Below are 53,000 nucleotides of genomic sequence, written 5' to 3' on the forward strand. Positions count from 1 at the left end.
TTAGAGGAACTCTTCCTAGGTTATCGGAACAAAGCATATCCTGTTGCCAGGAGTCTTGTTTGCTTTCATATTGAGGGAGCAGAGAGGTGTCCTAGCATTCTTTCAGAAAGCTAACCCAGTGGTAGGGATCCAGAACTTCCCATAGTGTTGCTCCAGGTGTTACATCATGTCTTGTCTTGTCGTATGTTAAGACTCATTGCTGGGTTCAGGTGTTGTCAGCTTCATCAATGTGTTATCAAATTTCTTATGGGCCTTACACCTCATGCTTTTTGCATTCTAGCAGATCATAGCCAGAACTGCATTTCATTAAGGTTTTCAAAAGAGTGATGCTGTAATTCCACAGTTTCTTTATTCATTAAGTGGAATTCTTCTATGACAAAAACTTTTTTCATTAATCATTAGGTTATGTGGTGAACAGTAGGAAGCGTGAGAAAGGTACAGTGAATGTTTACTTCTTTTGCAGTAGCTTATCACAACGAGTTATTTTCCAAGAAGCCTACAAAAATGAGCAGTGAGCTCATTTTTTTTTCCTTTAGAATGTCATCAGAAGTTCATAGATGTATATTCAGTGTGTTTTAATCCATTGCAGTCAATATTTATTTGACATTTATTGTCCTATGTTTGCCAAGTTCAGCCCCTTCCCCTTCTGAGTCCTTCTGACATGCTTTTTAGTATGATAGCTTTGGTCCAGACTCATCTATAACAAACCCTACCCTAAACCTGGAATCATCCGTTTTTCCAAGGAAATGTTTATTTCCTTTTAGTGGGAAATGATTTTACAGAAATCATTCTGGGTACCAGAGTTTCTCACTGCTGCTCGGTTGATTATTGTTTCTTACAATTTCAGGGCATGGAGCTCATAAATAGGTATTAAATTTTTGTCTTGAAGATTTATTTTATTTATTTGGAAGGCAGAGTGACACAGAGGGAGAGGGTCAGGTGAATGCTGAATTCATGCTCCATACTTAGCTTTTGCAGGCATGCTGGGAGTGCAGCTCTGTTTCATTCCATGGTACTTGGCTGGAGTAGGGGAGTTATGCTGTACAATCTAGATGTGCTTCTCTGTCGCTCCCCCTCTCGCGGAGGAACGACACTGGACCCTGCGCTGTTCTTTTTGCCCAGCCCTTCCCGGGTTTGCTGCCAGTCCCCCACTCACAGAGGAACGACGCCGTCCCGGGTTAGCTGCCCCCCCACCCCCCGCCTCTGCGGAGGGGCGGCACCCCCGCCGCTTTCCCCACAGTGAACAGACTGCTTTGCCTCCTGGAGAGAAGTGTATGAAAACATGAATTTTTTTCACTTATATATCGACAAATATATTCAGTATTTGACAATTTAATATTGAGGAATGCTATCTTATTATAGTTTTTTTAAAGATTTATTTATTCATTTGAAAGTCAGAGTTACACAGAGAGAGGAGAGGCAGAGAGAGAGAGAGAAAGGTCTTCTATCCGCTGGTTCACTCCCCAGATGGCTGCAACAGCCGGAGCTGTGCTAATCCAAAGCCAGGATCCAGGAGCACAGGTTCATGGGCCCAAGGACTTGGGCCATCTTCTACTGCTTTCCCAGGCCATAGCAGAGAGTTGGATTGGAAGTGGAGCAGCCAGGTCTCAAACCAGCGCCCACATGGGATGCTGGCGCTTCAGGCCAGAGCGTTAACCCGCTGCACCACAGTGCCGGCCCCCTTATTATAGTTTTTTAAAGATTTATTTTTATTTATTTGAAAGACAGAGCTACAGAGAGAGAGGTAGAGACAGATAGAGAGGTCTTCCATCCTCTGGTTCACTCCCCAGGTGGCCACAACGTCCGGAGCTGTGCCAATCCGAAGCCAGGAGCCAGGAGCTTCTTCTAGGTCTCCCACGTGGGTGCAGGGGCCCAAGCACTTAGGCCATCTTCCACTGCTTTCCCAGGCCATAGCAGAGAGCTGGATCGGAAGTAGAGCAGCTGGGACTAGAACCGGCGCCCATGTGGGATGCTGGTGCTTCAGGCCAGGGCTTTAACCTGCTGCACCACAGCACTGGCATCCCTTATTATAGTTTTATCTCTCTCACTTAAGCCAAGTTTGAGCCTATTTACATTTTTTCTATTAATTGATTATATATTTCTTACATGTCTGTGAAAAGATTGTTGTTTTAAATAACTTCAAATTTAAAAGGTTTTATATATATATAAAGATATCAACACTTTGTTAGAGATAGTAACTGTACATATTTTTCACAGGATCTTTTTAATTGGATAGCATATTTTTATACTATTCAAAATTGTTCCCTGTAATTTTTATGTTGTTAAATTTATCTTTTTTTAATAGCTTCGACTTTCAAGTCATAGACAAGTTTCTTCCATTCTCAGATTTTATAGGAATTCACCTATGCTTTCCTCTAATACTTATATAGGTATAATTTTCATATATAAATCTGAAACTCTCAGAATTTATAGTGATGTAAGAGGAAGAAATAGATGTCTATATTTATTTTTGCCATTTGGCTATATATTTGTCACAATAGCACTTTATAAATCACCCATGATATCTATGTTGATTTGAAGTACCACTTTAATTATATTCTAAGTTTCCAAATATAATTGGGTTTATGCAATATTTTCTATACCTTTTCATGATTCTTTGTGTCTATTGATGGGCCGGTACTACATTCTTCGATTATGTATATATTGTCACACTTTAGTAACTGGCGGAAACATCTGCCACTCACAATTCTCTTTCAAGGTTTATTGGATAAGGTTTTCTGTTTATTCTGCCAAATAAATTTGATAAGAAACTCTTCTAAATCCATTGAAAATAATGATATTTTCAGGGCTGGTGTTGTGTTCCAGCAGGATAAGCCACTGCCTGCAATGACGGCATCCCATATGATCTCAGTACAAGATCCAGCTGCTCCACTTCCGATCTAGCTCCCTTGTTAATATTCCTGGGAAGGCAGCAGGTGATGGACTTGGGCCCCTGCTACCCATGTGGGAGACCTGGATGAAGCTCCAGGCTCCTGGCTTCAGCCTGGCCCAGCCTGGGCCATTGTGGGCATCTGGGGAATGAACCAGTGGATGGAAAATCTCTCTCTCTCTCTCTCTCTCTCTGTACATTTCCTTAAAGTGAAATGTGGTACTTTTGTATAGCTACATGCTGGAAACCAAGAAGTAATAAACACAGGGAGAACAAATACAATTGACATCTCGACATTATGAGCCACATCTTTGCTATATAAATTCTTTTTTGAAGCTTCTGAATTGGACCCACTCATTTCTCAATTTCTATGCTGTAGGAAATACTCACAGAATCAACAGATTATCTTTTCATTCTAAAAAAATCTTTTGTGCTATAATCTTATCATTTCCCTGGTGCTTGCTAGCTCAAAATAATATCTCAGTGTGACCTTAATGTGAAATATTTTCTCATATGTCAGGGAGCGACTTGCTTTCATTCACACTGTAACTCTTTTAGGACTGTACTGTGACTCTAGAACCTAATCTAGGACATGTTGTTGAAAGAAGGCAGTGTTCTGGGAATTAGCTTTTTATGTATCCAAACTACTGTCCAAATCTCTTGGTTGGCGTAGGGGTACACCCTGTTTGGAAATTGATCTGATTTTGTATTACAAGTTCTGAGCCGTGTATATTTTCATTCCCTTTTGATATTTTCTAGTTACACAAAGAAGGTCTTTCCAGGGTGTTTTAAAAAATTGATTGATGAGAGAGAGAGAGAGAGAGAGAGAGAGAGAGAGAGATTGTATTTCCCAGCCACTGGTTTACTCACCCCCAAATGCCCTGAACAACCAGGACTGGGCCAACCTGAAGTCAGAAGCCAAGAACTCAATTTGTGTCTTCCATGTGGGTGGTAGGAACTCACCTAACTAATTGAACCATTGCCTACTGCTTCCCAGGGTGTAAAGCTAGCAGAACGCTGGAATCAGGAGCAGAGTCACAACTCAAATTCAGGCACTCTGATACGAAATGTGGATGTTCCAAGTTGTGTCTTAACCACTATGCCAAAAGCCTGAATTTCCAAAGTGTTTTAATTCACATATGTTAATTCTTTCTAGGGCCCTCAGTTTAATGAGACTCAGACTCAAAAACCCTGAATGCTGCCATGTCAGGATTCGTCTCCTCTGGAAGCCGAGGTACGGAGCACTGGGCCTTTGCATGCAGTCCCTTAGCTTTTCCCTACCCTATGGCTTCACTGCTTGGATAAACAGGTAGGTAAACAGCCCACGTTACCTTAGGGGGCTTTATGTTGGAGAAAACACTCACTTTGTGGCTTCCTGAAATCTGGGAGATGGAGACATGGCCGCACTACAGAACATCAGGTTTACTTGAAAGACGTGTTTGCTCCTTCCCTAGGCATCTATAATTTCCCTGAAGCTTCCCAACTAGAGATCTCATGTGGATAGAATCATATGCTAGTTGTGGGGGCCACGCTAGCATCTAATTTTTTGGCTTAGGGATGTTCCCATTTGTACACTGATCCACTTCCTGAGGCTAGGGCTGGGAGTATTTCTTTATTCATATTAATTTTTCTACTTCCAAAACCAAGACATTTTAATTGTAGATAAAAATGGAAAATGGAGGATAGGAAAAACGCTAACCGATGGAGTAAATAAAGGGGAGAGTGATCCAACATGGGAAGTGAGATACTCAGCAGACTCATAGAATGGCAGATGTCCTAAATAGCACTCTGGCCTCAGAATCAGCCCTAAAGGCATTCGGAGCTGGCTGAAAAGCTCATGAGAGTATTTCAGGCATGGAAAGCCAAGACACTCTGGCAAAAGATCTCTGCGAGTGAGATCCCAGTGGAAAGAACAGGTCATCAAAGAAGGAGGTACCTTTCTCTGAAGGGAGGAGAGAACCTCCACTTTGACTATGACCTTGTCTAAACAAGATAAGAGTCGGAGAACTCAGAGGGCTTCCATAGCCTTGGAAACTCATGACTGGAGCATAGGGAGATTACTGATGCCATAGACAGGAGTGTCAATTGGTAAAGTCAACAACAGGAGTCACTGTGCACTTACTCCTCATGTAGGATCTCTATCCTTAATGTGCTGTACATTGAGATTTAATGCTATAACGAGTACTCAAACAATATATTTCACTTTGTGTTTCTATGGGGGTGCAAACTGTTGAAATCTTTACTTAATGCATACTAAACTGATCCTCTGTAAAAAAAAAAAAAAAAGAAAAAAAAGAAATTATCAATTCCCAACTTGACTCTCACTGGGATTAAACATGACAATAGGTCTGCTCTGATTTCATCATCATTTAAAAAAAAATCATCTATTATTTTTCACTTTATGTTTCCGTGTGGGAGCAAACTGTTGAAATCCATACTTGATGTATACTAAGCTGATCTTCTGTATATTAAGATAATCAAAAATGAATCTTGATGTGAATGGAAGGGGAGAGGGAGTGGGAAAGGGGAGGGTTGTGGGTGGGAGGGACGGTATGGGGGGGAAGCCATTGTAATCCATAAGTCGTACTTTGGAAATTTATATGCATTAAATAAAAGTTTAAAAAAAAAAAGAAAATTAAAAGTCTAATAATACTCACGAATAGTGTTTTTTTCGGGGCCAGCCCTGTGGCGCATCGGGTTAAAGCCCTGGCCTGAGGTGCTGGCATCCCATATGGGCACCGGTTCTAGTCGCAGCTGCCGCACTTCTGATCCAGCTCTCTGCTATGGCCTGGGAAAGCAGTGGAAGATGCCCCAAGTGTTCGGGCCCCTGCACCTGCGTGGGAGACCAGGAAGGAGCTCCTGGCTCCTGGCTTTGGATCGGCTCAGCTTTGGCCATTGCCGCCATTTGGGGAGTAAACCGGCAGATTTAAGACCTCTCTCTCTCTCTCTGCCGCTCCATTTCTGTAACTCTGCCTTTCAAATAAATAAATAAATAAATATTAAAAAAAAAAAAGGAAAATCTCCAGAAAGTATATATGTGAATTCCCTCTAAACATGAACTCAACATGGACTTTAGAAAATGGGCTGGACACTCACAGAGACATCCTTAATCTCCTAGGTATATACATTGTTATTAGGAGCTCATAGAGGTCCCCCCGCCCGGAATCTACATGCCTACAGTAGCATTTGGAGAACCTGTGGGTTCACGTGCTCACCACTCCTTGTTTGCCAATGTATATGCAACAAAAATGCGATGATGATTAATAAACCAGATTGTATACTAGGAAAGGTTTTGGAAAACAGGGCCTTAAATACAGTTAAATATACTGTCAATGAGAGAATTTCCACCAAAGGAACTATTGAGGATGCTCAGTGTGGATATGCCCATGAGGAAACCTGTACTGGCTGATATCATTGGTGAGGATGTTATAGTACTACATTTGTACCGCATGATTTTTTGATATCTATTAGTCTGTGTTCTTCTGATCTTTATGTATTTGGGACCTGTTCCTCACTTGTCAATATGTCAGCATCAAAGTTGCCATGAAATTACACATATCTCAAGAACCTTGGAGAAAGAAAGCACTTCCATCATTTAGGTGGCTGGATTATTCTATTTTGAAATGTGCTTGGTATTTCTTTGGGTTTGAATTTTCCCATGAGCATCTTAAATGCAGTGATAATGAAATATACCCAATACACCCTCAGGCAGATCAAAACCAGAACTAACAGATACTGGTTATAACGTAATATAATGTATAATATAATATCAGTCATAAAACCAGAGATTTGTTGTTCTAACAGAAGAGTTCTTTAAAGCAGAGCAGCACTGTGCTTTCCATTTTACACTATACCTATTTTGAAATGTTGTATTGCTAATGAAAAACAATTTCTGGTTCCACTCACAGGAAGTCACAGTTTTCACAATTATAATTATATATTGTGGATAAGGCAATAGAGAAATAATGCTTTAATTTCTTCAAAATTAATGCAGATTTATGTGCAAAAGCTGGCTATGTACACAGCATAGTTTTTCTTGTGTAGTCTTGATTCTCAGTGCAATATTTACTTCACATTTTGACCTTCGACTAACACCTTACTATAAATAGGAGAGGTCATGGGTCTTACTTAATGGGATTCAGAACAAGGACCTGGAAATGTGTAAATCTTTCCAATATATCCTCCATTTCCACACAAACCGTTGTCAGTTGCTATCTATTAAATCAAGACACATAAGCTAGTTTAATGAGGTTCCAGATTAGCTCTGTTCAATAAGAACAAATGGGAGGAAACACATCCCCACACTATATTACTGCACTCAGTGGGTTAAGAATTCTGCTAGAATGGCATACCATAAGAAACAGTGGGTTTCTTCATGCACTCGAAAGGGACTTACTCTATTTGGGGAATTGCTGGTGAAATTATCCCTAAAGTTGATGGATAGGGAGGTGTAATGCATCTATTAGCTGGAGCTTGTGGTCATGGTGGAGGCAAACATATTCCTAACCAAGTTACATGAGCATGTAGAAGACCAAAAAGTTTGATGTACCCCCCTATACACAAAGATAATATAACAGAGGATGGAAGCCTTACTGACTGGAGTTGTCAGAGCTCAAAATGTACCCAATCATTTACTGATCTTCAAACTAAATAGAACCAAAGGATACCCTTAATAACACAGCTCTATAAACAGAATCAAGAACAAAACTGAGAAAACACATACACAAGTACACACAGGTGAACAAAACATCATCTGCTGTAGATGAGAAAAGAAAGTTCCGTTTTAGCCAAGCATATTACTAAACAAATGAAAAATCTGACATCAATTACAACCTTTGTAGAAAAAATTTATAAGCCAGAGTGCAAAGACAGATTATCCAAAATGTCTAGTTCTCAATGAAATATAACAAGATCTATAAAATAGGAATAGTAACTATAAGACTATTAGTCATCTAGGGCAGTCAGAACAAAATACCGTCTCACTGTGTGCTCATGTGATTTCGTTTTCTGCAGTCACGTCGAATTCTCTAGTGTCTTTTCTTAGAAGAGTACTAATTTTGAGACCCCCATCTTCATGACCACATCTAGCCTTAATTACCTCCCAAAGGCCCCATTTCTAAATATAATAAACTTAAGGGTTACAGCTTCAACATATGAATTTTGAGGGAACACAATCACTCATTTTTTTCTTTTTTTAATGCTCACTTTAAAAAGTAAGTTTAAAAATTGTCTTTGACCATCATAAATATTGGACAGAAAGTTCTCTGTCTTTAGAATTTTTCAGTAGCTCATAAGAGCTAAGCAGACCCAAATCCAATTTCCCACATTGGGGACTAGCATTGTGGTGCAGCAGGTTAAGTTGCCATCTGCACCATCAGCATCCCATATGAGCATTTGGTTAGAGCCCTGGCTGCTCCACTTCCAATCCAGGTCCTTGCTAATGCTCCTGGGAAATCAGTGGGAGATGGCCCAAGTATTTGGGCCCCTGCCACCTATGCAGGAGACTCAGATGGAGTTCCAGGCCCTGAGCTTCAGCTGAGTTCATCCCCAGCCACTGTGGCCATTTGTAGAGTGAACTAGCAGATGGAAGATTCTCACTCTCTTTCAAATAAATTTTTCCAAAGATTTATTTACTTATTTGAAAGTCAGAGTTCTACAGATAGAAGGAGAGGCAAAGAGAGAGAGAGGTCTTCCATTCACTGGTTCACTCCCCAAATGGCCGCAAAGGCCGGAGCTGTGCTGATCCGAAGCCAGCAGCCAGGAGCTTTTTCTGGGTCTCCCGCTTGGGTGCAGGGGCCCAAGGAGTTGGGCCATCTTCCACTGCTTTCCCGGGCCATAGCAGAGAGCTGGATCGGAAGTGGGACAGCTGGGACTAGAACCGGAGCACATTTGGGATGCTGGCACCAAAGGCAGAGGCTTTACCCACTAAGCTACAACACTAGCCCCTTAAAATAATTTTTAAAAGTTCCCTATACTGGAAAAGCAGATGTGCTGGTCAACTCCCTTGGTGTGCTCTTTGATAGTTGGCACCAGTGGAGCAATTCATTGTGTTTGTCTAACCCTTCTTCTTTAACTACTCAGTATGTTAATTTATCTATGAGAAAACTCTGAACCAGTGCTGGCATACTCACATCATTCACTATCTAGCCACATCATATCAGAATTTTCAGCCATCTGCTGGCTCCCTGTGAAGGAAATAGCCAAGAAATACTATCATTTCATTGACACTATCATCCATTCTTTGATTAACTAGTAATTAAATATATATTGAGCTCAAAACCTCTACTATCACACCATAGGTGTATCATTATCTCTAAAGTAGTAATAACAGAGTGAGAAGGGAAAAGAATATATGAGCAAATTCAAGGGAGATGAGATAACTTCATGATAATTCTTCAACCTACTTAACTTTCAAGAAATTGAGGAATTAAAAGAAATTCCTCCTTTAAGTCTGTCTTTTTACTGTGGTTTTCTCTTTTATTTCTCTCTCCATCCTTCTCCCCTCAAAAACACAATTTCAAAAAATGATTTCTATGTTTCTGTTAACACTGACTCTTTATTCCATGCCTCCTGTCCCCATGACTGCAATGAAATTGCTCTCACCAAGGCAATAAACTAACTTTTGTTGTTAGATGCAGCTATTTTGTATAATTATATTAACATACTGAGAATTAGTTTTGTGATCCTCCAAAACATGGATGTTTGTGCAGATCGTTCCCTTGACAGGTTTGCAAGTTCTGCAGCATGATGTCCAGAGGACAAATCCAAGGTGTCCCATGCCCTAACTGTGCCATCTTGAGAAAAGGTCCTTTTTATCTCTGTCCTTGGATTTTTTCACCTATAAAATGGGAATAATACCATATTTACCTCAGAATGGCACTGTATTAAATCAATCAGTATATAAAAATGATTAGCAACTAAGAAATTTTTAGTTGTATTTCTTTTCATTCATCTTTATTCCTTTTTTTTTTTTTTTTTTTTTTGGACAGGCAGAGTGGACAGTGAGAGAGAGACAGACAGAAAGGTCTTCCTTTTCCGTTGGTTCACCCTCCAATGGCTGCTAAGGCTGTTGCGCTGTGGCCGGCGCACCGCGCTGATCTGAAACCAGGAGCCAGGTACTTCTCCTGGTCTCCCATGGGGTGCAGGGCCCAAGCACTTGGGCCATCCTCCACTGCACTCCCAGGCCATAACCGAGAGTTGTACTGGAAGAAGGGCAACCGGGGCAGAATCCGGTGCCCCGACTGGGACTAGAACCCGGTGTGCTCGCACTGCAGGTGGAGGATTAGCCTAGTGAGCCACGGCTCTGGCCTTTCCATTCATCTTTATTAGCTTTACTATTCCCCTGCAGATTTGAAAGATTAGATACAGACTGATGTTTATTCATAATCAGTGACATTTTGAGCATGTTGTTGAGTGTGTTAGTTTCCTAGGGATGTTCCAAGAAATCACCCCAAACTTCAGGTTTAAAATATCAGAAATTTATTTTCTCAGGGTTCTAGAGAACAGCAGTCTGAAATCAAGATGTTAACAGTGCCTCACTTCCTCTGAAGGTCATAGAGGGAGAACACGTTCTTCCTCCTTCCAGCATCTGGAGGCTCCTGTTTTACTTGGTTTCTGGCAGTGTCACTCAAATCTCTGCCTCAGGGTCACATAGCCTTCTTCCAGTGTGTGTCAAATCTCCCTCTCCCTGATCTTAAAGGACAGAAGTCACTGGATTTGGGCATCAACCTGAATCCAGAAGGGTCTCATCTTGGTATCTTTAATTTCATCTGCAGGCAACTTATTTCCAAATAAATTCACATCCATAATTAAGGAATGTTGGGATTCAGAAATACCTTTTGGGTAGCAAAATTCAACCTACAACAGTACATGCAGGTTGCAAAACTACCTGTGATACGAGATACCGTCTTTTCTGTATAAATATATAAACATGTGTTATATAGAAGACTATATAACAGATGAAAACATTCGAATTTTTGAGTGCTTTGTTTGTGGTAGGTAGGCTATCTTATATAAAATAAAAAAGTAATGAAGAAATGATGTACTTTGATTCTTCATTTCCACCATCCTTAGATAGCTCATCCTTCAAAAAACATGGCCCCAAATCTTATCAAATGTGTGTGTGTGTGTGTGTATATATATATATATATATATATATATGCCTCCTTTCCTGATGCTTCAAATTCAATTGATTTTTATAAGATGTTCATGTTCAAGTCATCTCTTTAGTGGGAAGTAGAACACACAGGAAGCTAAGCCTATTTATTTAAACATGAGGTTCACATATTTTCTATAGGTTTTCTTTTTTTTACACACAAGAACAGTGTGAAGTACTAATATGCTTCTTTAGCAGATGACTAATATTAAGCTCAAGAAGGACTCAGTACTCCCGGATTTCCTACATCTACTTAAAGGCATATGTGTGTGAATGTTCATGAAAGTGCATGAAATACACAAAACATGTTCTCGTTCACATATTCTTTTGCAAAATTGAGATATTAATCTATATATGTTTTCCAGCAAATCACCCTTTTCATTCAGCACGATAGCCTAGAGTATTAATTTGAATTTCTTCAGTTATTTTAGTTTGGTATGCCTTGAAACCTTAATAGGTATGTATATTATTTTACAAGAATTATTTCTTGATAGCATTTGCCTATTTATTGTTTAAGGATTTATTTACTTTAAATGCAGAGTTACAGAGAAAAGGGACAAAGAGAGAAATGGTGAGAAAGAGGGAGATCTTCCATCCTCTGGTTCATACTCCAAATGGTCTCATGGCCAGGGCTGGACCAGGCCTATTAAAGGACCCCATAACTCTCCCATATGGGTAGCACCACTGCTTTCCCAAATGCATTAACAAAGAGCTGGATCAGAAGTAGGATAAATAGGACTCAAACTGGTGTTCAAATGCAATGCTGGCATTGCAGGTTATGGCTTAACCTGCTGCACCACAACTTGGGCCTCACCTATTTCTTAACTCATGAGTAAGTGTTCATGTCACATCAAGAATATTAGGTAGAATATTGAGGAGTTAATATAAAAATAATTATTAGAAAAAAGTGATAACTTCTAAATAACAATAAAAAGAGGATAACTGAAAGAGACAAGCCTAGTGAAAGTCCTAGTGAAATTTTATATATATATGTGTGTATATTTAATATATATATATAACTTATATATGTGTAAAAGCTTTATAATAGTAGTTGATAATGCTTTATGATATTAATCACAATGATTATATGTTATTGATATTTATGTAAAAAATCATAGAAAAATGTTCATAAAACAAAAAATAATGGAGGTTCAAAGAGAAATAAGGAGAAATACACCATTAATCAATTATTTAAACACAAACTTCTGCAATCCAGAAATGATAAAATTGCTAAAAAAACTATTTATTATACAGAAGACCTCAACAACATAATGCAAAATGACTGAGTACTCAGAAGATTAGCAAACTAGGCAACTAGTCTCAGACAGAAATGAGAATTTATTGGAAATTAAAGGAAAGGACATTCTTGTTATGAAGTAACAAAGAATTTGGCAGAACTCGGTCCTGTCCAGAGTGCTTGCCCCACAGGCCTGGGGCTGTAGGCTGGCTCAAGGGGGAGGGACCTTGGTGGGAAGAGGAGGTGGGCTGCTTTTGAGGATGGTTTGGAGGTATGATTTCTATCCACTTTCCTAATAGCACCAGCATTACCTGGCACCCAGTGTTCCTTCCAGGGGCTATATTTGGCTCTGTGCCTCAGTTGCCAAGCAACAGCTTCTTCTGAGCTCAGAGCATGATTCAGGGGAACTGGTCTGGACAGTTGTGTCCATAGCAACCTGGAGAGGGATGGCAGGGGGTGGGGAGACAGTCTAGGAAGGGCTGCAGGAGTGGGGGCCTGGGGTTTTGGATGGCCTGCTCTGCACTGTGGACGTGTCAGCCGACACTGACAAGAGAACAGGAAGTGCAGAAAGTCAATGAAGACAATATAGGTGTACACTCAGCAGCAGGTGAAGCTCATGTTTAGTCTTTTAAGGTAAACAGGACTTTTCCAGAGTAGAGAAATACCTCCCTGAATTGTTTCAGGAGTCACACTGTAGAAAAGCATCTGTTTTCTCATTTGAAAATTGTGTGACTGGTATTAATAAAGGAGAACCAAAGGCAAAATAGAGAGAGATGTTGTAAGTCTGGTTGTATCCAGCATTATGGCTGTAGAAATCTCACATGGGGACCCAGCAAGAGTGGTCAGAAAGACAGGGATCTGAGCTTGATAGTATTTGACAAGGTCTTCTGGAATTTTCCACACATTGGATCCCTCTATTTCTGTCACTTTGGGCATCTCTAAGCCCCAAGATAGGAAGCCCATGTCCTCTCTGAAATGGAGAGAAAGCTGCTCTTGAGAATGTGAGTGTGTGAGAATTGTGTGTGTGAGTGTGTGTGTGATAGTGTGAGTGTGTGTGTGTGTGTGTGTGTTGGGGAGATGATAGAGTTTGAGATCCAGCAACACAGACACACACAAGGTTGTGTTTCAGCCACAGAAACACAGACATGCAATACAAGTGCACACACACACACATCTATGTCCAAACAACTATTTTATTTTTAAAAAAGATTTATTTTATTTTTTGAAAGGCAGAGTTACAGAGTGGCTGAAGCAGAGACAGAGACAGAGAGAGGTCTTCCATCCGCTGGTTCACTCTCCAAATGACTGTATCAGCCAGAACTACACCGATCCAAAGCCAGGAACCAGGACCTTACTCCGGGTCTCCCATGTGGGTGCAGGGGCCTAAAGACTTGGGCCATCCTCCATTGCTTTCCCAGGCCACAGCAGAGAACTGGATCAGAAGTGGAGCAGCCGGAACTTGAACTGGCACCAATATGGGATGTTGGCACTGCAGGCGGTGGCTTTACCCACTATGCCATGGTGCTGGCCCCAAGCAACTATTTTAATCTGCTCCCATCAACCCCAATCTCTGTATTTTGTACATATTTCAAATACTGTAAATATAAGTGTAGTTATATTATAGTATAACTATAGTATATAGTTTCCTTTTTGGGCCCTATCCTTGGTCTCCTGAAGCCATTCTTAAGGCAGATTCTTGCCGGCGCCGCAGCTCACTAGGCTAATCCTCCACCTTGCGGCACCGGCACACGGGGTTCTAGTCCTGGTCGGGACGCCGGATTCTGTCCCAGTTGCCCCTCTTCCAGGCCAGCTCTCTGCTGTGGCCAGGGAGTGCAGTGGAGGATGGCCCAAGTGCTTGGGCCCTGCACCCCATGGGAGACCAGGATAAGCACCTGGCTCCTGCCATCGGATCAGCGCGGTGCGCCAGCTGCAGTGCGCCGGCTGTGGCGGCCATTGGAGGGTGAACCAATGGCAAAGGAAGACCTTTCTGTCTGTCTCTCTCTCTCTCACTGTCCACTCTGCCTGTCAAAAAATAAAAAAAAAATTAAAAAAAGTAAAGACAGATTCTTGCTGAATCAACCACTCTCCCATTAATCATCCTTGACAACCGACCCAGTTCCTCAGCCCCCATCCATCATATCTGATCACCACTGCCCACCTTGAGCAAGACTGCTGTTAAGTCAGTTTAACAAGAATCCCTCCACCCTTGACATCTCCTCTTAGTAATTTTCCATCCACTGACACCCTCCGTCTGCTCCTTGGCTGAATTTCCACAGTTATCCTTGTTGTATTCAGAATTGAACTCTTTACCCTAGTAGCATAGCACTGAATGGAACCTGTCTTTCCTGCCTTTAACGCGTATCTGACTCTGTTTCTCTCTGACATGTGCCAATTTCTCAATCAATCCATTAACGATTTTTTTCTTCACATTATTATCTTGAAAATTTTTCTGATTTATATGACATTTCAAAGAATAAGGGATCATGTATTTATGAACTGAAATTATCTTGTAACTCCTCACTATCCTGATTCTCAATCTGAAGTAGAGGGGGCCTATGACTGTAGATTGGTAAATATTTTCCAAATCTGTTTATACATGGAGTATTAAGTTGGACTTATTCATTCACAAATGCATGTTTACATTCATACATTCCTCAAAATTGTAATTACATAATAATGCTAATATTTAGCCTGTTTTCTTGTTTAATATTATTCATATCAATTATTAATCATGTTTCATTTGAGTGAATTTCATAGTTTTAAAAGATTTATATGTTTGAAATGTAGAGTGACAGAAAAAAAGAGGAAATGCGGGAGGGGAGAAGGAAGAGGGAGAGAATCAATGCCCACAAAAACCAGTGCTAGAGCCGGTGCCGTGGCTCACTAGGCTAATCCTTCACCTTGCGGTGCTGGCACACCGGGTTCTAGTCCCGGTCGGGGCACCGGATTCTGTCCCGGTTGCCCCTCTTCTAGGCCAGCTCTCTGCTGTGGCCCGGGAGTGCAGTGGAGGATGGCCCAAGTACTTGGGCCCTGCACCCCATGGGAGACCAGGAGAAGCACCTGGCTCCTGCCATCGGATCAGCACGGTGCGGGGATCAGCACGGTGCACTGGTCACGGCGGCCATTGGAGGGTGAACCAACAGCAAAGGAAGACCTTTCTGTCTGTCTCTCTCTCTCACTGTCCACTCTGCCTGTCAAAAAATTAAAAAATAAAAAAAATAAAAAAAACAGTGCTAGGCCAATCTGAAACTACGAACTTGTTTCCTAGGTCTCTGACATACAGCTCAATCTAGGTGTCCGACATGGGTGATAGGAACTCAAGTATTTGTGGCATTCCCCCTGCTGCCTCCTAGGGGTGCATCAGCAAAAGTTCAAATCAGAAGAAGTGCTAAGACTTGAAGCCAGGCATTCAGAATTTTGTTTGCTATTTCCTTTACATTTTCCAGGTCTCCATTTTCTATTCTGTTTCTGGAATGGGTTAGAATTAATTTCATTTTTGGAACATTCTTCTACCTTGCCCTAAATTAAAAAAATTCCACTTATTGCAAGACTTTAGTAAAGTGTGCATGAGGAAATTGCCCACAGTCCATCATTCTCAGTTCTATTCTGTTTCTTCAGGTGGCATCTGATTGACTCCAGACAAGCTCTTGCACCCCTTTAGGCCTCAGAAACTTCAGAAGTTTGTTGATCCTGAGATTTGAGTCTCCCTGAGGAATATATGGAGAAAAAAATGTAACAAGTATTGTACCTGGACTACAGTAGAAACTCTGTGTTCTCTGGGCTGGCAGCATAAAGAAATACAATGTAATGTAACCAACACAGAGCCTGGGACACAGAGGTCCCTATATTGGTTGCAACAAGTATGTGGGTCCCAAGCTTTCTGACTCTAATTGGCTTCTTTTGCAGGTGTGGCTCAGTTGCAAAGGGATCTGTGATAGGATGGTAGCAAACTCGGACCAGTAAGAACAGAACGTTATGTTTTCTCTGCCCTGCCTGGGACTCTCCTCTCTATGCCCTTGGAGATGGAATTTCCTGTAAGGACTCCATCTTGTTTGTGTGGAACTGACAAAGTGGTTTGGCGCCTACACTCAGCAGTTCCTCAGCAGTGCTTCTCACTCTTCTCCAAACCTTTAGCTCCAGAGCACCCAGTCTCCTCAACAGAGCCTGTGGGGACATCAGTGACAGGTAACTGCCTTCAGGACATGCAATGGGTGAGTTGGTCAACAAGAGCCCTTAGTCTCAGGTCTCTATAGGACAGGTGGGATTTTGGGGTCTCCTATCCACAGGAAACACAGCTTACTTCTCTTTAGTGGGGGATGGCAAAGTCCCATTCTGATTGTTTTCCACTCTTTAGATGACAAAGGGAAAATGGACCTTGAGACTACTTGTCATGATTCCTTATGGAAAACCTCCCCTCTTATGGTATGGCTGAAGTGGAATTGTCCACCAGTTGAGGGGAAAGTTCTGGATCATGTGCTCTCCTCAGGCCCAGGGTTTGAGGTATGGGGAGGTTACCTGGGGCAAGGGTTGGTAGAAATTAACATTCTTATTCATAATTGAGATGAGAGAAGGACAGCAAAGCCACTAATATTCTTGAATCTTCATACCAGTCATTCAGGGTAGATTGTATTACCCTCACAGAAGTTCCTTGAGACATGCTTTATGACCCAGCAAATGACCTATTCTGGAATGTTCCGTGTGAAGTTTTCTGTGTCACTTAAGTAAATTTGTTACTCATGTGTTTGTCTCCTCCATGTAGCTGAATTTTTATTGTCAGTTTTACCTGTTACTCTGAATTGTGTTAATGTTTTCCACAGTGACTGTGAATTCATATATTTCTCCATTTATTTCAGTTTCTGTTTTGTATATTCTGACTTTATATTAAAGCATATATACTTTTCTTAATATCTTTATGAGTAAAACTTTTATCTTTATGAAATCTCCCTCTTTCCGCAAATATTTTTTTTTGACAGCCAGAGTGGACAGTGAGAGAGAGAGACAGAGAGAAAGGTCTTCCTTTGCCGTTGGTTCACCCTCCAATGGCCGCCAGGGCTGGCGTGCTGCGGCCAGCGCACCATGCTGATCCGATGGCAGGAGCCAGGTACTTCTCCTGGTCTCCCATGGTGTGCAGGGCCCTAGCACTTGGGCCATCCTCCACTGCCTTCCCAGGCCACAGCAGAGAGCTGGCCTGGAAGAGGGGCAACCGGGACAGAATCTGGCGCCCCGACCGGGAATAGAACCCGGTGTGCTGGCGCCGCAAGGTGGAGGATTAGCCTAGTGAGCCGCGGTGCCGGCCTCCGCAAATATTTTTAAAGTGTATTTTTTTTTCTCTTAATAATATGATTATACAAGCCATCAGTTAGTTATTATGTAAATAGTATATGTTTTGGTATTTCGTTTTAAAACATTTTAAAAAGATTTATTTATTTGAAAGGAAAAATTGTAGAGATGGGGGGTCAGAGAGATGGACATTCCATCTACTAGTTCACTCCCCCAGGTGGCTGCAACTGCCAGGGCTGGACCAGACCAAAACTAGGAGCAAGGAGCTTCTTCCAGGTCTCCCATCTGAATGGCAGGGGCTCAAGCACTTGAGTCATTTTCTGCTGCTTCTCTCAGGTCATTAGCAGGGAGCTGGATCAGATATGGAGCCTCTAGGATATGAACCAGCACCCATATGGGATACCAACTCCACAGGCTATGGCTTAACCCGCTACACCACAGCACCAGCCCCACATTTTAAAATATTTTTAACTGAAACATGATAATTGTAAATATTTGTGGGATTCCTGCTTTTTGATATTTTAGTACATGTATACAATGGGTAATGATCAGATTTGAGTTATTGTTATATTCATCACCTCTTTGTGCTGGAAATATTTAAAGTCCTCTCTCTTCTAGCTGTTTTGAAATATATAATTAGTTGTTGTCAATCATAGTTAACGCTACTGTGCCATAGAACAGTGGAAGTTACCTCTGCTATCCAACTGCACTCCTGCATCAATTGGTACTTGGTATATGTTGTTCTCAATTTAAGGACACAATCGCCAAATTAATTCCCAACGAAGAAGACCAGGATGCTTGCATTTTTACCACAGAAGATTGCTTAATTGCCCTGAGATGGTTCGTTCTGGCATGTATCTTTCATCCCAGCAGCAGCAAGAAGGAAATCCAGCAACAAGTGATGCCCAGGTGGATTCACAAATAAGATAGTAAGTGACCAGTCAACATGGTTGGAATGTACCAGTCAGTGAAATGGATAAACCTGTAGTTAAATATGTCATTCGTCTCTCCAACTTGGCAGAGTGTGGGCTGATGAGACCATATTAATGATTGAACACATTTTATTGTATCCCTGGTATCAGCGTGACACATGTGTATAAAAGACTTTCTGAGCATATATGACTACTTGCTTTTCTCCACTTTCCCACAGCGCTCCCTATGCCATTTCATCCTATCGTCGGAGAGGTAGTTTTCGTAAACAATACCAAACTCGTGGTAAGATGGAGAAAGAACAAAATCTTCCAGAGAGAAGAATGGAGGGGACACAGGGTGGGATTTCGAGCAACTGGTTCAAGATCACAGTGAGTGCACTGGCAAAATGGATCTAATATTCAGAAAAGGGAAAGCAGGAGGAGTTGTGTGAAACTTGGGTAGAAATACTAGGGGCATGCCTGGGTCCAGAGAAGTTGGTAATCTGTCATTTCATGATTATGAATTAACATCATACACATTTTGAGAGATGATTTAAAGGTAACAGGTGGACTACAGGGATAATGGAAGGAGATAATGCAGAGATAATGTAAAAGCAAAAGAGGATGCCTCATTTTTATTTAAACTGCGTGTATCTGTGTGTGGGGCGGAGATTGATTCTCTGGGGTCCTTATGAAAAGAACATGCCAGATCTCGCTTAGGTAAGATCTCTTGAGACTTTACAAAATAAATTCATGTTAAATATCTGAAGTTGATTATTTGAAGGAAGTTAATAGAGTGGAAAGAAAGGGTATTTAAGAACTATCCATGTGTGATATCATGAAAGTTAGAAATAATGAATGTTATCGGGGTTTTTTTTTATGTTGTCTTATCTTAGCATTTATCAAAAAGCCTGCAAACAGACTTTTGGGTCTCATTTTAAACTTTAATTCCATTATGTCAGTCTCCTATCCCATTCTTTTGCTCCTAGATTCCATTTGGCATAAAATATAATGAGCAGTGGCTATTGGACTTGATTCAGAGACAGTGCAGTATCCCATTCAGGCCGGTTGAGGTAAGAGAAGACAGTGAGGTAGATGAGAAGCAACAGGACAGAAGAAGGGCCAGATGAGCAAGGACTCTGGCCTCATGTTATATTTCTCTCATCCCTTTCTCTGTAGTTTCACTATGATAAAATGCAAGCCCACTTCTTTGTTGAGAATTCCTGTATTGCCTCTGCTTTGAAGAATATCAGTGGCAAGATTTGGGACGAGAATCACGAAGGGGTAATGTGGCAAGGGCATGAGCTGGGCTGGCTAAGGGCAAGAAGTCAGGGCTGGGGTCAGGCCTTGCTTGATCTTGAGGCTCAGAGTTCCTGGTGCACATTCAGCCCCTCATATTTTCTCTGCAGATATCAATCTTCGTCACTCCCTCTGAGGTACCCCGCTCTGTGCAGGAGGAGTTGAAATTGGAAAAAGTGGAACAGATTAAGGTAATGAGGATTCAAGACAAGTTATACACACACAACCAGACCCGTCTGTCCCTTCTCCTCCTAGTATCCCTGTCACCACTTCACTCTCAGAGCTTCTGAATATCATTTCTACCTCTGCAGCTGACTACAAACATACAAGGTGATGCCTCCCAGCAACCTGCTGACATCAAGAACCTCAGCTCTGACCCAGGTATGGCTAACAGCAGTAGTTCCAGGTTAGATGAGCACAGAGTGGTCTGCTTAGGAGGGAGACATAGGGATTATAACTTAGACAGGGTTTGATGTCACCAGTGTACCATCTGGGCCCCTCTCAGTCTTTTGACTTTCTCTTCTTATCCTTCCTGGAGACTTGATGGCCCATAATATTGAAATGGCATCAAATCCTAGAATGTGCGAGGCTTCCTCCCTGCAAATCCATGAAGAGAACATGCCCAAGGTGAGGCCTTGGTTTGAGGGTGAGGTGGGAGAAATTAGCTGGAAGGCAGATTTGTCTTAGAAAACCTGTCTTGACGTCCTCTTTAAAACTCTTTATTCATCATAGGTTTTGACTTTGGACCCGAGTCACAATCCAACCTATCTGCTGGTTGGCCGGCCTGGCACTGCACAAAAGGCTACAAACATCAATAATGTGAATATCTCCAAAACTGAGGTGAGGTGTGATACTCATGTTGCTCTGTGAGCAGAAAGAAGGGCTCATCAGAGTGGTGGCAGGAGACAACAGGGAAATGGATTTGTAGGCAAGGGAGGGACCATGGATGTAGGTCCACTGCTTGTCTTTCCCACCCATGTTGTTCCTTCCCATAATTACAGGTGAAGTCTTTGGGGAAGACGGACAAGGAGAAAGGGCTGGATCCAGAAAAAATGCGTATGGACAGAAACCCCCAGGGTGCCACCTGCCCGGATAAGTCCAGCAACATAAAGTCAGTTGAACCCTCTGTCACCCCCTGGTTGTTTGAGCAGCCCCTGACAGTGCCACTTGCAGGAGGCAGGCCAGGTCCTCTGGGAAGACCATGAGTTAGTCTCTCTCTCTCTCTCTCTCTCTCTCTCTCTCTCTCTCCCCCCCTCCCTCCCTCCCTCCTCTTCTTCTGACCTGCTCTCCTTTCCATCTGGTCGGGTGTGTTTCTCCTGTCTGTACATCTGGCTGCCTCCAGCACACCCTCCCGTAGTTGTGTTCCGGGAAGCAGGGCTCCCTGTCCTCACCAGGGACAGAGATGCTGGAGACATGGACTCTGGTGGGTCCTCCAACCCAGGGCCTCGTGCTGACTCAGGCTTCCTGTCCTTGGACTGAGACGGGGCTGGCTTCCCTCCCCTGTCCTGAGAGGGGCCCTCCTTCCCCTGCTCCAGAGAGGTCCTCCCTGCCTGTTCCAGGCTGACACAGGAGCTTTCATGCCTGACACTAAAGGCTGAGGCTCCAGGTGGCTGGCAGCAGGACGTCTGTTCCTCTGGTGCAGTGCCGGAAACCGGGCTGTCCTTCAGGATGAACTCAGGTTCCTTGAGTCAAAGGGTCAGATGCTGGCCAGCTGCAGTAAGAAAGGACTTCTCAGGGCACAGGTTGGAGGTCAAGGGCAGTGGAGGGTGAAGTTGAGAAGGACAGGCCTGTCCAGAGCACCACTCCTCCCTTCTTCCTCACCACGTCCTCCAGGGGATCCCTAGGAGCCCATGATGGGTCCCCTTCCTAGGGTAAGGCACCAACGACTCAAGTACAGCTGCATGGGGATCTGGAGGAGAGAACACGGTGATCCTGAGAAGGTTCCAGGACCCTCTACCCTGTGCTGACCTGGGCCCTGACCCCTCACTGCTTGTGAGGAAGGTCTTCTGTGGCTACTCTATTAGCCACGCTCAGCTCAGACTGGCCTCATACAGGTGACAAAGGCTCAACCTGCCTCCAGGGCCTCCAGCCCAAAAGGTGCCTGTTTTCTTGCCTATCTTGGGCCTTCAGGTCCACCCAGCATTAGCTGAAGAGAAGGGCTACAGCAGGGAAGCCACTCTCTGCTCTCTTCCTCCCTGACCCCCACTACCATGGTCAAGTCTCTTCCTCTTCTCTTTGCTTCCTCTCCCTCCCTTGTCTCTACTCTCCTACATCTCCCCCACCTCTCCCTGGCCTACCTTCCTTCCCTCCCTTTCTCTGATCGTCCCTATGCCTTCCTCTTCCTGCCACCAGAGCCCTGCCTCACTCCCTTCCCTGACCCAGCCGCCTCCTGGGCCATCCCTGGGGGATGAGCTGGTCTTGTCCAGTCCATGCTTGACAGAATGGTGGACACTCTGAGAAGTAGCAGAGACCTGGGCTCTCATTCCATTTTCTGCTCCCTGTGGAGCTTCCCAAAGTGACTTGGCAGAAAGTAAGAGAGGCTGGAGAAGGAGGAAGTCTGAGCTCCTAATGGGGCTTCTTGTGGACTGGAAGAAGGGGGTCAAGGCAGCATATGTGGGAGCTACCCAGGGGATAGGAAAGGGAGGAGAAGGAAAGGGAGAGGCAGAGGGGAGAGAGGGAGAGACAAAATGAATGAATGAATGAATGAATGAGGGGGGAACATCTCTTTCAGTCCACAGGGGAGTGGCCCAGGGCCTTGAAGGGGTGGAGTCAGTGGAGTATAGGTGAGACACTGGATTGTGTCTCTGGTATAGGTGTGCTTGCTACTACGAGGCAGGGCAGCTCTACAGTTTTTCTTTTGTCTGTTTTATTTTGGTTTCTGGCAGCTCTATCCTAGAATTGTTCCCCAAGTTATTAAGCCTGGTAAGTGTGTTCCTTGATTATTGACACCCCTAATTGGCACTGACACTGCCTCCAATTGCCCACAAAACCTTTAGCTCCAGCCACAATTAAGTTTCTGGATCTGATCTTTAAACCTGAAGGGAGTGGTGGGCGGGAGCAGGAATAAAGACTCATATGCAAACTTGACAAAGGCTGTAGTGTTTCTTCACACACGGAATCTGCATGACAACCCTGACTGAAGTCTTGCCCATGTAATTTCCAGCTCCTGTTCACCTCTGCCCTCTGATATCACCCTCTACTGGGTTCCTCATCCTTTTATCTAACCACCCAGAACCATCTCCCTGCTCTGCTTTGTTGACTTCCTCTTGCTTTCCCCAGGATGGCCCAAAGTCACCTGGAACCCTCTGTGGCACGGAAGCAAACAAGATGTTACCAACTAGCAAGGTGAGGGGGAAGGATAAGTGGGGTTTTAGGTAGTGAAAGAGGAAGGGTGAGACCTCTTGGTCCTGAGCACTCTTTTGATTCCAGGGAAGCTTCTTCGGATCTGAGATACTGAAGAACGTGATCCTGCAGTTTCTGCAGCAGTAAGTACTCCTGGTATCATGAGGAGGGGGAGGCCTGGGACAGGCTGGGCCACTCAAGGCCAGGTCTGTTTTATGCCATTTTTTTTCATATTTCATTTGAGGTCTGACCACAGAGGTAGCTTGTGCTCATTGCCCCCCCCACAGGTATTACTTGTTCTATGACTATGGAGATCGCTGTAGTCTTCTTGGTGCTTACCATGATGAGGCCTGCTTCTCCCTGACCGTTCCCTTCAACTCCATGGATCTGATCCCGTGAGTGCTGCAGTTTAGACTTCATCTGGGGCCATGTAGCTGCCAGGAAGGCACAGGTCAGCTCCTGCAAACAGCAACACTGCCTAGATCACTGCTTAGTGTTCCTTGTCACCCCCTAGGAGCAGTCTGTGTGAGTATTTGAAGAACAGCAGGAATATCAAGAATGTCACGGACCGCCGTAAGTGTGTGATAGGGGACATTGGGTAAGAGGGTATAGAGGGGACAGTTGCAGGTTCCCAGAGACAGAGTGTGGCAGTTAACGACCTTCTCTTCTCCTTGTACACAGACCTGCGAAGGCAACTGCTGCAACACACAAACCATGCCATTGTGGATGTCCTCCGTGTGTTACCCAAAACTCAGCATGACTTCAGCTCCTTCTTGGTGGACATGTGGTTCCAGACGGTGAGCATCTGCTTCCTCCATCAAGAGGGCCCCAGGAAGCTGGAGCTGGATGAGAGGTAAAGGGGGATCCTGAGTGTCCGAATTCTTCTCTTTCAGGAAACTATGCTCTGCTTTTCTGTCAACGGGGTGTTCAAGGAAGGTGAGTGTAGAGTCACCTCAGAGGCCCCACCACTCCCTTCTTCCAACTGGCCTGCCCCTCAGAACTCACCCAGCCTCCCACAATCTGTTCCCTTTCTTCCTGTTCTGTGTGTGTGTGTGTGTGTGTGTTTGTGTGTGTATTCTCCTGCCTGCATTCTGCTCAAAAGCCATCCTAGTCCACACTATGTCCATGCCTTACTTCCCTGCACAGCTCGAGCATCAGGGACACAGGCTGTGGAGCTTGATGACACCATGTCAGGTGCTTACACTGTGACCTTGGGCCAGTTCTCTCACCCCTCGTTTCTTCATATGCAAAATGGGGCTGTACTAGCCATTTCTTGGAATCAAGTGACATTGTCAGGTGGTTTGTCACACGGGCGCCCTATCCCCAGGAGTGCATTTTTCCTGTTGCCCTCCCTGTTCCTGCCATGCTGTCCTGACCCCAAGTGAGCAACTGTCTCAGGCTGAACCCTTTCAGCATAAGACCCTGACTGGGAATGCTATGTGAGCAGACAGAGCAGGTGCAACCCTACAGCGGTATTTTTGTTTGTTGTCTTTGAAGTGGAAGGAGATTCTCAGGGATGTGTTTGGGCTTTCACTCGGACCTTCATCACTATCCCTACCAGCAATTCCAGGTAAGTGCTGTGTTGTGGATGCTACATAGGAACGTCCTTTCTTGCCGGGACCTATCAATGTGGGAATGTGGCAGTGAAGTCCTAAGAGTATCCCCAATATAGTCAGAAACCAACAGTGTAGGCTAGTGGTTATTGACAGAAATAATCAGGCTCTATAAAAAGGTTAACATAAGGTTTATTCAGTGCAGAATATGAATGACCTAGGCCTAGGAGACACAAACTTATTCACTTTCAAGGAATCTTGGAAAGTGTTCCAAAGTTGTCAAACCTAAGTGAAATTTTATGTATTCCATGACAGTAAATTTTCCTTAATCATTATAGAGGGAACATACAGTGGGATGTAGGTAGGTGGGGAAAAATTTCTTATAGTTTGGTGATAACTATTTTTAGCATATAATTGGTTGCAAACAGCTTTAGAGACAGGGTATGTTGTAAGAAAGCTACTCCTTGATTTTAAAAAGGACATTTCTGGGAATAGATACAAAAGAAATGTATAGATAAAGAACAAAAGATTGTGCAATGTTGTTCCAGATAGTTAGCTTGAAAACAGACCCCATGATGTACATTACTTAAATCAAATTGACCTGGTCAACAAGATTAACAACTGAAAAGACACTCCTCAGATAAGTGTCAGCAGATGTTTCTCTTTAATAGCTTGTAAAATTCTTTTCTTCAAGGGGCAATCTGTTCTCATTTTCTCATAATGCTTACATATCTGTAGTTTGTGCATATCTTTACCAACAACAATGTGTTTGAATTCTTTATCTATCGTCATTTGGAACTTGTGATAGACCTTATTAAAGATTTCTAGTACTGTTATTAAGTCTTGATTCTGTAATTTTCATTTTTCTTATGCCCAAGCCATTTTCATTGGAATAACATCATGGGGAGAATGCAACTTTAGTCCAACGAGGGTCTGGTCTATTATATCTAAGTTGTTATAGTACTTATTGGAATAGGGTGTTTCTAATTTTCCAAATATCATATTATTACACCAACTACTGGTTTTATTGTGAATACATGAAGTTTTTGTTGTGAACAAAATCAGAAAGGTTGGCAGTATCATTTTGAAGTCTTTCCCATCACAAATGGTCCTTTCCCATGTGTCAAATACTATTATTGATTTGTTGATAATAAAGATCACGTCTGTGAAAAGTCTAGATTCCAATTAGTCTGGGGGAATTACCAATTGTTTTCTCTTTTTCACACACACACACACACACACACACAGAGAGAGAGAGAGAGAGAGAGAGTCAAAGAATCTTGTTTTGTAATATAGCCCTTTGGTTACCCATAAAAAGTATCCTGGTATTATTTATTATAGCTCCTATACCAGGTAACTGGACAATGGAGTATTATGTGGCATTACTTAGTATGAAAATATGAATCTTTACAATGTCTTGTATTACATTTTCTGTCTAAAATTTTCCATAAATTAGGGCTCCATATTTTTCTTAAGTTGCTGAAATGTGCTTCAGCACTAGACCATTGCCTCATTATTGCTGATTGCATTTGTAATAACATGGGTAAAAGTCTGTTGGAACAGCATGCAGGCTCATTCTCAAAACTGAATTTGTGACACGGTTTCTATACTTTGTTGATTCTTCCCTATACATTTAATTAGAGCAGTAGTATCCTTAAGTAACTTTCCATTCTTATTCACCTCCCTAAAAGAGCATTCCTTCTATTTGCCTTATTACTGACAGGGAGAGTTTTTCTAATGAGTATCTGTCTTCATTGACTGAAAGTTCAACTTCTTTAAGTATCTCTAGTTCTGTGCCTATCTACACCAAAATGGTCCCTCTTCACCTTTTAAAGGGGAAGTTCTGGTTTATCCATCAGGAGTGTTGTTTTCATGGTGTAATACCAGCATTTGTGTGATTTTAGTAAGTTATCTCCATCCAGAATCTTCGAGATCACAAATCAGGGTCAAATGAGTAGCTTTAACTCCAAGATATGCAATAGTTTGCATGGCCCATAAGGCTTCCCAAACTCTCCCTGATCTGAAATCTTAATTAATTAATCTTAATTAATTCTCATAAATTGATCTGCGAGAGAGGTTTCAATATTTTTGCAGTTAAAGAAGAGTACCCTTTCACATTTGCAAGAGAGGTCATTGTTGCTATGATAATCTACACATGAGGCAGCTTTCTCCCATCATATACCAGTAACTTTTGGAGTTTTTCATCATCAACATAATTGCTAACACAATGTTCTAGTTGATTTTATCTTTCTAAAATTTCTCCTGTTGGTTGTTGAGCAATCAATCTTATAAAATGTTAAATCATAGAATGGATTTATGATAAAGACATCCTGGGAAAGAGTTTCCTCAGAATAAATTTGTAGTCTCTTGATTCCATCTGAAGGCTTTTATTGTATCTGCTTCTAAGTCAACCCAAATGACACAAGTCTCACCCACTGGAAAGTGGTTGAAGTCTGCAAATTCCTATTGATAATTGATAATGTGGAGTAAGATTGATGTATCTGGCAAGCAGAGTATTAGCCAAAGGGAATATTCTAAGCAGGAGTATATGCTAAAGTTTAAATACAATTCTAACCCTTATCATAAGCAAGTAAGGACATGTACCGAAGATAATGTTAAATATCCCAAGGGAGTTCTTCCACAGGTAAATTAAGATTTTCAAGGTCAGTGGAGATGTAATGTAACAATACATATGTCAAAAGCAAAGTGAATTCTGGAGTCATCAGTCTCCTTTGGTCATTTTAATATAATTGAGGATGAATATTGGTGACAACTTCAGAAGTCCACATTACATTGATTTAGGGATCAACAGGTGCATGCTTGAGGTGTGAAATGTGTATCCAACAGTTGACTTCTTTCAGTTTGGCAGCACAATAGTTATTAAGAAGTACTTGGTAGTATCCCTTCTCATGAGGCTATAGAGAGTACTTTAATTTTTGTGAGACTTATACCAGTTAATTATAATTATGTTCTTCCAACTACATATTTGGTTCAAATTAATGGTGAAATATAAAGATAAAACTTCATTTATTACAAAGTTATTTTTCTTTATAAAACATTAAATAAATATATGGACACAGCACAAGCTAACATTAAATTTTTTTCAGTTTGATCTGTAAACACTTACATTTATTACCTTAAGGGTGATGTCAAGACTTCCACTTCAAAGAACTATGGATTAATTGTGGTTATATTTATTCTTGTTCTTAAAGCAATTTATATCAGACAAAATATATTGAAAAATAATTTTCACATATGCATAATTATCTCTGAGAGATGAGAAACAAATGAAATAACTAATTACTCTAGTTTACAGCCTGAACAGAATTCCCAAGCCACAGTTCATGAAAGTAAGTTTCAGGCAGAGCTCAGTAGTCTCCCTAAGCTTAGAATATTCCAGATAAATATAAAATTAATACTTGTAGTTCTACAGAAGCAATAAATTTGTAAATTGAAAATTGGAAAACATAATTTGCAATCACATTAAGCATATGATATACTAAAGAATATGCATAATAGTATGTGGAAGGCCTGTAAACTTAAAAGTTACAAAATATGACTTGCAGAAATTAAAAATACCTAAACAAATGAAGAAATATCGTGTTCAAAGACTAGAATATGTAGTATTTTTAAGATACTAGTTCTATCCATTTTGAGCTACATTGTAAACACAATCCCATGGTTTTTATTTAATAATTCCAGTGTAATTCTAGCATCTAAATGGAAATGCAAAAAAATGCCTGTAGAATGTCTAAACCAAATTTGAAAAGGAAATACAAATGTGGAGGATTTAGACAACCAAATTTCAAGGTCAATTAGCATTTATAATTAAAACAAGATGGTACTGGCATAAAAGTGGAAAAAGAGATCTATGTAAATTATTTTAATGGTACCACTGGTTCATTCCACAAAGTGCAGAGGACTGGGGATGGTTTGCAAAATACAAATGTTGGATTATAGGAAAGATTATACATATATATTAAACAATTTCTCTGGTAAAGTGAATCCAACAATCATCATGGAGCTTGGAAGGGATTCCTCATATTGAAATTATTTTTCCCCTGTAAAAGTGAATTGGACACTATGAGAAACAATGACTTTATCAGCCCTTGTCCTGACTGTCGAGGAACAACTTACTATTTTATTCCTTTTAGTATTTTTTTTGTTCTACTTAATAGCATTGGTTGAACTCTTTAATTAACACACAATTATTATTAGGTGTTTAAATTTAACTTAAAAGTGATCCCTGTTAAATATAAGAGTGGGAATAAGAGAAGGAGGAGATGTACTGTTTGGCACATGCTCACTCAGACTTACCCCTAATGGTAGAGCTAGAAATGTGCCAGGAGATTCCAATTCAATCCCATCAAAGTGGCATGTACTAATGCCATCTCACTAGTCAAAGTGATCAATTTCAGTTCATAATTGATCATAATGATAGGATTAAGTGTCAAAGGGATCACATAAACAAGACTAGTGTCTGCTAATGCTAACTGATACAATTAAAAAGGAGAGAACGATCCAACATGGGAAGCAGGATACACAGCAGACTCATAGAATGGCAGATGTCCTAAACAGCACTCTGGCCTCAGAATCAGCCCTTAAGGCATTCAGATCCAGCTAAAAAGCCCATTAGAGTTTCTCAGGCATGGAAAGCCAAGACACGCTGGCAAAAAAAAAAAAAAAAAAAAAAAAAAAAAAAAAAAAAACACCTAAATGAAAGGTCTCTGTGAGTGAGATCCCAGCGGAAAGAACAGACCATCAAAGAAGGAGGTACCTTGCTCTGAAGGGAGGAGAGAACTTCCACTTTGACTATGGCCTTGCCTAAATAAGATCGGAGTTTGTGAACTCAAGAGGCTTCCATAGCCTTGGCAGCTCATGACAAGAGCCTCGGGTGATTACTGACGTCATAAATAAGATTGTCAATTGTTAAATCAACAATGGGAGTCACTGTGCATCTACTCCTCACGCAGGATCTTTGTCCTTAATGTGTTGTACTATGAGAATTAGCGGTAAAACTACTACTCAAACATTACTTTATACTTTGTGTATCTGTGTGGGTGCAAACTGTGGAAATCTTTACTTAGTATATACTGAGTTGATCTTCTGTATATAAAGATAATTGAAAATGATTCTTGATGAAGAATGGGATGGGAGAGGGAGTGGGAGATAGCATGGTTGCAGGTGGGAGGGAGGTTACTGGGGGGAAAAGCCACTATAATCCAAAATTTGTACTTTGGAAATTTATATTTATTAAATAAAAGTTGAAAAAAAAGGAATTATTTTTCCAACAAAATTTTGCTGTTAAAGCTATAGTCTTATGATAATGGAATGCAACCCTGCGTAGGTATTTGTGTAAAGTCCAATTGCAAAATCTGAAAACATACCATAGGTGAAGGGAAATTAACTTGAGATCCATGTAAGGGATTGCTAGGGTTATTTTTGTAGCACATTAAACATTTAAAATAAATTTTTTGAGCTGTGGGAAGAAGCAGTTTCCAAAGTATTTAATTGCCCAGGATATCATCTTATTGGGGGCCCATTGTGTCATATCATGAGTAAATTGTACTAGAAACATTTGTACTCCAAGAAGAAATATAGGTTTTCCATTTAGTCTCAGCTACAGGTTTTTATTATAATCTGTTGCCAGAACTGCTGTTCATAGGTGTGTGTGTGTGTGTGTGTGTGTGTGTGCAGGTGCACGCTAGTCTGTTGGTATTGTAAAAGAAAGAAGGAGTTTTATTAGTATGAAAAGAACATTCTCTTGAAACACAAGCCCCAAAGCAGCATTCTTGGCCACATAATCTGCAAAATTATTTCCTCAATGTTGGCTTTGGAATTTTCAGGAATTTTTATAACAGTGGACTGTTTTGGCATTTGTACTGCTTCTAACAATTCTGATACCTGTTGCACATTACATGTAGGTTGTCTTGAGGAAATAAGGAAACCTCAATGTTTTCATAACATGACATAGTCACGGGCTACCCCAAAGGCATATATGCTATCAGTATATGTATGGCAGTTTTGTCTTCAGCTAATTGGTGTGCTTTAGTTAACACCATTAGTTCAGCATATTTAGTTCTATCGATTTGGGCATTTTCTATAATATGTATTAGAGAGGTAGTGAAGTATTCAGACTGACAAGTCTCCCTTTCACACCCTAAATATGATCCACCGATAAATCATATCAGATTAGCATTTTTAATTTAAACATTTATTTATTTATTTGAGAGTTAGAGTTACAGAGAGAGAGGAGAGAGAGAGAGAGAGAGAGAGAGAGAGAGAGAGAGAGAGATCTTCCATATGCTGGTTAACTCTCCAAATGGCTGCAATAGCCAGAACTGGGCCAATCCGAAGCCAGGAGTCAGAAGCTTCTTCCTTGTCTCCCATGTGGGTGCAGGGGCCCAAGGACTTGCACCATCTTCCACTTCTTTCTCAGGCTCATTAGCAGGGAGCTGGATCAGAAGTGGAGAGGCTGGGACTCAAACAGTCACCCATATGGGATGTCAGCACTGCAGGTGGTGGCTTTACCCTCTATGCCACAACATTGGTCCCATCAAAACTGTAATTTATCCTTCTACATTTTATGTCCCTTTAAGGGCAATTGTAGCAAACATAAAGTGTCCTTTTGACAGGCTAAAATGGGTCTGAACAGAGTAGTAGATCATCCACATATAAAGCTGGATTTGTAAGGAAATTTTCTATCACATAAGTGTACCTTTAATATTTGAGAAAAGTAAGTAGAGCTTCAGTGTATCCTTGTGCCATGGCTGCCCAAATGTACTGGTGGTCTTTCCAAGTGAAATAAAATAAATAGTGACTATCTTGAGCAACAGGTATATTGAAGAATGTGCTGCAAGACTCAGTGATGGAGAACAGCATTCAGAGGGACATTGGAGTACTGTATGTGGTTTTGGGACCACTGGGTGTCTAAGGAGTCTGATTTCATTGATGACTCAGATTTTGTACAAATCTCCAGCTCTCCCCATGAGGTTTATTTTTCTTTATTATGAGATGAGAGAGAGAGAGAGAGAGAGAGAGAGAGAGAGAGACTCGTATCTACTTGTTTCCTTCACAAATGCCTGTAATGGCTGAAGCTGGAGCTGAAATTCAGGAAATGCAATCCAGGTATTCCATGGAGATGTCAGGAACCTAATTACCTGAGCCATCATTGCTGCCTCCCAGGGTCTGCATTGGTGGGAAACTGGCATTAGGAGCCAGAGCTGGAAATAAAAATTTGGCACCCTGATGTGTGATGCAGGTATCTTAACTGCTGGGCTAAATATCTTCTCCTTAACAAGAAGAATAAATGTGCTACATGGACTGGTGTTTGGTATAATGTTAACTTATTTATGTATTCTTGAATTATAGGTTTTATTCTTAATATAGCCTCAAGTCTAAGAGGATATTATCTGATGTTAAGAAAAACTTTGAGTTACCTATAGTCATCTCTATGAGTGTGGCAGATTTAATTTTGTCTATGTCTGTAATAGAAAGGGCCATACGGTGTGTAGTATGAGGGATCCTAGTATCATTTAAACTTAAGAACATTTCTCTTTTTATAAAATGAAATATAGGTTTCATGAATTTCTAAAACATCTCTATTTATTGGGTGAAGAGAGGACCTATCTAAGTTTATTGCAATCACTTTTTATGTTCTCAGGTTTTTAAAAATAGTGTTTCCAGTTTTAGATGTTTGAGTTGAAAGGTTTTATGATTTTCTCTCACCAGGGAACTTAGCTACTTTCATTACAAGCACATGATTTTGGAGAATTCCTTCCTTCCTTCCTTTCTTCCTTCCTTCCTCTCCCTGACTCTCTCTCTCTCTCTCTCTCTCTCTCTCTCTCTCTCTCTCCTTCTCTCTCGGATAATTTCTGAGCTAGAATTTATCAGTGGGAAGATATGCCCAGGGTACATTCTTTTTGTTAGGGTAGTTCATTCGACAACAAACTTTTCTGTGAAGCCAAAATTGAGAAGGGTGTCATTTCAGTGATTTTCAGGGGGAAGTTTCAGGTGTCATTTAAAGGTCATTTCAAAGCAAATTATAAGAATCAGGAATAGTTTCATTGGGATTTATCTTGCACTATTGTCTGTTAGACCAGTCTATGACTCAAGAACATGCTTTGAACAGCACTGTACATAATGGATCACCAAACTCCCTGCAAGCATTCCAGGCATCAACATCTATCTTCTCAAAATCATCTACTGATTTCTTCCAATATGTTGACTAAGCCATTCTTCAGATTTACTCCCTGACGTCAACAATTGAATTAACTGATATAGGTCAAGAGTACCCAGGGTCATAAGTTCTGAGAGTAATCTGAAATCCTTTGGCAAATCCTAGCAGGTCTTGTATTGGACTAGGGAACCTGAGACTAAGGCTTTTAATTCTGTTTTTGTCCAAGAAGCATGGATAGTACTTGGTTCCCCATGTCCATTGGGTTTGGTTCTAAAAGAAGTAATTACAGCATTTGTCACTTCATCTAGGTTTTCTTTATTTTAATTAATTGGCGGTGAGAGTTCAGATGGAGGAGAAAGAAGAAAGTAGGGATCCAGAGTATGAGGTAATTCCAAGAGAAGGATAGAGATGAGCTATAGGTTGATAAAGTGGGCATGAAAATTCAAAGGTGGTTGATTTTTGTGTTACAACTTCAGTTACCTTTTAGAGTTCTGAGACACTTTCCCAAATTTTTTATCCAGTTCTTACAATGAGGTTAATTTATGATTTCCTCTATTTGATGCCTCAAGATAACAGTCAAAACAACTTTCACATTTTTTATCTTTTGTTCAATATGTTAGTCTTTATAGCTCTGACCTAAGAAAGCCTAACTTTGAAATATCAAATGTTCCCCCATTTTAGAATGATCTTTTGTAAGACTGTCCCATTTACTGAAATACTTGCAGGTAAATGCACTATAGTTACTAAACATAAAGCCAGTTCATGTGCCAGAAGGAGGTTGACCTTCTTGTTTCTTGGTTTTTGAAATCTGATTGCCCAATTTTGGAGGAGAGTTACTGGACTCTCCTGAACTATTAATCATTTGTGGTGGATGAGAATGTGCTATTTGGGGTATTTTTCTTTACCTATCTCATGTGTCTCGGTTTTCTTCCCACAGAAGGCTCAAAATGCCTGGTGATTAGCCTCTATATTTGTTTCTTGGATGAGCGTATTTTAATTATCTGGTTGGAGTTCCCTGGAGGGCCACTGAAGATCATAGGAGGATAACCTGGAAACTCCGACTAGATCCTTTGTCATCCAGGGGTACTTTTTGTCTGGGAGGAGCTGATGAACTCAGCCTTTCAGTTTTTGCTGGAAAAGCTAGTAAAGTCCAATATTTCTTCTAGCTTAATTACAGTCAACTGAAAGGAACAAGAAGATACTTCTTTGATGCATGATTTAAGATTATGAGAAAAAAAGTTTCCTTACAATTTCTGAACAAAAAAAGACAAAAATAACCAAGAATCTAAGGGGAAATCAACCAAAGAAGAGAGGTCTGGAGGCCCAGAAGGACTTACCTATTCCTCCCAAGGGTGAAGTTCAGGATCAGTGTGGCATAAGGAACCTGAGCTGGCATAAAGTGCCAATTCAAGTGTGACTCCTCTGGTGGTCCCAGGTCTTCTCTAGGGCACCAACAATTGTCGATGGAAATAACAATAGGCTATGTAAAAAGGCTAACATAAGGTTATTCATGCAGATTATGAGTGACCTAGATCCAGGAGACACAAACAGAACAGCCTGTATGACGTCGTGGAAAGTGTTCCAAAGTGACCAGATTTTAGTTAGAATGTATGCATTTTATAACAGTAAATTTTCCTTTATCATTAAACAGTAAGCATAAGTTGAGTTGGTCTGCAAAGGTAGACTTAGGTAAGTGGAAGAAAATTTCTCATAGGTCAGAGGCTGTTGCTTTTGTAGCATGCTTTGTAACAAACATCTTTAGGGCATTGTGTGTTGAAACAAAGGCTACTGATTAATTTTAAGAAGGACATTTTGGGGAATAGATATGAAAAGGAATGTACAGATAAAGAAAGGATCTTAGTGTTCTAGATGGCTAAGATGAAAACAGACCCTTTACTCAACTCACATTGACCTAGTGGTAACTCCTCACATAGGTCTCTGTAGATGTTTCTCTTTAATGCTTTGCCAGTTTTTTTTTTAATGGGCAGTTTGTTCTCATGGTTAAGAGCATGAGCTCTGGAACTAGTATGGATTCTTTCCTGGTGTAGAATTCACTTGATGTTTGACTTTCGTCAAACATGCCTCCATATCTCAGGATCTTCCTCTGAAAATGATGACTACACTGTCCACTTTTTTTTGACTATTGTAAAGGGTGAATGTGAATGTAAATGCACCCCTGGGTTATGGGTGAATCTACAAATCTAGTGAAACATGTAGACAATCTTTCCAAAGGTGGGCTTTTGTTGGAGGGTTAGAGAGTACCCACGAAGGAATCTGGGAGGCAATCACAGTATTGATATGGAAAGAATCTGGTTACTGAGCAGTGGGGGCAGCATTGCTGGGGGTGTGGGAATGTCTATTTGTTCAGTTATCTGAGAGCTCATTTGTCTTCCAGCCTGTGCATCATGAATGACAAGCTGTTTATGCAGAACACCAGAACCCGAGAGCCTCAGAGTGCCTTCTCCATCTCAGTGCCCACACCCTGCTCCAGCTCCATGCCTACTCTCTCTCAGGCACAGCAAGAAATGGTGCAGGCTTTGTCCATTCAGTATGGAGTGAACCTCGAGTGGTCTCAGAAGTGAGTGTTAGGTGTGAACTGCCATAGATATGAGCTGAGAGGAATGGAGGAATGAATAATGGAACTTTGCAGCTAATTGGTTTTGCTTCTTTACCTCATTCATTACCACACTGAAAATTTCTCTTAGTACATATTGAACTACCTTGTTGTTTTGAACAAGTGTGTGTTACCTTCATGAATTCCATGGCCCAGTTCCTTTACTGGGAAACTGTCGCTCCCCCTCTTCGTGGAGGAACGACACAGGACCCTGCGCTGTTCTTTCGTCTGCTCGGCCCTCCCCGGGTTTGCTGCTGGTTCTTCCCGGGTTGGCTACTATCCCTTCCACCTCCGTGGAAGGGCAGTTCCCCCTGGCCACATTCCCCACTTCCGCAGGGGAGCGGCACACCGCCGGCCGGCTTTCTCGGGGGCTGCACAGGTGTTCCCCTTAGATGTTCCCCTTAGATGTTTCCGGTGCATGCCGTCTCTCTCCTCCTTTATAGTCCTCCTCTGCCAATCCCAACTCGGCTGCCCACATGCCGAGTACGCTGCTCTCCTCCAATCGGTAGCAAGTCCTACAGTTTATTGGTTGAACTGGAGGCAGCTGTGCGGAAGCTGTTTACTTCTCTCCCAGCGCCATATTGTGGGAGAGCAGATGCATAGAATAAGTCCCAATTCCAGTAACTTAGTCTAGTCCGAATTGCTCCCCACAGGAAACATTTGTTTTTCGGGATTTTTCTCTATAACACAGTGTGCCACAGGGTTCATTCTGCTGCATGTGTTGCAGTAAACAAGGAGGCATGTCAACATCACATAGATTAAGAAATGGTACTGTGTTGTCAGAGTATCTCCACTGGATTCTAATGGATGTCATGTGTCTTTTCTGCACTCCAGATGTCTTCATGACAACAACTGGGATTATGCCAGAGCTGCTCAGTTTCTCACTCTGCCCAAGGTGAGGTCTGGCAATTACAGTCAAGAGAGAAAAGTCAGGGTGGCCTGAGGATGGTGCCAAGGCCTTGGCTCTGTTAATTTTCCATCTCTCCTCTTTACTTCTTCCAGGTCAAGGGCAAGATGCCAGGGGAGCCTCTCAAACAGGCTGATCCAAGATCATGAGAGTAAAGCCCTGAGAAGTACCCAGTGTAATCATCATGGTCAGCAGCAGCAATAGCAGCATCTTCATCATCTTTGTTTTTTTTTTCTAGTATAAATATTTCCCCATGATTGAACTTAGAGGCCTCGAGGGGGCCAGGAAGTCAAAGTCTATCTTGTAGGGCTGAGCCACATCCATTCAAAGGGCCAGTTGTTTTGTGTATGTGGGTACTTTCAAAAAGTTTGTGAAAAAGTTCATGTTATGAAAAAATCATGCATGGATTTCAAGCTTTTTTTCACACCCAAACAAACATCTCTCTAAAAAAGATTTAGTTACTTATTTGAAAGGCAGAGTGACAGAGTGAGCAAACAAGCGAGCAAGTGAGCAAGAGGTCTTCCATCTGCTGATTCATTCTTCAAATACCTCCAACCACTTGGATTGGGCCAGGCCAACGTCAGAGCCCAGAACTCCCTCTGGGTCTCCCACATGGGTGGTAGGGGTCCAAGCACCTGGACCATCTTCCACTGTCTTCTGAAGGCACATTAGCAGGGAGGTGGATGGGAAGTGGAGCAGCTGGAACTCAAACCAGCACTCTGATATGGGAGACCAATATCACAAACCACAGCTAAACAATACCTATTCTGCTGCTAAACTTATATTTTAATTCCATATTTCTACATATTTTAAACTGCCTTCATATTTGTCCCTCCTCCCTAGGATATTTGTTTCTATTCATAATAAAGTGTGTTTTGCCTGTTATGTTAAGTCCCTGCAAAAAATCCATTGGATACAGGCTTTATCTCTGTTCTACAGAGGAAAAAAGACTGCTGGGAAACAGTGGAGTACAGACTCAAATCCAGTACAGGAAATAGTATTCTTTTCTTATCCACACAAATATATTAAATTTGAAAACAACCCACTTGGGGAAAAAAATAAGCAGTACTAAAGAACATATGGAAACCTGTGAAGAAAATATTGCCCATAAATGTGACTGACATATAATTAATATGATTAATATATAAAATGACATATAATTACATCTGAAATATATAAAATCAGTAGAGAGAAGGGAAATTGATATCAACTTAAGTTGTTATTAAAAGCAACAGTAATGCCTGGGAAGTGTATGAAAAGTTATTTAGCCATAAAAACTACTAACTTAACTACAAATGTGATAAAATGTTAATTTAGAAAAGAAAGCTAAAGCTTGCTAATTTTAGAAAAAATGCATTTAATTTATATCTTCCTGAACAGGTGTGTGCAAGTATGTGTCTCTATTTTGATGTATTAATTTCTTAAATCTGTCATAATAAAGTAACTCAAACTGGATGGCTTAAGGCTGCATAAGTTTATTTTCTCAAAGTTCTAGAAGTCAGAAATAAAAAATCAAGGAATATACAATGGAACCATGTTCCTTGCAAATCTCTGAGGGAGAATCCTCCTGGGCTTTTCCAGATTCTGGTGTTCTTTGCCTTGTGGCTGCATAGCTCATATTTCTGCCTCCCTTTTCACATCATCTTACATTCGCCTCTGCGTTTTTCCTTTTCTCATTCAAGGTCATCCTTTATCAGATGTAGCGCTCACTCTAGCTCACAGTGTCATCTCAAGATACTTACCTTACTACCTGAAAATACTTTATCCTAAATAAGATCATATTCTCCGGTTCCAGGAGGACATATATTTTGGAGACTGTTTTTCAGCTCCCTACTTTGTACCCCTGAAAATGTTCATCCATTGCATGTGAAAAATACACTCTCTCCATCCCACCAACTTCTGAAGTTAATGAATTCCAATATCAACTCTAAGTCAAATATACTATCTTAATATTTTCAACTAAAAAAAGTCTCAAATTGCATCATCTACATTATCTACATCAGTTATTGGTGAGACTATTGAGTATGATCCACGTGGGACCAAAACTTCTCTTCAGCTGAGGACTTTTAAAGCCACAACACCTCTACTTCCTAAATTATTAATGGGACAGGCATGGGATACACATTCCAATTATGAAAGGGAGAACATGAAAATATTAAAAGGGTCCCATGCAAGTTTAAAATGTAATCCATTAGATTTCGAGACCTGGTAATTATCTTCTGTGATTCAATGCCTTGTTCTCTGAGCCAATAGAAATGTCACTGCTCTCTCTGGTCTCTGTATCTCTGGTTCTGGTCTTTTAGTCATTCTTCCTTTCCCTTGAAGGATGACACATGTTAGCAGCCATATAGCTCTTTCATTCTTTTTACTGCAAGTAAAATTCCAGACATCTCACAGCCTTCCTTACTTTTGTCTTTCTTTTGTTGCCCTGAGGTCAAGCTGGCAGTGTTTTTGGTGGTGCCATCAGACAAGAGGGCTTTCCACATATCCCTCCTAGATAAACCCATCTCTGTTCTTGGATTCTGCTCCACATCCTCACCTGAATTTGGTGCTGTACATGTTCTAGATTTTGGCCATTCTAATAGGTGTATGGTAGTACCACATTGTTGTTTTAATTTGCATTTTCTTGATGACATATAAAGTGGAGTAGCTTTTCATGTGCTTACTTGCCATTGTGTATCATCTTTGGTGAGGTGTATATTTAGATTTTTGGTTCATTTTCAATGGGACTACTTCTTTCTTATTGTTGAGTTCCTTATATATTTTGGATAATAGTCCTCTACCAAATATGTCTTTTTCAAATATTTTCTCCCAGTATTTGGGTTTCCATTTCATGTTGTTGACTGACTTTCATATAACTGAAATTTTTAATTTTAATGAAGTCTAGCTTATCAACTCTTTCTTTCATATATCATGTCTTTGGTGTCACATCTAACAAAGTTAACATCACAGCCGAGGTCATCTAGATTGTACCCTAAGCTGTGTTCAAGTTTTGTAGTTTTTAAGTTAACATTTAGAGCTGTGTTCGGCCGGCGCCGCGGCTCACTAGGCTAATCCTCCGCCTAGCGGCGCCGGCACACCGGGTTCTAGTCCCGGTCGGGGCGCCGGATTCTGTCCCGGTTGCCCCTCTTCCAGGCCAGTCCTCTGCTGTGGCCAGGGAGTGCAGTGGAGGATGGCCCAGGTGCTTGGGCCCTGCACCCCATGGGAGACCAGGAAAAGCACCTGGCTCCTGGCTCCTGCCATCGGATCAGCGCGGTGCGCCGGCCGCAGCGCGCCAGCCGCGGCAGCCATTGGAGGGTGAACCAACGGCAAAAGGAAGACCTTTCTCTCTGTCTCTCTCTCTCACTGTCCACTCTGCCTGTCCAAAAAAAAAAAAAATAGAGCTGTGTTCAATTTTGAGTTCAGTTTTAGGAAGAATGTAAATCTTTAAAAATTCCTTCCTTCCTTCCTTCCTTCCTTCCTTCCTTCCTTCCTTCTTTCCTGTAGATATATGTTAGGTTCATTTTCTCTATAATGTCGATTACTCTGCTGTTTCCTTGCAGATTTTCTGTCTGGTTAATCTGTCTGTTGCTGAAAATGGCGTATTGAAATTCCCCCCATTACTATTGTATTTGAGTCTATGTCTCCCTTTAGATCCCTTAACATTTCTTTTAAAATGACAGATGCTCTATAATTAGGTGCATATACATTTATTATAGTTACATCTTCCTGTTGAATTGATCCGTTAATCATTACATAGTGCTCTTCTTTGTCTCTTTTAACAATTTTTGTGTTAAAGTCTATTTTGTCTGATATTAGGATGGCCACATTAGCTCTTTTTTGGTTTCTGTTAGCATGGAATATCTATTTTCATCCTTCTACTTTCAATCTACATGCATCTTTGTTGGTGAGATGTGTTTCTTGTAGGCGGCAAATAGATGGGTTTTGTTTTTTAATCTATTCAGCCAGTCTGTTTTTTTTTTTTTTTTACTGGAGAGTTAAGGCCATTTACATTCAATGTACCTTGATAAGTAACGACTTTGCCCTGTCATTTTTCCATAAATATTCCTATTTTTTACTTTGTACTTTTACTTGGAGCTTTCCTTTCTTTACCTTCTTCCCTAGTGATGACCATGTTTCTGTGTTTCCGTGTGCAGCACGTCCTTAAGCATTTCCACAGGGCTGAACAGGTGGTGACAAATTCTTTCAGCTCCTATTTGTCATGGAAGGTCTTTATTTCACCTTCATTCATAAATGAGAGTTTTGCAGAGCACAGTATTCTGAGTTGACAATTTTTCTCTCTTAAGACTTGGACTATATCTCGCCATTCTCTCCTAGCCTGTAGGGTTTGTGATGAGATGTCCACTGTAAGTCTATTTGGAGATCCTCTGAAAGTAATCTGGTGTGTCTCTTGTGCACATTTTAGAATTTTTTCTTTACATTTTACTGTGAAGAGTTTGATTACAAAGTGTCATGGTGAAGATCTTTTCTGGTCATGTCTATTAAGAGTTCTAAGTGCTTTTTGTACTGGCTGTCCCTTTATTTCTCCAAATTAGGGATGTTTTCTGTTACTGTTTCACTAAAAAGGCCTTCTAATCCTTTCTCTCTTTCCATGCCTTCCGGAACTCCTAGAACCCGTATGTTGGGTCATTTAGTAGTATTCTATAGATTCCCAACAGTGTTTAATTTCTTCTTCTTGTTTTTTTTCTGACTATGTAATTTCCTGTGCTTTTTCTTCCAAGTCAGATGTTCTTTCTTTCTTCTGCTTCACTGATTCTGTTCTTAAGGCCCTCCACTGTATTTTTTTATTTGTTCTATTGGATTCTTAATTTCCAAGATTTCAATTTGATTTCTCTTTAAGAGAAATTTCGTGGGAGTTTTGTTTCATGTCATGTATGCATTTCATTAGTTCCTGAATTTGCTTCTTATACTTCTAAGTAATCCTATGATCAATTTTTTAATTCCATTTCCGGTATTTCTTCAATCTCATCTTCACAATCTAGCATTGAAGTATTGTGTTCCAGCTGGCGCCGCAGCTCACTAGGCTAATCCTCCACCTTGCGGCGCCGGCACATGGGTTTCTAGTCCTGGTCGGGGCGCCGGATTCTGTCCCGGTTGCCCCTCTTCCAGGCCAGCTGTCTGCTGTGGCCAGGGAGTGCAGTGGAGGATGGCCCAAGTGCTAGGGCCCTGCACCCCATGGGAGACCAGGAGAAGTACCTGGCTCCTGCCATTGGATCAGCACAGCTGCGGCAGTCATTGGAGGGTGAACCAACAGCAAAAGGAAGACCTTTCTCTCTGTCTCTCTCTCTCACTGTCCACTCTGCCTGTCAAAAAAAAAAAAGTATTGTGTTCCTTTGGGAGTGTAATTTTGTCTTCCTTGCTCTTGTTTCTTGGATGGGTGTGTTTGTTATTTGGCATTTGTGGGGATACTCGTTAGTTTTTCTTTGATTTTTCCATATGGTGGATTTTATGTTTGGAATATGTCTGATCAGATTAGTGGAGTGTCTTCTTTCAGGAATACCTAGAGGCATGTGGTGGGAGTTGCCACGGAGCTCTGTTCAGTGCTCCAGTTTGAAGGGCATGTCTGAGGTGATACACCCAGGTTTGGCATGGTAAATCTTTTTTTTTTTTTTTTAATCAGAGGGGACGTTTCTTCTTGTCTGTTGGCATAGACTCAGCTGAGCTCCTCTCCTCAAAGGAGACCAGTGCCTGGATGCTTGCCCCATTGAGCATATTATTTGTCCACTCTGCCACAAGGATCACACAAAGGATTTATGCAGTCCTCAGTGTAAGCTCAGATTCCACAGCAATATCTCTTGCTATGTAACTAGGGAGCCCTGATCATGTGGAGCCTCCCACAGTAACTGGCCAATGTCCAAGCCACACACTGAGTCTTCCCACACAGCGCAGGGTTTTCACAGTCCCAGCACCTACCCTGTGGTGGAATGAGAAGGCCATGCCAAGAAGGCTGTTGGCAAGCGAGCATCAGTTACTCAGGAATGGCTTTGAAAACCACCTGGCAATGGAGCCTGCCTGGCAACAGGCTGTGATTGGATGGTTTTGGAAACCACATGGCAAACGGAGCTTGCCTGGCAGCAGGCTGTGATTGGTTAGGGCATAAACCGCCCCTTGACCGGATTGGCTGTCTTGGCTGTATAAGCTGTTGTACCAACTGAAATAAATGAGTCTGCAGCCTGCTCACCTCTGGCCTGCTTTTACCTGACTCCCGGGGTCTGTGTGGTGACTCCGCGCCTCTTGCCCCCACCACAATCCTCCACTCAGAAGAAATCCACCTCAACATCTGGCGCGCCAACGTGACTGAAAGAGAGAGAGCGTGTCAGACTCAGCGAGTTCCCTCCTGGATTTGGGCAAGTAGGCCCCTCGGTGTTTTGTGTGCTGTTCACTTCTGTGAGGGTGAGCACAGAACCCCCTCCTATGCCCCCTTCCTTGTCTTTGTACTTGGTCTAAGTGACCCCAGGTTAGGCACACACCGCCCAGAAGCGTACGCTGCTTCTCGGCTCCTCTTTTTACTTTCGGTTCGCCCAGTGAATTCACATGAGGGACTGATCATCCCAGAATTCGGAACCAAGTCATCTTCCCTCACTCAAGGGAGGTGACACTCCGGAGACACCATGTGGGCATACAACCTTGACCTAACGAATCAAGGAAGTCCCCCACTAAGCACAGGACATACTTATGATCTGATACACCACTGTCTGTTCATCTAAGGTAAGGAACCTCCTGCAGAATGCCATCAGCCTCTGAGGTGCTAGGAATTTGCTTTGTTATGGCAGCAGTGCTGTGGGTGTCTTTCCTTTGGCTAGAGTTGGCGTGGCACACCGCTCTTAAGTGCTCAGACACGGGAAAGATACCCGCCCCCTCAGAAACCCACGCAGATTACCAAACATAGTGAATCTGTGAGTGATCAGAGCCTGACACTCCAGGTCCCTGTCTCACAGACAACAACTTAGGGAGAGAGAGCTCTGACAGTGAAAATGACAATGTAGCAAACAAGGTAGCAAACAAAGTAGCAAACAATGTAACAAACAATGCAGCAAACAAGGTAACAAACAAGGTAGCAAACAAGGTAGCAATGCCTAGTCACCCCCCCCCCCACACACACACACATGGGATGAACTTAGAGGACCTCGAGACAATAACTGATGCAAGGTAATCCCATCGGCACACAGTGAGGATCCCAACATTTGTGGCAGTCCTCGGGCATCCCAGGCTCTCAGGGCAGCTTCTAGACCCCATCCCACCCTCATGTTTGCCGTAAATGTAGGAGTGGACACAAAATTCAGGCCCTGGATTCCAACGCCTGTAAAAAACTTTCTGCTAACCAAGGGTCAAGGATATGCTTGTGTCTTTCCAGAGAATGCAGGACAGCCCATTTGGGTACCAGCCAGAAACATCAAGCCTGCAACTGACAGCCGACCAGAACCAGCTGAACAAGACTGAGAGTCCACCTTGTTAGTGGACGCACCTGCCCTATCATCCTACCCTGAGAAACTGCCCATAGCCACATCCATTACTGTTTTATACCCCACTAGCTCTGGTCAGCCACTCTAATGCCCCACAGCCTCTTTGCAGTCATGCCATTCCTGCTTACCATTGTTCCTCATTCCTATCCCATTTGAACAAGCACTTCTGTGGTCTCTCGTTTTGAGTGCTGGTTAGTCAACAAAGGGTAAGATACCCTGGGGAACAACCTAAGACAGTCATAGCTGCGTGCGGAGACCACATGGAAACGGGGTCAACAATGGTATGGCCAAGAATCATGCCTCCCGTTGCTCAAAAATAAATGAAAAGGGGGAAATGTGGTGGAATGAGAAGGCCATGCCAAGATGGCCACTGGCAAGCGAGCATCAGTTACTCAGGAATGGCTTTGAAACCCACCTGGCAATGGAGCCTGCCTGGCAACAGGCTGTGATTGGATGGTTTTGGAAACCACATGGCAAACGGAGCCTGCCTGGCAGCAGGCTGTGATTGGTTAGGGCATAAACCGCTCCTTGACCGGATTGGCTGTCTTGGCTAGTTAAGCTGTTGTACCAACTGAAATAAACGAGTCTGCGGGCTGCTTGCCTCCGGCCTGCTTTCACCCGACTCCCGGGGTCTGTGTGATGACTCCGCGCCTCTTGCCCCCACCACGATCCTCCTCTCAGAACCAATCCACAGCAACAGAGGGGAAGTTTCTTCTTGTCTGTTGGCATAGACTCAGCTGAGCTCCTCTTCTCAAAGGAGACCAGTGCCTGGATGCTTGCCCCATTGAGCATATTATTTGTCCACTCTGCCACAAGGATCACACAAAGGATCTATGCAGCCCTCAGTATAAGCTTAGATTCCACAGCAATATCTCTTGCTATGTAACTAGGGAGCCCTGATCATGTGGAGCCTCTCACAGCGACTGGCCAATGTCCCAGCCACATCCTGAGTCTTCCCACACAGCCTCAGTGTTTTCACAGTCCCAGCACCTACTCCCAGTCTATTCTCCCCACCAGACTCAGGAGTCTTCATTGACTGGTTGCTGGGCATGGACACAAGCTGGCACAGTTGTTAAATGGCACCTGCTCTCTGTCAGTTTGCTACAGGCTGCCTTTGCAGGATGATCAAGGAGAGAGAAAACATGTCCTCCCTTTGTTTTTTCTCCTCTGGTTTGGCGGGTCACTATCCCCCACTGGGCTCCAAGGTGGATTCCCTCCAGGCTCTTCCTGCAGCTTTTTGACCAGTGGCTTTGGCTGCTGCAGTCTGGTCTCAACTTGTTCTCCAATGCAGGTGCGAAGGCTTTCTGCTGGTGGGGTGCTAAGTTGTGCACATCTTTGTGCTCCATGTAGGTCCACTGTGTTCCTCCAATTTACATTATGTAGAGTTTCCTCTGCTGTTTTCTCCCTAATTCTTCCCTGAGACTGCTCTCTTTCCACTTTTTTTTAAACTACCTTCTGCTAGACTTGAGCAGCAAGCTTCCTCCGTACTCTGCCCTAAACTTTTTGAGTGAGTAAGGAATCACAGTCTATTTATTTATTTATTTAACAGAGTTAGACCATGAGAGAGAGACAGAGAGAAAGGTCTTCCTTTTCCCGTTGGTTCACCCCCAAAGTGGCCGCTACGGCCAGCACGTTGCGGCCGGCACACTGTGCCGATCCAAAGCCAGGAACCAGGTGCTTCTTCCTGGTCTCCCATGCGGGTGCAGGCGCCCAAGCATCTGGGCCATCCTCCACTGCCCTCCCAGGCCACAGCAGAGAGATGGACTGGAAGAGGATCAACTGGGACTAGAACCCGGTGCCCATATGGGATGCCAGTGGCACAGGTGGAGGATTAACCAAGTGAGCCACGGTGCCAGCCCCATGCATTTTTGGAGAATCTACAAAGAAGTCTGATCCCTCTCCCCACAAAAATGTAAATGTGCCACCACCTCAAATATAGATGGTTGATTTTCAGTAAGATCTGTGGAGTTCCACAGACTTCCAAGTTGAGAATGACAAGTTTACTCAGGAGGGTCAGTGGGGAGCATGTCTTGGGCTCTGGCATTAATGATGGGGTATCAGAATAGGTATGCACTGGCAGATAGTGACCCTGTAGCAAGATTAGGCTGTCCTTTGGTGATGGGGTCTAGGATGAAGATCCCAGCAGTCTGCACTTTCAAAGCTAGGTAAGTGATAAAAGAAGCATTCCAGAGAGGCATCTACCTGGGCTGGTTGAGCAAGAGGAGCAGGCAGGCAGGTTTGGCAGACTGTCTGCCCCAGCAATCACTTCTGTACTTTTCTTGGACTCTACCACCACAGGGGTGTACGAAGGTCCCATTCTGGTTTCCAGTATGATAACAGATCTCTCATCTCTGCTAGCAAGTGAGACACTACCTAGCAATTTGAGCAAGAAATAGATGGAAGGAAGCAAAGGCATTTACCGAGGTCACCATCTTGTTCACTTGTGTATCTATATTTTTGGAGCATGCAACAGAGTGAGGACCTGAGTGTAGAAAATGAAAAGCTCTAGAATATGGTGGTGTGAAATACTGTAACCTTCCCAACCTCTTGTCAGGGCAGGGATTATATGACTACCTCTGAATTATCAAACTGCCTCAGCCTTAGCTCTTCCCTTGGCTTAGGTCTGGAAAATCAAGAATAATAGTCATTAATTTTCTGTAGATAATGTCAGTTGTGAACAAATTCTTTTCCACATTTATTGAACGTTTATTAGAATAGAATAAAATAGAAATGTTTAACAGAAACTTGGACTTTGTTCCTGAAGGAAAAATGCTAGATTATTTACATAAAATGGCCAAGATCATACAAGTGTACTTCTCACTGAAGATTTACTTTGCAGATTATTTTGAAAATACCAACTGCATCCACAAAAATACCCTTTTTCAGAAGCCAGCGATGTGGTGCAGCAGGTTAAGCCACTGCGGTGCCAGCATCCCATACCAGAACACCTATTCCAGACACAGCTGCTCCACTTCCCAACTAGCTCCTTGCTAATGAGCCTGGAAAAGCAGAGGAGAATGGCCCAAGTGTTAGGTCCTTTGCCATACAGGCCGGAGACCTGGACGGAGTTCCTGTCTCCTGGCTTCCAACGGAGTTGGGGACATTTGGGGAGTGAAGCAGCTGATGTTAGGATCTTTGTCTCTTCTTCTATCACTCTGCCTTTCAAACAAAATTATTTTAAAAAATTTCTTTTCTCCCCCAATTTTCAAACAAGTTAGAATGTTCTAAAAATTATGTGTGTGCAGAGTCCAGAGAAAACGTTTTCTGCGTGGTGCAGGTGAACAGAAACAATGAATTTCTTTCATTTTTTTAAAATCTACTTTCTGAGATTGAAGCTGTTCTTTCAAAACCAAAATTTCACAATTTTCAATTTCTTGAAACATGCTGGTTTTTACAAATGAAATGAGGAGAAATTGTAAGCAAGCAGAGAAGACTAAAGCCAAGGCCAAGGAAGGTAGATGTGGACAGAGAGGAAAAGGGGGTGGTGGTGGTTTCAGACCTTCCCTAGTAACCGGAGCGAGGCACACTCCAACCGCAGGGCGGTGATGCCACTTGCGGGCCCTCAGATTGGAGAGGCCGGAGATGAGTGACAGGGCGGTGCGTGGCGCCGGGGCACAGAGCACCGAGGGACGGAAGGGGCGGCCGTGGGCGCGGAGGGGGGATCCTGTGGACCGCCCGCCGTCCGGCAGGGGGTAGCGAGGGGGGGCGAGCGCGGCGGTGACGCGCGGCCGTCACGTGACCCCGAGCTGCAGAGGGACGCAGCCTCGGGTGCAGTCGTCACTCGCGTCTGGCTACCAGCTCCCCGCTGCCCTGCGCTCGGCGGGCTGGCATCGGGCCCGGGCAGAGCGGAGCAGGTGAGGGCCCCGGCGGCCAGGGCGGCAGCGGCGGGCGAGGAGAACAGCGCAGCGGGCCCCGCCGCTTTCTGTTTATACAGTGGCCCCCAGGAGTAGGGGTGCAGGGGCGGCTGGGGTGCTGGAGGGGAGAGCAGCAGAGCAGGCAGGAGCCAGAGGAAGTCCCCCCGACCCGGGACGCTGCGGGAAAACGGTGAACACCGGAGGGGGCGGGGCGGCTCTGCGGAGGGACGCGGCCGCTGAGGGCCTGGACGGAGGTGCGGGGCCAGGGCGGCGGGAAGGGGCCGGCAGGGGGCGGGGAGGGGGGGCGTAGCGGTGCCGAGAGCTCGCCTGCAGCCGCCCCCTCTCCCCGACCCCGCCGTCTGCAGGTCTGCAGGTCTGAGGCGCTGAGTGTCGCGGCGGCGCGCCGGCGGCGAGAATCGGGAGGAGGAGGAGACCGCAAGGATAGGCCCAGGTCGGTGGGACAGACCGGGGTGGGGGCGGCGGGGGCCCATTCAGTCTGATACACCCCCCCCTCCAGCTCCCCTACCCCATCCCCTGTTCTCCATTTTGATGCCTGCAGAGTTCTGGAAATGCATCTGTAGGGAAAATGGTGGGCCTGAGGTGGGGGGCGGAGGAGAGGACCTAGAGGGAGGGTAGGGACTTAGAGTGGCAGCCCCCTAGAGGGCGCATGGTCTCTCAAGTGCGGAAAAACGAAATTACAAAAACAAAACCACGTTGATATTCAGGAATCTGGATAGTGAAGATTAAATATTAAGTTCTCTGTCCTCGGTGCTGAACCATCCACCCAAAATCCATTCCATTCTCGACTTTTGTCTCCTAGGAGCTATGGAGTCCAAAGAAGAGCAAACATTCACCAACATGGAGAATGCTCAGAAGGAAAAGGAAGAAAAGCGGCAAATTACTAATAAAGAGGAGCCCATGGCCCTCCCTTTGGAAGCTGAAGAATACTTGGTGCCTAGAGGAAACCGTAGACGGTTCCGCACTAGGCAGCCCATTGTGCATTACAGATGGGATATGATGCATAGGCTTGGAGAGCCACAGGCCAGGGTGAGAGAAGAAAATATGGAAAGGTTTGGGGAGGAGTTGAGACAGCTGATGCAGAAGCTGCAGGAAAAGCAGTTGAGTCACAGTTTGCGGGCTGTCAGTACTGACCCCCCTCACCATGACCACCATGATGAGTTCTGCCTTATGCCCTGAATCCTGATGCTTTCCCTCAAGTTCACAGAGAGCCCCTGATTCCCAAGTTTACACGTTTGTGATGTACTGTTGGTGTAAACCTTTTGATGTCACCCATTCTCTTTGGTCTCCTCTTATCAGCTTCTAATTGAATGTTGTATTTTTGATCCAGTTGGTAAGACTTTCGTTTGCAGAAGAATTTTGCCTATTGCATGGAAAGATGTTCATTATATATTGTGAAATTAATAAAGCAGTTTAAAAAGCTATCTCTGTCATTATTTTTTAAATCTTCTATTTAATATGTGAAAAGTGCTGAAATTAAACACAGGATGTGTCAAAAAAAACACAAAATATCAGTACAGGGACTTCTGTAAGATGGGCTGATGTGTTTTATGTAGTCTGAGAAAGACTGAAACACTTTTTAATGAACTTATGAAAGCAGTAGGGCCACTTAATAAATATTGACTGAATTTAGATAGCAGATGAACAAACTGAGGAATTTTTTTAAAAGATTTATTTATTTATTTGAAAGTCAGAGTTACACAGAGAGAGGAGAGGCAGAGAGAGAGAGGTGTTCCATCTGATGGTTCACTCCCCAGATGGCCACAACGGCCGGAGCTGCGCCGATTCAAAGCCAGGAGCCAGGAGCTTCTTCCGGGTCTCCCACGTGGGTGCAGGAGCCCAAGGACTTGGGCCACCTACTGCTTTCCCAGGCCATAGCAGAGAATTGGATCAGAAGTGGAGCAGCCGGGACTAGAACCGGAGCCCATATGGGATGCCAGCACTTCAGGCCAGGGCGTTAACCTGCTGCGCCACAGCGCCAGCCCCGTAACTGAGGAATTTTTATAAGTTGGGATGACATCTGCTTCACACAAGTGTATGATTATTATAAAATTATAATATATAATATTATAAAAATACCCCAATTATCAGATTTTTTCCTTCAAATATTTAGGAAAATTGGTTTCACCAGTCCAGCATAACTCTTAATCCCCTCAGGACTGCAATGTCTATCATGCTGTGGTTTCTGCCTGACCAGGGGCAGATCCTAACAAAAGTAAAAATTATGACTGAGTCAGGAACTCTGAGTTCTTGTCAGTTCAGTTCCTGAATAACTAAATAACCTTGAATATATATAACTTCACTTCCCTAGGAAAGATTACTTTCAATTCTTAAAGGAATCTTGGATTCATTTATTAATGTTTCTAAAGGTATGCAACTCTGCCACTTGTTTGAGAATTATTGGGGCCTTCCTTAAAGATGAAGATGTGGATTCCTGCATAGGTTGAGGATCTCATCTAAATCTGAATAGGGTTGCAGAAATTGAATTATTAGTGAGCTTTCATGGTTCTTCTGATGCACATTAATTTTTAAAGAGCTACTAGGATGTATTTACTATGATCTCAGTACTTAAACAGAAGCCATAATAACTAGAAGAAATAAAGGAGAATATCTGAATACAGTTAAAAGAAGCATTAAGGATGAGAACATTAAAAAGATTCTAAGGTTTATTGCACAAAATTTTAAAGTATGTACCCTAAAGAGTTAGCAATGGGTATTGCTTCTGGGATATTGAGTGATTTTTCTTATTTTTATTCAACCATATTTTTAGTAAAAAGCTTTTACTTAATAATTATACCTTTCATAAGTACAATTTTTGGATTATAGTGGTTCTTCCCCCCATATTCACCCTACCACCCCCAAACCATCCCACCTTCTACTCTCTCTCCCATCCCAGTCTTCATTAAGATTCATTTTTAATTATCTTTATATACAGAAGACCAACTCTATACTAAGTAAAGATTTCAACGGTTTGCACCCACACAGACACACAAAGTATAAAGTATTGTTTGAAGACTAGTTTTAAAGTTAATTCTCATAGTACAGTTCATTAAGGACAGAGGTCCTACATGGGGAGCAAGGGCACAGTGACTCCTGTTGTTGATTTAACAATGTCAGTGCTCACCCAAGGCTCTTGTCATGAGCTGCCAAAGCTATGAAAGCCTCTTGATTCTACAAACTCTGACATTATTTACATTGGGCCATAATCAAAGTAGAAGTTCTCTCTCCCTTCAGAGAAACCTACCTCCTTCTTTCCACCGGGATCTCATTCACAGAGATCTTTCATGTAGGTCATTTATTTGCCAGTGTCTTGGCTTTCCATGTCTGAAACAACCATATTTTTCTTAAAGAAATTGATTACTTGTGCAGAAACTAAATACAAGCCAACAGATTCAGATTTTAAAGAATCCTTCCATGAGCTTCTAAACGCAATGTAGGCACTTTAAAATGTTTAATGTAGGGGCAGGCGCTGTGGCACAGTGGGTTAGACTGCTGTCTGTGGTGCTGGCATCCCATATGGGCACTGGTTTTAGTCCTGGCTGCTCCACTTCCAATTCAGATCCCTGCTAATGCACCTGGGAAAGCAGCAGAAGATGGCCCAAGTGCTTGGACCCCTGCACCCATAGGAGGTGCAGCCTTGCCCAGTCCTGGCCATTGCGGCCATTTGGGGTGTGAACCAGCAGATGGAAGTTCTCTGTCTCCCCCCTTGCCCCGTATGTGTGTAACTCTGCCTTTCAAATAAATAAATCTTACAAAAAGTTCAATGCATTTCACGTTACCCTAGGATATGGCATTCAGACCCTGCTGTAATTACCTTCCTATAGAATAGGCAAAATCACTGAATCCTGTTTCTACTCAACACAATACAGCCGAAGTGATGGGATGCTGCAAAAAATTGTCACTTCCAACTCGCTAGCACACACACTTTCCCCTCCCTGTCACTGTTTTCTGCTAGCTTTGATGAAACTAGCTGCTGTGTTAGAGGCCCATAAAACAAGAAACTGAGAATGTCTTCCAGACAATAGCTAGTGGAATTAGGCCCTCAGTCCAATAGCTTTTGGGGGAACTGGTTCCTGAAAAAATCACAAAAGTGAGTTTGGAAAGATACTTCTCTGGTGTAGTTTCCAGATAAGACCGTGGCCCTGGCAAACATCTTGAGTGCAGTTTTGTAAAAGACCTTGAGGCCCAGATAAACCACACTCAGACTTCTGACTCAGTGAGTCTTTGGGGTAATAAGTGTGTATTGTTTCAAGCTGCTGAGTTTTGTGGTAATTTGTAACACAGCTATAGATAACTAATATAATATATATATATTTAAAAGATAATAACATTTTAAAAACATAACCACAGCACTGTTATCATACATTAAAATGGACATGTCCAGACAGTATTCAAATTCCCCTTAGTTTCATAATTTTAAACTCAAACTATATAAATGAATACAAAATAAATTAGGTGCCTGAGAAATACTACTAGCCTTGTTAGGTTGCAAATGACAGGAACAACTCAAAGCAAAACTGTATGCAAAGAAACTGACCAAAGTGTGCATGTTTTAAAAGAGAATTTCAGATACAACATAGGCCTGGGGCCACAAACTCTAAAAGCCTAGCACATTCTAAGAGAAAATGTAGTTTGTTCTATGCAATGAACATTGAGGGTAAGCTGAGGGTCAAGGAGGGGCATCACACTACAACTGAGTAACCCAAAACAGTCATTTGGTATTCTTATCCCTTCATTTTGCAGAACTCTCGGCAACACAATTATATTTAATCAGACTTGTCAAAATAGGCTGTTTAGAAGAAAAAAAAAACTAGAAAAAGTGGCTTCTAGGCTAACACATTTGGAAATGCAGGCATAAATCATAAGATTACCAATAATCCTTGTGGTTGAGTAAATACCTTCAATGAGCAGTTACATCATTTCTGGACCCTTAAAAGAACCATGGGACTGAGACAACAGGATGAACCATCTATCATAAGCAACCATGGCATTATACAGTTTCATTGAATAAGGCATGGAATATGTCACCAAGGAGCCACTTTTTTCAGAAGTGCAAAACTTAGGGGGTGAATAGAAATACCTCTGTGGGTTCTGAAGTTCTCAAATACTAGAAATATAAGAATTATAAATTGGAAAACCTGAGAGCCAATGGATATAATTTTCCATCTCTGTGAATAAGGCAAGAAATTCTCTGTGAATATGATACTGAAAAGGTTGAGAATATTCTAATAAACATCATACAGAAGTAAACTCATGGAGATAGGGCCATAAAGTGCTTCGGGAAAGAAAATGATAATA

General features: G+C 42.5%; 2 protein-coding genes across 5 annotated transcripts; both read left to right on the forward strand.

Moving 5' to 3' along the window:
• The first annotated feature begins 16,316 nt into the window (after positions 1–16,316).
• NXF3 (nuclear RNA export factor 3) lies at positions 16,317–37,816 on the forward strand. Its single transcript, XM_008273118.4, has 21 exons — positions 16,317–16,493; positions 18,317–18,491; positions 18,713–18,863; positions 19,463–19,546; positions 19,653–19,757; positions 19,883–19,963; positions 20,084–20,153; positions 20,311–20,399; positions 20,505–20,612; positions 20,774–20,883; positions 22,658–22,694; positions 23,052–23,117; positions 23,202–23,257; positions 23,402–23,509; positions 23,629–23,687; positions 23,796–23,911; positions 24,008–24,050; positions 24,612–24,684; positions 35,242–35,424; positions 36,295–36,355; positions 36,463–37,816. Exons 1-21 carry the CDS (start codon positions 16,490–16,492, stop codon positions 36,514–36,516), a joined length of 1,833 nt encoding a protein of 610 aa, XP_008271340.1. The 5' UTR covers positions 16,317–16,489; the 3' UTR covers positions 36,517–37,816.
• A 9,721-nt stretch (positions 37,817–47,537) lies between these two features.
• Positions 47,538–49,126, forward strand: BEX1 (brain expressed X-linked 1). Of its 4 annotated transcripts, none has more exons than XM_008273115.5 (3): positions 47,538–47,684; positions 48,050–48,135; positions 48,505–49,126. In XM_008273115.5, exon 3 carries the CDS (start codon positions 48,510–48,512, stop codon positions 48,879–48,881), a length of 372 nt encoding a protein of 123 aa, XP_008271337.1. In that variant the 5' UTR covers positions 47,538–47,684; positions 48,050–48,135; positions 48,505–48,509; the 3' UTR covers positions 48,882–49,126. The 4 variants fall into 4 exon arrangements, with proteins under 4 accessions (XP_008271337.1, XP_069922541.1, XP_008271338.1 ...); XM_008273116.4 differs by lacking the exon at positions 47,538–47,684 and adding an exon at positions 47,687–47,874; XM_008273117.5 differs by lacking the exon at positions 47,538–47,684 and adding an exon at positions 47,689–47,938.
• The last annotated feature ends 3,874 nt before the right edge of the window (positions 49,127–53,000 follow it).

The sequence above is a fragment of the Oryctolagus cuniculus genome, chromosome X (genome assembly GCF_051225735.1).
Source record: "Oryctolagus cuniculus isolate XC-2025 breed Fujian yellow rabbit chromosome X, ASM5122573v1, whole genome shotgun sequence".
Classification (NCBI taxonomy): domain Eukaryota; kingdom Metazoa; phylum Chordata; class Mammalia; order Lagomorpha; family Leporidae; genus Oryctolagus; species Oryctolagus cuniculus.

What these genes read in the sequence shown, in the direction of transcription:
- NXF3 (XM_008273118.4), top strand. An exon ending in ATCCTGCAGTTTCTGCAGCA is followed by an intron (nt 23,258 to 23,401) that starts GTAAGTACTCCT and finishes CCCCCCCCACAG; the next exon opens with GTATTACTTGTTCTATGACT. An exon ending in CAACGGGGTGTTCAAGGAAG is followed by an intron (nt 24,051 to 24,611) that starts GTGAGTGTAGAG and finishes TTGTCTTTGAAG; the next exon opens with TGGAAGGAGATTCTCAGGGA.
- BEX1 (XM_008273115.5), top strand. Translation starts at nt 48,510, where the DNA reads ATGGAGTCCAAAGAAGAGCAAACATTCACCAACATGGAGAATGCTCAG.